The 72,089-nt window shown below is 36.5% G+C and overlaps 1 non-coding gene across 1 annotated transcript; it reads right to left on the bottom strand.

Annotated features, from left to right (window-relative positions):
- Nucleotides 1-48,898: 48,898 nt before the first annotated feature.
- On the bottom strand, nt 48,899-49,002 carry LOC117079749. The gene has a single exon (XR_004435591.1). It is a non-coding gene; the product is annotated as a U6 spliceosomal RNA (small nuclear RNA).
- Nucleotides 49,003-72,089: the final 23,087 nt, after the last annotated feature.

Below are 72,089 nucleotides of genomic sequence, written 5' to 3'. Positions count from 1 at the left end.
GGATCACGAGGTCAGGAGATCGAGACCATCCTGGCTAATACGGTGAAACCCTGTTTCTACTTAAAAATACAAAAAACTAGCCGGGTGACGAGGCAGGCGCCTGTAGTCCCAGCTACTCGGGAGGCTGAGGCAGGAGAATGGCGTAAACCCGGGAGGCGGAGCTTGCAGTGAGCTGAGATCCGGCCACTGCACTCCAGCTTGAGTGGCAGAGCAAGACTCCGTCTCAAAAAAAAAAAAAAAAAGGAAAATAAATTAAAGACATAAATATAAGACTGCAGACTATGAAACCACTAAATGAAAACAATGAGGAGAACTCACTAGGACATTGGACTTGGCAAATATTTTTTTGAGTAGTACCTCACAAGCACTGGGAACCAAAGCAAAAATGAACAAATGGAATACATCAGGGTAAAAAGCTTAAACAAAGCAAACAATCAACAAAGTGTAGAGACAACCCACAGAATGAAAGAAAATATCTAAAAAATAGCCTTACAAAGAGTTAGTAACCAGAATATATAAGAAGTTCAAATAGCTCTGTAGAAAAAATCTAATAATCTAATTTAAAAATGGGCACAAGATCTGAGTAGACATTTCTCAAAAGAAGACATACAAATGGCAATCTGGTATCTGAGAAAGTGCTTAACATCTTTGATCATCAGAGAAATGAAAATCAAAACTGTAATGAGCTACTACCTTATCCTAGTTTAAATGACTTTTATCCAAAAGACAGGCAATAACAAATGCTAGTGAGGATACAGAGAAAGAGAACCCTCATACACTGTTGGTGGGAATGTAAATAAGTACAGCCACTATGAAGAACAGTACAGTGGTTCCTCAAAAAACTAAAAATAGTGCTACCCTATGATCCAGCAATCCCACTTCTAGGTATATACCTGCCCCACCTCCCCGCCAAAAAAAAAAAAAAAAAAATTACATATATATATATATATATAAAATCAAGAGGTGTATGCATTCTTATATTTATTGCAGCACTATTCATAGTAGCCAAGATTTGGAAGCAACCTGAAGGTCCATCATCAGATACAGAAAGGATAAAGAAAACGTGGTACATATACACAATGGAATACTATTCAGCCATAAGAGAGAATAAGATACTGTCATTTGCAACAACACAGATGGAACTGGGGGTCACTGTTAAGCAACATAAGCCAGGCATAGAAAAGCAATCATTGCATGCTCTCACTTATGTATGGAAGTTAAAAATTGAAACAATTATACTTATGGAGATAGAGAGTAGAAGAACGGTTACCAGAGGCTGGATTGGTAAATGGGTACAAAAGAAAGTAGAATGAATAAGATCTAGTATTTAACAGTACAACAGGGTGACTAGAGTAAACAATAATTTATTATACATTTTAAATAAACAGTGTAACTGGAATTTCTTTGTAACATAAAGAACGGATAAATGCTTCAGGTGATGGGTACGCCATTTACACTGATGTGGTAATTATGCATCGTATGCCTATATCAAAATTCTCATGTATTCCATTAATATATACATCTACTATGTAATGACAAAAATTAACAAATAAGTATACATTGACTTAAAATTAAAAAATGAAGGCACAAAATATTTAATTTAACTAATAAATATAACTAAAAGATACTTTTTTAAAAAAGTAATGATAACATTACTGCATTGGGTGATTTTAGCATACAGGTAAATAAAATACATGGTAGCAGCATCCTAAAATATGGGAGGGAGGCACTGAAATTGTTCTCTTTCATGGCACTTCACTAATGTGAAGTGGTACAGTGTTATTTGATGGTAAAAGTAAATTAGTAAAATATGTATATTGAAAACTTCAGGGTAACACCTATGTTTTCAGTAGTATGGTTTATCTATGCTAAGATAAAACTAAATGGTCTTACATCTTATACAAAAATTATTTCAAGATGGGTTAAAGACTTAAATGTTAGACCTAAAACCATAAAAACCCTAGAAGAAAACCTAGGCAATACCATTCAGGACACAGGCATGGGCAAGGACTGCATGTCTAAAACACCAAAAGCAATGGCAACAAAAGTCAAAATAGACAAATGGGATCTAATTAAACTAAAGAGCGTTTGCGCAGCAAAAGAAACTACCATCAGAGTGAATAGGCAACCTACAGAATGGGAGAAAATTTTTACAATCTACCCATCTGACAAAGGGCTAATATCCAGAATCTACAAAGAACTTAAACAAATTTACAAGAAAAAATCAAACAACCCCATCAAAAAGTGAGCAAAGGACATGAACAAACACTTCTCAAAAGAAGACATTTACGCAGCCAACAGACATACGAAAAAATGCTCATCATCACTGGCCATGAGAGAAATACAAATCCAAACCACAATGAGATACCATCTCACACCAGTTAGAATGGCGATCATTAAAATGTCAGGAAACAACAGGTGCTGGAGAGGATGTGGAGAAATACGAACACTTTTACACTGTTGGTGGGACTGTAAACTATTTCAACCATTGTGGAAGACAGTGTGGCAATTACTCAAGGTTCTAGAACTATAAATACCATTTGATCCAGTCATCCCATTACTGGGTATATACCCAAAAGATTATAAATCATGCTGCTATAAAGACACACGCACACGTATGTTTATTGCGGCACTATTCACAATAGCAAAGACTTGGAACCAACCCAAATGTCCATAGACTGGATTAAGAAAATGTGGTGCATATACACCATGAAATACTATGCAGCCATAAAAAAGGACGAGTTCATGTCCTTTGTAGGAACATGGATGAAGCTGGAAACCATCATTCTCAGCAAACTATTGCAAGGACAAAAAACCAAACACCGCATGTTCTCACTCTTAGGTGGGAAATGAACAATGAGAACACTTGGACACAGGAAGGGGAACATCACACACCGGGGCCTGTCATGGCGTTGGGGAATGGGGGAGGGATAGCATTAGGAGATACACCTAATGTAAATGACGAGTTGATGGATGCAGCACACCAACATGGCACATGTATACATATGTAACAAACCTGCATGTTGTGCACATGTACCCTAGAACTTAAAGTATAATTTAATAAAATGACAAAAGAAAAAAATGAAATGGTAAGAAATGCTCAATCAAAATCAGAAAAAGGGGAGGGCCAAAATACATTTAATAAATGGAAAACATTACAAATATAGATGATATTAATCCAATTATATCAATACTCATTTTATTTGGAAATGATATTGATTAACAGCAGGCATTGTCATAGTAGAGGAAACAAACACATGACACCAATATGTTGTCTATAAGAATCCCACGTTAACTTTAAACACACAGATAGATTAAAAGTAAAGAGAAGAATAAAGATATATCAGGCTAACATTAATCAAAATAAAGCTATACTAGCTACATTAATTTCAAACAAACCATGTTTTTGAAGAAGGAAAATGACAAAAAAAAAAAGAGAGAGAGAAAGACATTACGTAGTGATAAAGGAGTCAATAAGACATAGCAATCTTATGAACCTATGAGATACTGGGGAAATCACTCCCACCCACCTGTGCATTAGTAATACAGGTTACTTTGGTTCAAAAAATGTATTTTTGCATATATAAATTTATGTATTTATTTTTATTTTTAAAATTTAAATTGTGATTGACAAATAACAATTATATATATTTATGAGATACAATGCGATACTTTAATATATACTTACAATGTGGAATGGTTAAATCAGTGTGATTAATAAATTGATCACCTCATACATTCTTTTGTGGTAAAGCATTTAAAATTGACTCTTTTGGCAGTTACACATATACAATGCACTATTTATCATAGTCACTATTCTGTGAAATAGATGGATAAAGCTTTTTTCTCCTGTTTAACTAAACCTTTGTACCCTTTGATCAACATCTCCCTTTTCCCCTTCCACCTGTCTCATGCAGACTCGAGCAGCCACTATTTTACTCTGTACTTCTATGAGCTCAACTCTTTAAAATTCCATAGAAAAGTGAGATCATGTGGTATTTGTCTTTCCGTGACTGACTTATTTCACTTAGCACTACGTCCTCCAGGTTGATCTATGACGTCACAAACAACAGCATCCCCCCTGTCATTTTAAAGTTGAATAGTATTCCATTGTGTCAATACCTCACATTATGTTTATTTATCCATCTGATGGTGAACACTGAGGTTACTGCCATATCTTAGCTATTGTGAATACAGAATAATGAACAGGGGAGTCCAGAACTCTCTTCTACATGTTGGTTTTACTTCCTTCGGATACATATCCAGTAGGATTGCTGGATTAGAGAGTAGTTCTATTTTTAGTTTTCTGAGGAACCCCCATATTGTTTTCCATAATGGTTGCATTTAAACTTATTTGTCTATCATAGTTACCTATTCAATATTGATTCAAAGAGTTAAAATATCAGGACCTTAAGCCAAGTTGTTATTCTCCAAGTCCTTCTTTCTTTCTGCTTTTCCATTTTGTGTTTTCTTTTAACATAAGATGGACGATTGCACCTACTCTGTTAGTGTAACAACAACAATGACAAAAAAATATAATAATTGTTATTATTATCATCATATAAATCTATGTTTAGTCTTATCTCTCAGCCCATGTCACTTGGAAGGAGACTGAATGAATAATGTTTGTATATTTTTTTTCACATAAAGCAATATTAAAGGTACATATTACCTTGTTTCCAATAAGAGATCTTTCCCTAGTTAGTTTCTCACTGGACTCATCTTATAAGAAATATAGGAAAGTATAGTATTGAGGAAACCTGATATTTTTTAGGTCTTTTTCCCTTAGGAAATAAATGCAATAAGCCCCAGATGAATGAACAGAACCAGGCATAAAATTCCTGCTGTCAATCTGAAATAATGGAACGCAGGCTTATTTGTATTTTCCGAAGTTTTCATTTTCTTCCAAGAAATGTTGTTAATAGCTCATAATGTGACAGATGAAAATGATTTATATTATAATTGTCAGTACTAACATAAAACCTCTCAAGGCCCGTAGAAACAGAATAAATTGTATTATTTTCACATCACTGTGGGCATTTATGCAATCCATTTGAGCTGTGCATTTGCAAGATTAAAATCTATTAACAATTCATAATTTGTATTTAGTGCCTGCAATGTGCCAGAAACCATGCTAAGGGCAGTGAAATGGAGAATGGTGTCTTTCCACCAACTAGGTCTTAGTACCTCGTTGTCCGCTAATCTGGACATTTAGTATCTGATTATAGAATAATAGTTCAGGTCACCACATCAGCCTACAATAATAATAACTGGCATTATTATTGAAATTGACCTGGTTTCACATTTAATCTAAGCCCTTTTGCAATACATCATTGCATCAAGTCTTTTTATCAACCCGTCACATGAAGACATGAAGATAAAAGGAGTTTAACTTTGTTAAAACTATTGAGTGTACAAAAAATAAATAAAAAGAACAATTTGTCTGCTTTTGTTTTGTTTGTTTTCTAATGCCAGACCAAGCTACTGTAGAAGAGACAAGAGGATATTGCTGACCCTGCCTCACAGAAAACACCAAGGCCAAAATCAAACTGTGTCTGCCACTGTTTCTGTCTAACTCTGTGTATCTTTCCATTGACCCTTTCATATTAAAGACCACCACTAACAACAGCAGTGGTGGGCTCTGTGTCCCACTGGCAAATTGCTTAGTGTCTTCGGACCTCAACTCTTATGTACCCACAAAGATATAAACACAGTGATGGAAACTTGGAGTAATAGAGTGTGATAGATTCAGTGGTCATAACCAAAAGTAACATTTATTAAGCACTTATTACACTCAGTGCACTGTGCATAGTACTTTATGTTGGTTTACTTGTATTCTTTCCTATGGCCCGTAGCTCAGCGAGTAGGCATCATTATTCCAGGCTGAACAGTGGTGGAACTGAGGCCCAGATAGGGTAAATAATTAGTGCAAGTCCACACAACAAAGAAGTATACAGGTTTTGGCCAGTGTAGACTGTCTCCAAAGTGGTGCTCTTCTGACTTACTCTGATACTAACGTATGTATTGGAATTGAATTTGGATGCTAGCTACTCTGAGTTAGTCTCAAATTTACAAGTATAAAGGCATAGCCCCCAATGAGACTGTCCCTACTTTAGATGTGAACCACAAGTGGGATCACCAGGACAATGAGACATAAATCCAGGGTGTTCACAATGGTACAATAACTCACTAGAATGAAAAGTGCTATACTTATGATTAGATTACTGTAAAGGATACAAATCAGGATGAGCCAAATGAAGAGGTATATAGAGTGAGGTCTGAAAGGGTCCTCAGAGCTTCTGTGCCCTCTCCCCAGGGAATTAGTTTGCATCACCCTGCTAGCACATCAATGTGTTCAACAGCCAAGAAGCTCCACTGAGTCTTAGTATCCAGAGTTTGATTGGGGTTTCATTAAATAGGCATACTTGGTTGTATAAATTGTCATACAATTGAACTAATTCTCCAGTTGTCCTACCCTTTATGGTGGTCAGACTGGGTCAAATCCCTCATTCTCTAATGGCACGGTTGGTGATTTTAATGGTAGGCTCTCATCCTGATTCATTCTCTTATCATAAATTCAGGTGTGGCTCACAGTACTCATGAATAACAAAACAACTCTTACTACTCAGGAAATTCGAAGGATTTAGTCTCCCTTTGAGAAAACAGGGAAAAAAGCCAAAGTATTTATTACACAACACTACTTTTCATGCGTACTGCATAACTGAAACAGAGACTCATCCTCCTCCACAACAGCCTCCTTTTTAAAACATTAGAGTTATCAAGCTTTAGTGAGATTCTCATAATCACTCTGCAAGGTTGGCAGGATCATTTTCACCAATTAATGTAAAGAAATTGACCCTGTTTGTTCACTTTCTGTTTGGATTCTTGTGTGTAGGAAAAGTGTGGGTGGCTAGAGAGAAAGGTGTGTCAGAAAGGGTAATGGAGGCTTTTTTCACTCTTAAGCTATCATGCTTTGCCCTTATAGGATTGTATTTCCTGGGACCCCCCAGGCTACCCTAACTCTAGCAACCAGCCTGACGCCTACAGAATGGGAAGCACTGCATGTGGGAAAGAGATGTCCAATGGGCTATGAACATGTGGCTCTTTCAGCAGCTTTTTCATATACTCTGGCAGGGAAGAGTATATGATAAAGGCTACGATAGCACTTGATGTTAGTGATGATCAAAACCTTTAAACTTATTCTTATGAAATTCCAGGCCCTGCCTGTTCCCTGACATATGCTTTGAGGATAATAATAATTTTACTACTCCTACTGCAAGTAGTACTTCTAGTTAATTCTATTAAGTATCTGCTATGTGACAGTCACTGTTCTTAGTGCTTCATTAACTAATTTAATCCTCTAAACCATGCAATAATAAAAGTACTATTTTATTCTCAGATTACAAAATATAGTTACTTAGAGGTTTATCATCTTGCCAAAGCTTGAACATGTAGTAAATATTGCAGTTGTGACTCATATGTCACACTCCAGGGTTTTCTTTTGACCACCATGGGCTCTATGCCCATCATCTGGTAACCTCTATAGAGAGTATCATGGTGTACATTGTTGTATTTTAATTTGTTGGATCCTACTTACCCCACCTGACTGTAAATTTCTTGAAAATTAATAGGCTGAAATCTTTATTTATTTATTTTAATATTATTTTACGAATGTGCGAATACAAGATTTATTGAGCATTTCTTGTCAGCCAGTGCTCTAAGTAGTACAGATACAGCAATGACTAAAAGAGACAAAATGCTTATAGAACAGCAAGGAGGCCAATACAAAGCTTGGGTAGAGCCAGCAAGAGAGGCCATGTGAAGGTGGAGAGAGAGAGAGGCAGGGCCCAGATCATAGAAGCATTTATAGATTGTGATATGGACTTTGGGGTTTATTCCAAGTGCCATAAGAAACCACTGAGTCTTCTGAGCAAATATTTAGCGATATAGTTTGGATCTGTGTCTTCACCCAAATCTCATGTCAAGGTGTAATCCCCAGTGTTGGAAGTGGGGTATGGTGAGAAGTGATTGGATCATGGGGGTGGATTCCCTTTGCTGTTCTAGTGATAGAGTTCACATAAGACCTGGTTGTTTAAAAGTGTATAGCATTTCTTTCTACCTCTCTCTTTCTCCTGCTCCAGGCTTGTAAGAGGTGCCTGTCGACCCTTTGCCTTCTACCATGATTGTAAGTTTCCTGAGGCCTCGCCAGCCATTCTTTCTGTTCAGCCTGTGGAACAGTGAGCCAATTAAATGTCTTTTTTCCATAACTTACCCCGTCTCAGGTATTTCTTTATGGCAGTGGGAGAATGCACTAAGACATTTGGCATCATCAAATGTCCTTGTGTACTCTGCAGAATAGACAATAAGGCGCCATGTGGGAGTGGGAGGTGATAGGCCCTTAACTGGTTAATGCTATAGCCAGGTGGCGGGTGATGGCGACCAGGTAGAGATGGAAGTGATAAAAAGGGTCTGACTTTGGGATATACACAATTGGGAAGGCAAAAATGACAAAGTTGGTTTATGGTTCAGATGTAGGGAACAAGAGAAAGGAAGAAATCAAATTAACTATTGGCCTGAATTACTGACTGAATGAATGATAGCAGATCAATGAAGATGTGAGCAGTGTGGCATTAGTCTTTTTGGAGTCCATGGTATAGGCATCCTGGAATCATCACATTAAAGTAGTTTCAGGTATTGAAACTTAACTCTCAATCACTATTTATAAGCTCATTGACTGTAGAAAAGTGAATTGCCATGGCTGAGCTTCAGCTTTTTCTGACAATGAATTGAGAACAGCAAAAATAAAGACAAGTGTACCTTCTTAATAGAACCTGTGTGTGACTTGCTGGGAATTATAAGAACATTAATGGTGAAGTAACTGGGAAAGGAAGGTAAGGTATGCCCTTGATCCAATATTCTGTGTAGGGAGAAAAAAGAGCAAGGTCATGGGCAAATGGTATAAAAAATGTGTATGTGCCCACAGCATTTGCTAAAGAGCCATACTGGGCCAAGTAGTATGCACCACGCCTGAGAGGTTAAATTGGGTACTGGTGTTGGGAGTGGGGATTGACTTAGGAGGTGAATGACGGCGTCCAGAGGGTGTCAACTGACAGCTGAGATAATGGAATATTGAATGAAATCATCAAAGCTGAAACTGTGACTGTCTCCTGTCTTTCTGGGGGGTGGCCCTACTGAACACATTGGTGGCAGAATGCTGACTGTGTGGTTAGAGTATTTCAGTGAGGATTGTAAATTCTTTGGTGACTGGGATTTCTGGGCCAATCTCAGGCAGGGTTAAAGAATATGTGTGAAAACACTGTGTTATGATAACAACAGCTTTTTCTTATTGAACAAGAGCGCCATGCCAGGAATGGCTTGCCCTCACTATCTAAAAATTATCTAGAGATCCCTCAGGGTAAGTTTCATGATTCTCCATGATTCTCATTTTACAATAGGTAATCTGAAGCTAAAAGAGGGTAAAGCCAATTTGCCCAAGGTCACAGGACTTCTACCTGTAGAAGGCAAGGTTCTAACTCGGGCGTGTTTGGCTTCCAAGACCTACTTTTTCATTTCACCACACTGCCTCTTGGCTATTGTACACACGTTATATTTTATCATTGTACTCCGGACTTCCCAGGCTGTCCCACCTTATCATCTCTCTCCTAATCACCCCTCTGGAAACCAAGCTGCTCAGTTTAATGAAACACAGGCCACTGTGATGTGAGGCAGACCCAGGGGGCCCTAAGGATGAGATGAGGCTCCAATCTCTGCAACAGAGGATGTGGGAACCAACCTTCCTCATTAATCATGTGCTGTCAGCGATTCCTCAACCTCACCTACTTCAGAGCCAAATGAATTCCAAACACAGTTATCTCCACCACGAGCAATTAGCAAGACACACATTTAATACTGGGGAAGCAAGTCAATGTCAGGGGTGAGCTGTCTGCAAGACTTTGTTTTTTCCTGCTTTTGGACATGTAGAGGGGAGGCCTGTCCTCCCACGGAGGGCTTGGAAAGATACAGATTTCATTTATCTGCAGCGTCTGTACTCTTTCTTTGCAACTGGCCTGCTGCCAGGAACGCTAATCTGATTTCTCAGGCAAACTAATCCTATTTCTCCCTCAGGTGCACACTTTCCCTCTCTAATCATTCTCCTCTTTGCATCTTTAATTAACAAGCTGCTGTGATCAAGCAATCAAACCTTTTAAGCTCACATTATTATTACATTTTAAATACTGATGAAAGTACATATACAGTAAGGTGTTCATGTTCTTTTCCCTCTGCACAGTCTTGGCTCCCTTAGTGCATAGGGTGGGGAAGCAACTTTGATTTGGGGGAGATACACATGGATTTTGAAAATTTTCATAATTCAGGTATCAGTTTAAAGCTTTCCTTCTGTTTCCAGTAACCCACTTTCCAAATGGCAAAGAGTAAAAATTCCAGTATTTTTTATTCCAGGAGCCATAATCATATAGACATTTTTTAGCACTTGGCAGTTTACAAAGCTCTCACCGTTATTAACTCAAGGTTCTGACTGCTGCTTCTCTCTCCAGGCTCATCTTGTACCATTCTCCTCTCTTTATCACTCACTTGCTCTCTACGCATCACCCGGCCGCATGGTTCCTCTTTCAGGTCCTTGAATGAGCCATTTTATCTCTACCACAGGAATTTTGCTGCTCCTTCCACATGCTAGTCTCCTACTCCCACCCCCTGCATTTTCCCCAACCCTTTCATCTAGGCACCTTATACTTAAACTCTACAGATTTTACTTCAAACTTTCCTTCCCCAGGAAGTTTTCTTTGACCTCCCAACAAATCAGATTCCTTTGCTCTGTGTGATTCTTTTGGCTTAGGATTTCCATCACAGCAATTATCTCAGTTGCAATCACATACTCTAAGTATTTCATATACCTTGAGTGTTTGTTTAATTAATGCCTGTTGCACCTACTAGAGTCTAACCTCTGGAGAGGGTGACGTTGGTTGTTCTTGTTATCATTTTATTCATGGCACATAGCACAGTGTCCTACATATTGTGGATACTCAGTATTTATTCACTAAACAATCTTGTTCAATAGGAAACCCATTATGTGTATCTGCAGATGCAGAAATTGAGGCTTAGAAAGGTAATGGAACTTGCTAGACTTCTCTTTGTTAGTCAGTGTTAGATACTGTCAGCAAATACAAACCGTAGTTCGCTAACACACACACACACACACACCACACTTTCCTTGATATGAGGGTGAATAAGGAACATTCTAATTATTTCGCACTCTGTGTGTAGAAAAAATGTGGAACTCTATGTTGTACATTACTGATTGCAAGTTTATTGCAAAATTTGGGATGAAACTCCGATCTCCAATGCTCTGAAACACCACACTTGTGTGCCAGTGATTATCATGTTGTTTCTGGACAGCAGACTCTTCATTTTATACTGTGCTTTGTGATGCTGGGGCTATGACTTGGCCAACTAAACTTCTGTTTTGAAAATTGGCTTATTTTTATCATCTGCCAATAGAGACTTCTGGAGGAAGACCAGAAGAAAAGGGAGAAAATGGAGGTGTATCCCTTCCTGTTTGCTCTATATGCCTGTTTTTGCTTCCCGTGCTTGGGAGTGTCACTGGTGCAATGGTCCTTCATGAAGAGGTCAGCAGTTTATTTAAATGTACAGTGTTTCTATCACTCACGAAACAAGCCACATTACCTACCTCTAGAGATACCAGCACTAGCTGGCCAGCATACCTTAGCAACTGTCTCATTCCCAGATCTATGACTTTCCTCCTCTGAGTTTCTAAGTTTTAATAATTTCGACTTTTTATTTTTGTTCCTGTTTTTTTTTCTTTCCAAATACTCAAAACCTGGTTAACAATCAGTATATATATTTTTTTCTCTTTTAAAATAACTGGCATGATTTCTATCACCTCTTTAGATTCTGACTGATAATACTGATATGAATAAAGTCTATCACAAAAAGTTGTTGGGATGATCAAATAACAATGTGTAAAAAACGTTTTCTACATAACAAAAGGTTATGTAGTTGCACTCGTTCATTGTTATGCTGAAGACTAAGATCTAGTCATTGCATGTGTGACTCAGATATTAGAACTGTAATTATTTTGTCAATGCTACTGGGAGGCATATTTGCTTCCAGCATAAAAATAAAAGTTGTATTCATAGCTGTTCATAAATTAAGATGATTATATGATGTTCCAGGCAAAGCTGGTTATAACTTCTATAATTTCTTTGCATATGGTATATGAACTATGTGTGTGAGTCTGTGTGTCTGTCTGTATGTGTGTGTGTTCATTAATTCAGTCAAAAGTTAGCTATTTAATACCTACTGTGTGTATGTCTTAGTCCATTAATTATGGTTATAACAAAATACACATCACTGGGTAGTGTAATAAAAAAGATTACTGGCTTACAATTCTGGTAGCTGGAAAGTTCAAAATTGGGCATCTGCATCTAGCTTGGTCCTGACGATTATTTGACTCATGGCAGAAAGTGGAAGAACTTGTGGTGGAAAGTGGAAGGGGAGTTGGCATGTGCAAAGAAATCATGTGGTGAAAGAGCAAGGAAAAGAGAGAAAACAAGGAAGCCAGATTCTTTTTAACAACCCTCAGGAGAGCATTAATCTACTTATGAGAAATCTGCCCCCATAACTCCAACACCTCCCATTAGGCCCCATCTCTCAACACCACCAAATTGGGGATCAAACTTCAACATAAGTTTAGGCAGGAACAATGAAACCACAGTGATATATTACTGTATAAGGCACTTAAAATAGTGAACAGGACAAAAGCAGCTTACATTTTACTAACAGAGATAAAACAAAATGCCAGTTGAATATAATAAAATAGATTGAGGGACATTGTAGAGGTAGATATATATTATTATGAGACTATATAGAGGAAGCAACCTACTCCCAAAATGTGTAAAATTTAGCCAAGAAAAGAAATTTTGTTTTCAGGGAATTAATAATGTCAACTGAAGAATCAGGTGGTTTACGAATTTGGAGTAGAGAGTTTTATTTCTTACAAGAAGTTGTGTCCTAAAGGCTGGCCAACTTGCAGGCTGGGAGGCATAGCCTCTGGTAGAAACTGAAAGCACTTTGAAAAGAAAAGATGAGACAGGAATTTACATAGAATGGGTTGGCTAAGTGTACATATTCCCCAGGTTACAGGAGGAGCTATGATATTCACAAAGCAGGGGCACATGCACATAGTAAACAGTGATATGACATATGTCCCATATTCACTCTGGGTTGGAGACTTAACATTTAAATGCATTAAAATTATGCTTTATATGTCAAAAGGTGAAGCAGAGGATACAGAGGCATCCTGTGTGCAGCCCATTTAAACCAGCCAGAACTAGTCCATAGCTCGTGGTCTTTTACCAGAAAGTAATGCTGACAGGTGTTGATCAAAACCACAAAAAAGGAAGAGGGAATGGAATGGATCACGAGGTCAGGAGATCGAGACCATCCTGGCTAACACGGTGAAACCCCGTCTCTACTAAAAAATACAAAAAAAACGAGCCGGGCGAGGTGGCGGGCGCCTGTAGTCCCAGCTACTCGGGAGGCTGAGGCAGGAGAATGGCGTAAACCCGGCAGGCGGAGCTTGCAGTGAGCTGAGATCCGGCCGCTGCACTCCAGCCTGGGCGATAGAGCGAGACTCCGTCTCAAAAACAAACAAACAAACAAACAAAACAAAAAAACTGCTTTGTGTTTAACCCTTAGAAAAAATGTCTAATGGTGGCTAGTGAAGAAGTTGGTATAGCAAGGCATGTCAGATTGTCTGCGTGGGTCCCCCTTGGCCAAGAGGAGGATCTCTTCTTCTGTTTGGGCGGCTTAGGATTTTATTTTTATTTCTTAAGAATAAACGATGACACGTGGATAAGGTGGGTTTGGGGTTGATGAGTTGGGGACAAGAGAAGATTGGCTAAGTGAGTACATGAGATATTAAAGAGGAATCAGAATGTGAAATAGAGAAAAAACCAAGGTTCTGTACTTCCTGTATTTACTTCTCTATTTCTAATGTGCTTGGTTGGATTCCAATATGCCTTATGACTAAGTGTGCCCAGATTGTGGCAATGAGAAAGATGTGCATATGTGCATCCTAATTGAGCATATCAGAGTTTGACTTGTATTTCTGTAGAAAACAACTATTCTAACCTTTCTATTTCAGCTTTTCCTCTTACTACAAGGATTAGGTAGAAATTGCATAATCAGATATGAAAGTATACAAGATTGGCTGAGACAGCCCCTATCTTGAGAAAAGGTATCTATGATAATTCCAAATGTCTAGTTGAGGCAACTGAAGTTTGGAGGAGTTCTATGGATTGCCTTTGGTTAGCCAAATAATTCAGATGCAAAGGAGAAGAACTTTTTAAAATTCTGGTGTTAATATATTTTTTCACAATATTATAGTGCTGGGATTGCATGCTTGTTTTTCATAACATTTTAAATTATTTTGTAAGATTTTCAGACTTTCATTTCAATGTAGAATCTTTGTGTTTCGTATCTCATTTTTGTTATTAAGAGTTCATTATTTTTCTGATTTTGCTGAAAAGCACAGAGGAACTTCAGGTTGAGGAAACATAGCTTGGTTACCACTTGTGCTTAACACATCTAGACTGTTGAAAGTAAAAGTAAACAATCATATTTGAGGATCTGCTCTGATTTTCTAAGGCAGGGCAACCCCTTGCAGTTAGCAGGCTTTAGCAGGTAAGGCTAAACAGAAGTTCATTAAGTAGTAGAATAAGGTGACTAAAGAAATATCTAAGATATAATTTAGACATTTCTATAAAAACAGAAATATGAAATTATTACATTTTCACCCTTATTTAAATATTCAAGTAAATATACAATTTACATCTTTAACCCATACCTGAAGCAATTTCTGTCTTTGCGCCCTACCCAATTTTTAAAGTCTTTTGCTCTTTTGATTAACCCAAGAATGACAATGATCTCAAAGTGATGTCTTCTCACCTATGTGTGGTTGTGGGTTAGAAGAAAATCATATCAAAAACATTTTCACCTTTCTTGCTATTGTTTGCTGTTTGCAAAAAGTCTTAAAATATATCCACTGGGGGCAAACAAATATGCGCTTTGGTGCAAAAGTAATTGTGGTTTTTGTCATAGAAAGTAATGACAAAAAACATAACTATTTTTGCACCAACCTAATAGTCACTTTTTTTGTCACTGCTATCTGAAGGGTTAAATCACAAATGACAGTATCAAAAAAGTTGAACATTAGACAATGGAGTGTGTTCCAACAGGCAGGCGGAGATCAACTGGGAAACCCTGAGTTGATAATGCCCAGGGCAATACAGGCAGTTGCTAGAAGCATGGTTCTTGTACAGGGGCTAGACTCTAGCCAAAGGCAGGGGTTGTAATGGCAAGAGGAATATTCTGATGTTAGGGAGAACTGATTAAAGATTTGGATATATGCAGTAACAAGGCAAAAGTCAGGTAATCTAAATGGGGCATGGAGCCAATCAAGTGTTATGAGTGGTATCAAATGGTCTCTCCCAGAGCATGAGACCAGAGTGCTTTAAAAAGCCCTCATGCCCTCTATCAAGGCTTATCTTAGAAAGCGGGAAAGGGTCATGTCTCAATGAAGAAATCACGTAGTTGCACCTCTAGAGAAAGAAATAAGCTGAGACAGGAAATCAAAAACTGAATAGAGCTGTGCTAATGTTAGTCAAGAATAAGGTTAAATAGGGCAGTAGATACTGTTCAGCAAGGACAGCTCCAATAAACTGACTTAAATTTATGACATACACCTAAAATAAACACACACGAACACATGCACACATAAGACATACACATATAGCATATACAGATACAAATATGCATATATAATACATACATAGAGCACACCCATACAAATACATACACATACACACCTAATACATACACATATACATATTTACACATGAAAATAGATATTCACATAGCTGGGCATACACATGGACCTATATATGCATGTGCATGTGCACATATGTATTCACATGCATATACACACATGTATGCACACATATATACTTATGAGCACATATATACATATATTTAGTAACATCAGAGATGGTTTTGCAAATCTAGTGACATTTACCTAATTGTCTATGGTTTACAGGTGCTGTCAGATACATTATCTCATTTACTCAGACAATTTGGATTAAGCTCCTTTGGTGTTGTAGTTACCAAATCCTCTTTCATAGGGATATGGAATAAATCTAGCATGAAGCTGGCCAACCTGACAAGTGCAAGGGCAACTTCAGTTACAGGTTATAAGGAGTGAACAGGGACACAAATCTGTTCTAGGACAAAGAACATATCATCGTGCCGGAAAAGTCAAATACGTCACTGGGTGCAAAGAAGGAAAGCGTGATCCAAAAAGAGAGAGTGATCATAAGAGAGATGGAGAAGGAAACAGCTAAAAACAATAAAACAGGCTAGAGAAAGATTATTTATGTCATGTCTTGTCCTAAGCTGGGGCCCTTTTGAGCCACATAAGTGTCCTATTTTATGGGTGGCTAGCTACAAAATTTGTGTGTGCATGGATGTGAGTTGAAGGCCCAAAGTTTGAAGCATACAGTGTTTCTCATCATTTATCGTAAGTAGGAATAGGGTTTTGTAATCTCAGTTTCACATTGGAATCAGCTACATGAGTCAAAAGTGACATACACAATTTCAAATACCTCTAATTTTGAGCCAAATCCTATTAGAATTTGAGGTTTAAGAAACTTTCTTTGAAATGAAAAGTGGTGGACAGCCTCCTTTTTAAGTCAATTACTGCAAGGTGCTCTTCCATTGAAGCTGAGGAAAGACGAAGATATATCACGCTTACAAATAGTCAAGGCTCATTAACTATTGAAACCTGTATTACTGGTAAAATGCACACTGTACATCATCAGACCAAAATAAATATTCTTCCTGGGAACTAGATTGGATCAATCATTTATTGGGAAACATGAGTCATTTTGAAGAAAAAGAAGTCACTTCTCAGCTAACACCCATACTTCATTAGCTGAATGTAACAATGGAATTATATGAGCTTTCAAAGTTGAGCAGGCTGTCAGGGGAGCACCTCTCCACATTTCCCATTTTTAACAAGCAAGGGAACTCAATTCCAGAAATGGCAGGTAATCTACCTGACATAACACAATAGGTTAGTAGAGTATCTCAGACTACAGTCCAATTATTTATTCTAATTTTAAGCCAACTGCTTCTCATAATTAATGTGAGGAAAAGAGAATATCTTTGTAATTTTTCTTAGAGCTCAGGATCATTAACTTACTTAACTCTCATAAAATTAGTCATAGAAAATATCTTCATCAGTCATTTAAACACAGCTTAGGGTTTATTCAAGACCAAAATTTAACAATGGATGAATATATCTCCAGTGGGAGGCTGCATTGTTTTTATTGATAATAAATATCCCACTTCCCTCCAGCTACTTCCCTATGGAACTTTCACACACAGGACAACTGCATTTTATGCCACTAAATGTTGTTTGTACCAGGCTCACCTTTCGCTAGCCCTGTGACTATCAGCAAGTCCACTTCTTAAAGATTCTGTTTTCTTGTCAATCAAATGAAGTTTCTCACCTTTTCTAACTTCTTTAAAAGATTGTTGTAAATAGCAAACAACAAGATGAGGTGATAACATACCATAGCTTTCAGCTCCATAGTTTTACAAAAATAGTTTCAATGCATATATTTACCAAAAATTACATCAATGCAAGAGACTGCAGAAGAAAAGAACATTATTTACTATTGCATTAAGTTAGAAATTATGATAGCATAAAATTGGAAACTTAAAGATACACGTGGGTGAAGGATACTATATATATTATAATATATATTATCTAGAAAATATATAGTATAATATATAATATATGTAATATTTAATATGTGTAATTATATATTATATAAAAATATATGTTATAATGTACAACATATTATATGTATATATTATAATATAGAATATATACTTTATATTATATATTCTATATAATATAGAATATACACTTTATATTATATATTCTATAATATAGAATATACACTTTATATTATATATTCTATATTATAATATAGAATATACACTTTATATTATATATTCTATATTATAATATAGAATATACACTTATATTATATATTCTATATTATAATATAGAATATATACTTTATATTATATATTCTATATTTATATATTATGCAAACACATGGGTGAAGGGTCTAATATATATATTATAATATATAATATATTACATTAATCCAAATTGTTTGAGTAAATGAGATAATATATCAGACAACACGTGTAAACTATAGAGTATTAGGTAAATGTTCCTAGATTTGCAAAACCACCTTTGATGTTACTAAATATATGTATATATGTGTTCATGAGTATATATGTGTGCATACATGTGTATATGCATGTGAATACATATGTGCACATGCATATATATGTACATGTGTATGCACATATGTGTATATGCCCAGCTATGTGTATGTCTATTTTTATGTGTAAATATGTGTGTATGTGTATGTATTATGTATATAATGTATAATATATTATATTATATTTAATATATAATACCCTTCACTAATGTGTTTTTATAATATATATGTGTGTGTATATATATTATGTGTATATATATTTCACCATATATATGTATGTATTTTTTTGTGTGTGTATTGTGTGTGTGTATTTGAGCTCACAAAGAAGCCAGGAAGCTTTTTTTTCTTTTAAAATCTTTGTCTGTAACAGTTTAGGAGTTTTACATCTAGTAGGACAAACAAATCGAGCGTATTGAAATAAGAATGTAACCTAAGCAAAATGCTTGTGAAAGCCCAGAGGACTTATTAATTAACACAAAAGACAAAGGAAGTCTTCACATAGGAGGTGACATTTTAAATGTCTTCAAGATACCGGACAATAAAAATACGAAAGATCTTTCAAAGCTGTGTGAACAGATGGTATAAAAACAAAAAGGAATAAAAATTTCTTAGCAATCAGTCTGTTATGTCTAGAGTTGTGGATGCTGAAACAGACACAATGTGAAAGGAGACTAAACAGAGGTTTTGGGTACAAAGCATATTAAGGTACAGGAACTATATTAATAAAGTGATTCTGGTATATAATTATTAAATAGTTATACATATATTAGTGATCCATGCCCAACTCTTCTTTTACGGGTATGGGAGTGTGATTCTTAAAATATGGATACCATTGAGATTATGGCTTTAATATTCTCAGGCAGGAATTTAACTGCAGGGATAAGGATCTGAAGTTTATTCTTCAGCAGAATGAAGCAGAACAATTCCCTCTTTTGAATCGGGACTAATGTGCTCGTTGAAGTCTAAGTTTACATTCATCCTTTGATGTCAAAATCATGACTCATTCTGAAGTATATTGTCCACTGGATAGTACTATGTCTCCTTTATGAGGTGCTGCACTATTTCAGCCATTTAACAAGATGACACTCCTCAATTTCCCATTCTCTACATTTCCTGAGCACCTGCTCTGTGACAGGCACTCTGTTGTGTTTTGGGTACATAGAGTTGAATATGAGAATGAGAGTTTTGTCTCACTATCTTCAGTCTTGCAGAGGATGCAGCTATAGGAACACATAAATCCAGCAATTATTTTCAGTCTGCAAACAGGAAATGTGAGAAGTCTTTCTTGGTAGAAGAAGGAAGCCAGGTGCTTGAGTCAGCTGAGAGAAGGACTAAGAGAATCTGAGCAGGGCAGGAATGCTAGGTATTTGAGTGGAAGCGCTGATCAGGCATGGTCGAATCCCTTGCCAGGTTAATACAGGAAAGGAAAAAAAAATCTAAGTGGATCCCATACCAGAGAAAGTGCACGTGAGTAAGAGGTGGATGTGGTAAATGTTTCAAGTGCCAAAAACAAGTTTAATATGGGGATTAGAGAGGGCTACACTTGGTATACAGTGGTTCTCACAGATGTACTGTGATGCTCTGAGCCTTTACTTCTCTACAGGTATGTTCCTCTGAGTTCAGCATCTGACAGCCCCCCCACTTTTTTTTTTTGAGATGGAGTCTCGCTCTGCCGCCCGGGCTGGAGTGCAGTGGCTGGATCTCAGCTCACTTCAGCTCGCTGCAAGCTCCGCCTCCCGGGTTCACGCCATTCTCCTGCCTCAGCCTCCCGAGTAGCCGGGACTACAGACGTCCGCCACCACACCCGGCTAGTTTTTTGTATTTTTTAGTAGAGACGGGGTTTCACCGTGTTAGCCAGGATAGTCTTGATCTCCTGACCTCGTGATCCACCCGTCTCGGCCTCTCAAAGTGCTGGGATTACAGGCTTGAGCCACCGCGCCCGGCCCTGACAGCCCCTTTTATCACGTTTTTATAATTAGATGCCAGGAAAAATTTCAGCAGGCGTGTTTCTTCCTGATAATCAGAAATATGTAGCTTTCTGTCTGTTACTCTTTGCCATGGTAACAGGAAGTGTAGAGACTAATTTGGTGCTTCACTAGTCCTCTTGGTTATCATATTCCATTCTTTGTTTTCCACAGATCTAATTTCTATTTCTATTTTCTTTAATTTGGTTTATGCATCATATTAGAGCATGGCTGGAGATACTTTCCCCATCCTCTCTTTGCCACATCCATATGTGTACACACACACACACACACACACACACACACACACAAACACAGAGTAGGGCTCTTCTCTAAACTTCTACACTGGATGCCTTATTATTTCCAGCAGACTTTAGAAGAAGTGACTGAAGCAGAAGAGGGCACTCTATTTATGCCTTTGCATACTTACTTAAATGTTCATTAAATGACTGCCAAGCTCCTAAATTCCAGGCATTGAATTAGGACTGGGACACAAGGATTAATGGGAAAATTTTCTTGCTATCTCATAATGAACAGTTGACCAGACCAGAGAAAACAGACCTGTTTACTAATCACGGAAATATGATGGAATTTGTACAAAAGGAGGTATAGAACCGAGAAACGAACTCGCCATTTTTGAACAATCCAGCTGGTTGTTCTATAACCGCTATTTTAGGTCAAGTTCAACCTGAGCTTTATTAGGTAGATACTATTCATTTCATTTTACTAATAAGGGTGACAATAGTTTAGGTAAATGATCTTATAGATAGAAACTCTGTGTGTGTGTGTGTGTGTGTGTGTGTGTGTGAGAGACAGAGAGAGAGAGAGAGAGATCGAGAGCATATTCAAACTTGAATCTTTCTGATGTCAAAGGTAATTTTCTTTATTTTCCTGAGTTAGGCCAGACTTCAAGAAGGAAGATACTATAGATTTTTGTTCTTCACAGAATATGAGTTTTACCCTCTAGCCAATGACTTACAGAGTCTCTTTAACCTTAGCTAAGTTAAGTAAACATTTCAGTATTAGCATCCTTGTCTCTAACATGGAAGCAGTACCCAGAGATTTGTTGTGAGGATTAAATGTGGTAATGTATGCAAAATGTTTAGTAGTGTACTTACCTCTTGGGGAGTGCTCAATAAATAACACTTCAAACAATAACTTATTAAATAAAATGAACTCAACAGGCAAAGGAAGATAAAAGTAATCAGGAAAAAACTTAAATAACTGCAAGATATGGTAGCTATTCTAGGAAATTTTTTAAAGATAAAAGCCTCAAGGAAGTGACATGCAATATACAATCACTAGTTGAGTTCACAGTGTTTTTTCCAAGTTAATCTAAATTACAAATCAAAATTTGTTCAAGAGAAAAGAGATTTGTGTTGCATGTATTAGACAGGGATGTGATTTCAGGAAGCAGTTATTTTGTAGGGAGATTGATCTTTTTAAACAATTGTCATCATTGCCCTCCCTGACTCTAATCTTTCCAACCCCTAATTTATCACTTCCACACTGAAATGAAATCAACCTTTGCATTGTCAAATTGTTTTACAGTGCTTTCTAGAACTATCATCAGTTCCCTATTATTGGCCATATACAATTAAACAATCGTATCATTCATCCAAGGCCTCTCAAAATGTGAAATCAATATGCTATTCCAGTCTTGTTTAAGAACATTGTTTGCCATAGACCATGATCACCAGAAGTCCAGGGGTTAATTGGTATTCTCTGATTTTCAACTTTGAGTTTTATAACCCAAGATGTTTCTTACTCAAAACAGCTTCTTCACTGATTCGCCATGGCACAATCAGGTCCTGCCTAGAGACACTGCAGGTTTAACTGCAGGCGGTCAAGTCGTCCTCAGAGCTTGCTTTACCATCTCCTCCTTGCTTTTTGGGTCCACTCTTTCTGCCATCCTCAGACCCTCAGAGCCTGGACTGGCTCCAGTAGTCCTTTGAAAGTAAAAGAGAAATTCATACACATTGTGTATCTTACATATGCCAAGCACTGATCTAGGGACTTTTGTAAATGACAACGTTTTCAAAATTAGAGTAAGTCCCTGAGTGAGGAATTACTACTTTAATCATGGCAGGTGAGAAAACTGAGGTGCTGAAAGGTCAAATTCATAGTGCTGTCGATTACTATTCAGTGATAGAGATGAAAAGGATATTTAAAGTAATTTTACTCTTTAAAAGATCTTAGCACGTTTGATCTGCTCACTCAGATGCCATACATTCAAAAAATATCTTTTGAGCTCCTAGAAAATGGAAAACAAATACTTTTTGTCCATATTGAGAATCTCCAAGAGAAGTAAGTGGAGGAAACCAGATACTGAAGTGTAAAGTATTCTAGGATGACCTGGTGGAGATATTCAGAGAGTTATTGTCACAAAGAGCAAGAGACTGATGTCAAGTCATTGTTCTTAATGGCTCCCCACTTTGCAAACCCTCATGAGGTCTCACACTCTCAATTACTAGGCCTCCTCTTCTCCTCCACAGAATGGATGAGCAGTAAGAGTCCTTGCCTTTCAAACGCAGGTTCAAAAGGTGGCCTGTTTTTATACCTAATGCTCAGTTGGAGCCACATCCTATGCATTTACTCCATCTCTCTCCAGATATTAGATTTGCATGTGTAAATTTGTATTCTTTTGATAAAATCATAACTGAGGATTCTTCTTTCACAGAAATATAGGCCACTTTTATAATGTTTAATGCAACACATCAGGAATTTAATCTGTGTCCTCCACAGAGCATGTTAAAATACAACCAAATTATAATGTCCTTGGAACACAATGTATCGGATTTCAAGATAAAGCAGATTATTATAAATATTAATATTTTCAAATTGATAGAATGAAATATTAAGCTATTTCAAACAAGAATTTTGATGTGTAAATTAAATTTTTGTTAGTATTTCCAGCATTGTAGAATCGAGGAGCTGGGTGACAGGGTGATTACTAAAAGGTTACAGCTTATCTCATCAAGTTGCTGATACATTACATTTTAGTCTTTTCTGAGGAATTATGTAGAGAGAACATTTCTCCAAGTAAAACACGAGAAGCCAATGATCAACTAAGATGGATGACATTTGTTTATAAGTTCCCCTATTTTTCATGTTTTAGAACAGAATTCTCTCTATCTTTGATTGCTCAATACTGAAGGAAACTTTGTAGTTGTTTATGATTTTGAAAAAACAATGGAGTTGACCAGGCATGGTGGCTCACGCTTGTAATCCGAGCACTTTGGGAGGCCGAGGCAGGTGGATCACAAGGTCAGGAGATGGAGACCATCCTGGCTAACATGGTGAAACCCTGTCTCTACTAAAAATACCAAAAATTACCGGGCATGGTGGTGGGCACCTGCAGTCCCAGCTACTTGGGAGGCTGACGCAGGAGAATGGAGTGAACCCGGGAGGCAGAGCTAGCAGTGAGCCGAGATCTCCCCACTATCCTCCAGTCTGAGAGACACAGCGAGACTCCGTTTCAAAAAAAAAAAAAAAATGGAGTTAGTAGTTTATTATAATTATCATAGCTTCCAACTCAAAATGTGACTTCAAGTATGCATATGACTGAATAATTCAAGTGGGAACAGTGGCACCCTCTATATAAACGTCGTGAAAAACCCAGGGTACATCCTATGCTGTTGTACCATGCCAAGTGTAAAGAAATTAGAGGGGGGGCCGGGCGCGGTGGCTCAAGCCTGTAATCCCAGCACTTTGGGAGGCCGAGACGGGCGGATCACGAGGTCAGGAGATCGAGACCATCCTGGCTAACATGGTGAAACCCCGTCTCTACTAAAAAATACAAAAAACTAGCCGGGCGACATGGCGGGCTCCTGTAGTCCCAGCTGCTTGGGAGGCTGAGGCAGGAGAATGGCGTAAACCCAGGAGGCGGAGCTTGCCGTGAGCTGAGACCCGGCCACTGCACCTCCAGCCTGGGCGGCAGAGCGAGACTCCGTCTCAAAAAAAAAAAAAAAAAAAAAGAAATTAGAGGGGGAAGAACCCACAGAGTTACAATATTAATATCCTGGCTCTGCCACTCACATGCAGTGTTAACCTTGGACAAATCAGTTTTACATAAAAGAAGACAAAGAGACTTTCTAATGTAATTCACGAGATTGTTGTAAGAATCTGGTAAGACACAGAGAAGATTGCATCAACTAAAACATAAAATCTAGCAGGATATAAAATATCAAACATTCCTTGTGGAAAGAGTATTTACAAATCAAAGTGACCATGAATGTCTCAACAACATATTTTTAAAAACGTGTTTCCTTATAGTAAGTTTTATATTTTATCACCAGAAGAGTAATAGCCTGTTTCATTTAGTTTGTCTATTTAAAATTCAGTCCTTTTTCCAAAGTCAGTCCACTTTTACAAAAGTGCATTTGAGTTGGTTTTAATTAAAAATAGGTTTTGTATTTGTCTGTCTCTGCACCGAATGAATAATTATTTTTAATTAAAAATCAAGAAATGCAATGTACTTTAAACTTTGTTGTCTTTTCCAAATTTGGCTAGTATGTTGATTCTTAATTAATTCAGATAATAATTTTAGCAGACTCTAAACAACTTATTAAAACAAATAATTACTTTTTGTGTTTGTTTTGTATCAGGCCAGCCTTTATTTTAGATGCTACAAAAGGCTCATTGTTGAATACCACTTTTTGAATATCAACTTTTTCTGTGTGTGATTTTTTTTCCCACAGAAACCTCAGTGCTGATTTTGACTCAGTATGTCTCATTTTCTCAATATAATGCATGAGATTAAAAATAAAAGCATATTACATTAAAAAAGGAAAGAAAGGAAATGCACAGAATACTGATTGCCGGAAGCAAGGATAATTAAATGCATATATGTAACTATATTTTATATCTGCATAGAAATAATCTGTAACACTGGAGGAAGATAGGTAAACACTTTCTTCAGTCTCTTACCATAGCCTAAAGTCATAGGATTCGTATCACAGTAAACAGAGGAGTTTCTTGTTTCTCAGGTTCTGCTACTAACAGATACCCCATGCTCTTCATTAATCTACAGAATTTCTCTCTCATTAAATGAGGACTTTACAATAAAGACCCGAATCTTAGGACTAGGACTATATAGATTGGTGATGCTGCATTGCTTCTCTAGGGAGGAGGATCCCCAAAGGAAAAACATAGCAGATGAAGACCAGGCAAGAATAACTGTACATCTAGGTATATTCCCATTGACTAATATTGAAAAGAAATGACAGAGTGAAGTTTGAAGTGCATGTCATGTTAAGCAGGGCAACCCTGGACACAAGCTTGGTATGCATGGAGTTCAAGCAAAAGACGAGGCTCGGTGTGCTCTTCTTCAGAGCCAAGTGAGGAATTCTCACCAGTACCCAATACCCATGACAGAGACTGAACACAGTACATTGGCTGAAAAATCTCCTCTGACTTCTCCCTTTGTCATGACCAAAACATCAATAAATTCCATAGACACTATCTTCACAGTATGCACTGAATCCCGCCTCCTACCAACCATTCTGAAGGGTCGCCACTGTCATCTCTTGCATTTGTCTCCAAATGCTTCTGCTTAACCTACTCCTGCCATCCACCATCTTTGTAAACCACTATGATCTTTCGGAACTCCAAGTTAATCGTGACATACTTAAAATCCTACTTAAGACGCTCTCATGACTTACCATAGCAAATAGCATGATATTCAAATTTCTTACAGTATTTGCCTGCAATGCCTTTCAGGACCCGCTCTTGGCTCTGACCACATGTCTCATCAATCCCCTTATTATGTCTTCTTCTCTAGCCACCACCGACCTTATCATTCACTCTTTAAAATATCAGCTCTTTTCTTCCTCAGGGCACTTGTTCCCAACATTTTTGAGCTAGATCTCTATGTTACCTCCCAACATTTCTTTAGGATCTCAGCTTAACTGCAGTTCATCAGAGGCCTCCCAAGTACACACTATATAAAGTCCCTCATGCTCACCAAATCCACTGTTTTCTCCTGGAATGTGTAGGGGTGAGGATCTCATTATAATTGTGATAAACATCTGATCAGAATTATTATTCTGATTTTATTACTTTGATTTATTGTTTGTCTTTGCCAAGATAAAATGAAGTGCATGAAAGTTTACAGCTATTACATACGCTGGATGGATTTTTCCACTTATCATTAAATAACAGACTTGTCTTAATACTTTCTGTATTCATTTATATTAGTATAATAATATGATTTTTATAGTTAATTTATTTAGCTTAATATTTATCTAGAATATTTCTTCATCTATTCAATCGTCTTGTGAGGTTTTTGTTAATATCTACGTCAAATAAAATATAGCTAGATTTTTTAAAGCTTTTCTGAAAATTTCTAGTTTTAACAAGGGAATTTAATCTGTCTAGAGTTACTGAAATTAAATATATACTAGACTTTTTGCCTTATTATTTAATTTTAATGATCGTTTTACTTATAATTTGTTAGTTTCAAGCTTTCTATGAGATTACTGGAAATTTTTCTCTCTAAAATTCTGTAAAATGTATATATGTATTTTGCTTTAAAAGCTGTGCACAAATGTTAGCTGAACAGCATTATTTGACTCTAATTCACATACCATACACATTACCCTTTCAGAGTGTGTAATTCAATGGCTCTTAGTATATTCACAGAGTTGTGTTTACATTTTCATTATTCCAAAAAGCAACCCCATATTCCTTAACCATCATGCCCTTATACCACTCCACCCCACACCCATAGCCTTGGACAACCACTAATCTTTTCATCTCTATGTTCTGCTGTTCTGTACATTTCATATAAATGGAATCAAATGATATTTGATTCATTTATCACTTCTTTAACTTAACTAATTTTAACTGTTTAACACGCAGGCAACTACAAACATGAGAATGTAGTAATCCCTGTCTATGTTAACTAGTGTTTAATTATAGTACTATATCCCAGCAGCTAAGATGTGGGCTCAAAGCCAGAATTTTAGGATTGAATTTTGTACCCTTCCACTTGCTTACATGCTTTCTTTCTTTCTTTTTCTTTTTTTTTGAGACGGAGTCTCGCTCTGTCTCCCAGGCTGGAGTGCAGTGGCCGGATCTCAGCTCACTGCAAGCTCCGCCTCCCGGGTTTACGCCATTCTCCTGCCTCAGCCTCCCGAGTAGCTGGGACCACAGGCGCCCGCCACCTCGCCCGGCTCGTTTTTTGTATTTTTTAGTAGAGACGGGGTTTCACCGTGTTAGCCAGGATGGTCTCGATCTCCTGACCTCGTGATCCGCCGGTCTCGGCCTCCCAGAGTGATGGGATTACAGGCTTGAGCCACCGCGCCCAGCCACATGCTTTCTTTAGGTAATGGCTTAAGCTTTGTTTTCTTTTTAAAAATATGCGTATGATATAAAGATAATGATAGTAATCTTATAACCATTGTGTGGTTATAAGAATTAAAATAGTTCATACATGTTACTGCAATGTCAAAGAGTAAGCACTCAATAAATGTTAATTTCTCTAGAACTAATGGAATAAAAGAAACAAAAAGCATCTACTACCACCACCGCCAGACCCATATCACTATAGGCAATATTTATTTGGATATCTGAATGCATATGGAGATTAATTGGCTCAGCATTGCTTTGAGATCCCATTTTCTTTGCCTGTGTTCAATTTTCTCCTTGTTTATGTTAATCTTCAGTGCTCTTATTACCCATAGACTCCTGTTTTTATTTTCCAGGTTTTAAATATTCATTATTTCATCTTCAGGATTTGCCTTTACCCCAATTTTTTTCTGGAATTCTTATTAGATATTTGCTGGACTTTCTATCTCCTAAGTATTTTTGATATATATATATATGTATATGTATATATGTGTGTGTGTATATACGTTCCAACTCTTTATTTTACTTTGGCCTCATTCTGGCTAATTTTTGCATTTTTTTTAGATCTCATTTCTAATTTAGTAAATCGCTCTTCAGCTGTGTCACTTACATTGTTCTAACTGTGCTTGTGTTCTTTGTCAATGATCATATTTTAATTTTAGCATATATATTTAGTTCTCTAAATTATGTTTTTCTTAAGACTTAACTGCTCCATACTTTATGGTCGATATTGGCTTATTTCTGGAAAAATTTTAAATGTACTCATTTAAATTTATTTTTTGGTTTTACCTCTAGTTCCTTTAATAAAAAAAATTATCTTGTTTTCAACTTGCTAATTCTTCTTAATGATTATGTTAATAACCGATATATTATTCAACTAGTAATGGTGAGCTTAATTGAGGAGTGAGATTTACTGCTTTAAAACACAAAGATAACCCTAAAGAAGCATTGGAAATTTTCAGAGCAGAGGGATACAGGATATAATTGCCAAGAAAACTAACAGACAAAATGTCTCAGTCTATTGATGAAAACACACAATATAGGCTGGTGACATTTATTATAGGGAATATAGATACAAACAAAACTGGGAGTTTTAACTATTACACATATAAATAAAAATAAACTTTGTTAGCGAATAGAAATCTGACTTCAGTCTATTCAATGAAACCATTTTCTCATTTATTTTTATATTTATTTATTTATTGAGGTGGAGTCTTGCTCTGTTACCCAGACTGGCGTGCAGTGGTGTCATCTCAGCTCACTGCAACCTCCACCACCAGGGTTAAAGCAATTCTCCTGCCTCAGCCTCCCTCCTGAGTAGCTGGGATTACAGGTGCCCACCACCATGCTCAGCTAATTTTTGTTATTTTTAGTAGAGACGGGGTTTCGCCATGTTGGCCAGACTGGTCTCAAACTCCTGACCTCAGGTTATCCACCCGCCTCAATCTCCCAAAGTGCTGGGAATACAGGCATGAGCCACCACTCAGCCCAATAAAACTAAATTCTGAAAGCATTCAGAATTTTGCATTTGTAAGGGAATGTTTCAGAGTTAATAAAATACTTTATGATTTCATATTGTCACTCAAGTGTAAGAAAACTAAAATATATTCTCAAATATGCAAAAGTTCATCATTTTTACTTTTAGTGTACTGATTTTGTGAAGCGGGAAAAAACAAAAACAAAATTGATTTTTCCAGTTCAAAAATAAAACAACATAAAGAAATTAGAAAAAGTAAGTCTTAGTCACGATGTTGTATTATAGCTCTCCAGTACAGATCAAGCTGCAAACCTGAAACTTTATACTAAAAGTTTTGTTAAAAATGTAGAGCTAGGCCTAAATATAATTTTTTAAAATAAATCTGTTAGATGATAATTTTACTCCCTGCACTTTTAAGGAATACTACAGGAAGTTCACCATATATGTTAAATAAAACAATCCTAAAATAAGAATATAATTTCTTCATTATACACTTAATTAATACCAAAGCTTAGAGAGATTAAGAAAAATATCTAAGACAGAGATCTAATAAATAGGAAATCAAGAATTCACGCTGTGTTATATGTGATTCCAAACCCTGTGGTTATAAATATAAAATTATTTATAAAGATATTATTTTTATAAACATATTTGTACATGTTTAAGATGTTCCTATTATATTAAAATATCTATTTACATGTTAAGCCAAAAATAAACAATTAAGAAAACAGAAAAGATTATAGCTTTCATTCTACATCCTACTTTGGAATAACATGAAATCGTTCATATAAAGTGTGTTCTTTAAACAAATTGAACATAAAAGAAGTCAATTAAGCATTTTTCATGTGTTAAAGATATAAAACAAGTATCCATTAAAGTAAGTATTAAAACACAAAAGGTACAGATCTAAATGATCAAACGTGTTGTAACAATAAATGCAAATGAATTATATCATTTCATTAAAATAAGAAGATATTTAGATGTACTTTATAAACTATTTTCCAATTGTATTATGTGTATTAAATATATGATTAAATATGTGGTCAAACGCAACATAATTCATAAAGCCATACATGTTACCATTTGAGTGAATCTAATCTACTTTATTTTGCTTTGAAATCAACTTTGTAATTGTTCTTATCCTTATATAATTTTGTTCATGGTTTTATATTTGTTGAGTCATAGTGATGATAAACTTCATGATTTCACAAGAAGCCAGAGTTAGCCTTTGAAATAAGAAGAAGATCATGCCATCCCTTCGCTAAAATCCTGGAGTGATTTTTCATTTCCTTTATTTTTAAAAAGTGTCAAAATAGTTTCAAAGCATCCAAGGCCATACATCATCAGGCTTTCTGATGCCTCTCAACTTGACACCCATTTCTCCTTCCCTGGTTTACTTTGCTCCAGCAGAACACCATTTTTGTTGTCTCAGTATCTTTTCCCCTGCCAATCACAAAGGTGGCTGGCACGTTCTTCCCCTGAGCTCCTGGTTGCTTACTTCCTCACCCGTTTCTCATCTTTACTCATGGGTTGCCTCCACAGTGAGACATTCCCTAGTCTTTCCATTTAAAATCTCCCCTTCTCTTGCTTGCATTCGTTTTCACCTTAGCTCTAATGTATAACATATATATTATTTGTAAGTTATGTTTAGTATCTGTTTTTTCCCACTAGTATATAAAATCCAGAAGTGCAAAAATTGTTGACTTTTTTTTTTCATTGACATATACTCCACGCCTAGAAGAGAGTCTGGCACATAATTGGCAACCCATAAATATTTTTTAAAAGAATGGAAAGAAAGATAGATGCATTGGTGGATGAATGGCTTTCTACTCTGAAAACTCAAGTATGAAAATACCTAAATGGTTACCTTTTGTGTTTCAATCATAGTCTAAAAATTGATGATACCGACACAATACAAAACAAACTTAAAAAATAATGAGGGTGTATTAGTCCAATTTCACACTGTTGATAAGGATATATCTGACAGTGGGCAATTTGCACAAAAGGGTTGATTGGACTCACAGTTCCATGTGGCTGGGGACGTCTCACAATCATGGTAGAAGGTGAGGAGGATCAAGTCACATCTTACATGGGCAGTGACAGGCATAGAGAGAGAGAGTTTGTGCAGGGGAACTCCTCTCTTTACAACCATCAGATCTAGTGAGACCCATTCACTGTCACAAGAAAAGCACGAGAAAGACCCACCCCCATGATTCAATCACTTCCCACTGGGTCCCTCTCACAACATGTGGGAATCGTGGGAGTTACAATTCAAGATGAGATTTGGATGGGGACACAGCAAAATCATATCAGAGGGGCAGACAGACAACAGACTCTGAAGGGGAGGTCTGTAGAGCAGAGAGCTAAGCATGTTGTTTGTAGTTCTCCTTGAAGAGGTTCTTCACTTTCCTTGTTGGCTGCATTCCTATATATGCTCTCTGTAGAAATTGTGATTGGGAGTTTATTCATGATTTTGTTCTCTGCTTGTCTGCTGTTGGTGTATAGGAATGTTTGTAATTTTTGCACATTGATTTTGTATCCTGAGACTTTGCTGAAGTTACTTATCAACTTAAGAACTTTTGGGCTTAGACAATGGGGTTTTCTTGATATAGAATCATGCCTTCTACAAAGACAGACTTCCTTTCTTCCTATTTTAATATCCTTTATTTCTTTTCCTTGCTTGATTGCCCTGGCCAGAACTTCCGATATTATGTTGATTAGGAGTGGTGAGAGAGGGCATTGTTGTCTTGTGCTGGTTTTCAAGGGGAATGGTTCCAGCTTTTGCCCATTTGGTATGATATTGGCTGTGGGTTTGTCATAAATGGCTCTTATTATTTGGAGGTATGTTCCTTCAATACCTAGTTTATTGAGAGTTTTTCCCATGAAGGAATGTTGAATTTTGTCAAAGGTCTTTTCTTTATTGAGATAATCATGTGTATTTTGTCTTTAGTTCTGTTTATGTGATGAATAAGTTTAATTTGCATATGTTGAACCAGCCTTGCATGCTGGAGATGAAGCCAACTTGATCATTATGGATAAGACTTTTCATGTGCTGCTAGATTCTGTTTGCCAGTACTTCATTGAAGATTTTTGCACTGATGTTCATCAGAGATATTGGCCTGTAGTTCTTTTTTTTTTTTTTTTTTTTTGGTTGTTTCTCTGCCCAGGTTTTGGTATCAGGATAATGCTGGCCTCATAAGATAAGTTAGGGAGAAGCCCCTCCTTTTCAATTGCTTAGAGCAGCTTCAGAAGAAATGGTACAAGCTCCTCTTTGTACCCCTGGTAGAATTCAGCTAGTAAATCTGTCTAGTTCTGGGCTTTTCTTCTTTGTTAGGCTATTTATTACTGCCTCAATTTCAGAACCAATTATTGGTCTATTCAGGGATTCAACTTCTTCTCAGTTCAGTATTGGGAGGCTGTGTGTCTTCAGGAATTTATCAGTTTCTTCCAGATTTCCTAGTTTATTTGAATAGGAGTTATTTGTATTATTTTCTGATGGTTGTTTGTATTTCTGTGGGGTCAGTGGTGATATCACCTTTATCATTTTTCATTGTGTCTATTTGATTCTTCTCTCTTTCTTTTTTATTAGTCTAGCTAGTTGTCTATTTCACTTTTTTTCAAAAAAAAAAAAAAAAACAGATGCTAGATTCCTCAATTTTTTGAAGGTATTTTCTTGTCTCCATCTCCTTCAGCTCTGCTCTAATGTTGATTATTTCTTATCTAGCTCAAGGAAATCAGAGAGGACACAAACAAATAAAAAAAAAATCCATGCTCATGGATAAGAATAATTAATATCATGAAAATGGTCATACTGCCCAAGGTAATTTGTAGATTAAATGCTATTCCCATTGAACCACCATTGACACTCTTCACAGAATTAGAAAAAATAAAAATAAAACTATTTTAAAATTCACTGGGATTGAAAAAAAGCCCATAGAGCAAAGACAAATCTAAGCAAAAAGAACAAAGCTGGAAGTATCATCCTACCCAACTTCAAATTATACTACAAGGCTACAGTATCCAAAACAGCATGGTACTGGTACAGAAACAGACACATAGACCAGCAGAACAGAATAGAGAACCCAGAAATAAGATCACACATCTACAACCATCTGATCTTCGACAAACTGAACAAAAACAAGCAATGGGGAAAATATTCCCTATTTAATAAATGGCACTGGGATAACTGGGTAGCCATATGCAGAAAGTCAAAACTGTACCCCTTCCATACACCTTATACAAAAATTGACTCAAGATGAATTAAGGACTTAAATGTAAAACCCAAAACTATAAAAACCCTAGAAGAAAATCTAGGCAATATGATTCAGGAAGTAGACATGGGTAAAGATTTCATGACAAAAACATCAAAAGCAATTGCAACAAAAACAAAAAATGGCAAATGGAATCTAATTAAACTATCAAGCCTCTGTACAGAAAAATAAACTATCATCTGAGCGAACAGACAGCCTACAGAATGGGAGAAAAATTTTGTGATCTATTTATCTGACAAAGGTCTAATAGAATTAAAAAACCATTAAATTCATACGAAAAAACAACCCCATTACCAAGTGAGCAAAGAACACGAACAGACATTTCTCAAAAGAAGACATTTATGCAGCCCACAAATATATGAAATAAAGCTCAACATCACTGATCATTAGAGAAATGCAAAACAAAACCAAAAAAAGATACCATTTCATGCCAGTCAGAATGGTGATTATTAAAAGGCCAAGGAGCAAAAGATGCTGGCAATGTTGTGGAGAAACAGGAATGCTTTTACACTTTTGGTGGGAATGCAAATTAGTTCAATTATTGTGGAAGACAGTGTGGCAATTCCTCAAAACCTAGAACCAGAAATTCCATTTGATGTAGCAATCCCATTATTGGGTACATGCCCAAAGGAATAGAAATCATTCTATTATAAAGATACATGCACAACTGTGTTCACTGCAGCACTATTCACAATAGCAAAGACATGGAATCAACCCAAATGCCCATCAGTGATAGGCTGGATAAAGAAAATGTGGTACATATACACAATGGAATACTATGCAGCCATAAAAAGGAAAGAGATCATGTGATTTTCAGGGACATGGATGGAGCTGGAAGCCATTATCTTTGGCAAACAAACACAGACACAGAAAACCAAACACTGCATGTTTTCACTTATAAGTGGGAGCTGAAAAATGAGTACTCATGGACACAGGGAGGCGAACAACACACACTGGGGCCTGTCAAGGGGGTGGTGTGGAGGGAGAGAGAGCATCAGAAAAAATAGTGAAAGGCTGTTGGGCTTCATAGCTAGGTGTTTGGTTACTTGGTGCAACCAACCACCATAGTACATGTTTACCTATGTAACAAACCTGCACATTCTGCACATGGACCCCGGAATTTAAAATAAAAAAATGACGTGTCTATATATGTCAGAGGGTGTTATAGTTTAGAAATTCATGAGTGTGCAGCAAGGTTTTCTTCTACTATATTGCATTAGTCAAAAAAAGTCTCAGTTTTTGCTTCCATTTGATTACTCATAGACATAGAGAGCTGCAAGAAATGTGTTAACTCTAATGATACGATTCTAAGAAATACTTTTTGCTTTTGTCTGTTTGGTTGGTTCATTCGTTGACAAGATGTCAACTGAAGGACACCTCTAGCATTAGAGATGATGGCAGTGACATGCCCAAGGTCAGACAGAGGATAAGCTCTAAAATGAGATTTAAAATTAAATTTTTTGGTCTTTAGGTTTCTTGCTTGGGACAGACAAAAGAGAGATGCACAGGTGATCTTAAGTAATAATTTATAGCTTTTAGACTAACTGAAAATAAAAATAAAAATAAAATAGCCTGATAGTGGGAATCTTATTTTATTATTTGGTTTTCTAACATTCATCATCAAATTTAATTTAAATTATTATATGGCATTATTTAGTGAAAATACATGAAAATTGCAGAAAGTTAGCATAGAAAAAATAGGGAATATGAAGTAGCACAAAGGCTTTCAACTTAATTCTCTTGTGAAGTCTCTAAATATTTTGGTGGATCTTTATTTCTAGGATATATTTTCTGTGTTTAGGAAAAATTCATATGTCACCATAATCATGCCAGTTTTTTTTTTCTGTTTTGAATTTAATTCTTTAATGTTCCAATCTTGAGCCTCCAAATCTGTTGTCAACAGGTTTCCTAATACAGTGTCAGCAAAGATATTTCAGTGATGCTTCAAACTGCCTTGAATTCAGAATTGCAAGAATGTTTCTCTTGAGAATACTTGAGTTGTAGATAAAAATGATGACACCAGTAATAACAATGCTTCCTTTTATTGAAATATTACTGTGTGTCAAAAACTGTCCTAATAAGAATTTATGTTTCTATTTATCCTTCAAAACAGTTTTTTTCAAGATAATCATCATTCCTGTTTTGAAGATCAAAATATGCTGGTTCAGGTAAAGTAGTAGTTTACATAACCAAACAGTAATAGATTGAGATTGGAACTAAGAACACTGGAGAGCAAAGTTCATTGTTACTACTACTACCACTACTACTAAAAATAATGCTGCTGCTGCTAATAATAATAATAATAATAAATCACAGAAAATGGAGAATAGGTAGGGAAGGTAGAGACAAAAGAAGAAAGACGTGAGAGTGCAGAAAACAAAAGGGAAGGAAACCTCACTCAAAAGACTTTTCCACTTATTTAGTCTTTTGTGTTTTTGTGAAATTGACAAAGCAAGAATCAGTGGTGGTTAGGCACTATTGGGCAGTACCACTGGTGGGTGGATGGGGTGTAAAAGTATAAAACAACACATTGAAGGCAGTTGTGAAGCTTATTCATGGATGCAGAAGATTGCTGATGCCAGACCCATTGTAAGTAAGCGGGAGTAGATGTGCTGAATGTGTGCAGAGTTTAAACCATCTTATTCCATGAACTACAATGATGATATGCCACACCTATTATTAACCACTCCAAGAGCATATCAAGTGGTTGAGTCAGCATTGATTGCAGGTGTCAGTGTGGATGGCAAGAGTCGAGAGGACTCTAGTATACACTTATTGATGACCATGTTTATTTAAATAGATAGATAACAGACCGTGAGCAGTGCATACTAAATGCAACATTTATATATCAGACACTGAACTTTTCACAACGTCTCCATACTGTGCTACTTTCTAGCAAACAATAATCTCTCAAACACACACACACACACATACACACACAATCTCCTTCCCTCCTCTCAAAGTATCATACATATGAAAGGGACAAATGGATACATATGAGTGCATGGAGAAAACTTGCTATCAAGTTTCTGGAAGATGGCCATGTCATTCAGCACAGAAAGCTTTAAAGTTCTCAGGAAATGGCTTTTGAGAAAAATTGTCACTGTCTTTGCAATCTTGGGATTGGGCTGCACAGACAAGTCAGCTGCAAGGAAATAGAAAGAAATATAAAAGCTGTGAGTTAAGAACTGCTGCCATCAGTCATTTAATCACGTCTGGACCGCTGGCTTTTCAATGAGGCTTGAAGCAAGCTTGTGGAGGATACAGGCTTGATTCAGAATGGATAGATGTCTCTCCTATAGCCTTGGTCAAAGGACAGTGGGCTGGGAAACAGAAGTGGTTATTAGGAGGCCTGCCTTCAACTTCACCACTAACCAACTCTCTGACCTTGGACTTGTCAGTTGACGCAAATTCCTATTCTTTCATGTGGAAACAACATAGAAGAAAACTAACATCATAGAGCTTAAAAATAGTGACAATGTTTAGGACTTACTGCCCTCACTTTGTACAAGAAAGACACGTAGATAATACAGACTACAAACGTTTGTAGAGTACCCTCCCTATTGGCACAGGAGCTATATCAAAGTGTTTATATACTTTTGCATTTGATCTTCAAAATAGAATAAAATATATATACATATGTATACAAATATAATATCTATGATACATAATGTATATGTATATATACATTATATATACATATCTACCATATATACATATGTACATACATATAAATGTCTGATACTTAATTTATATATGTATGTACATATATATCTACAATAGATATGTACATATATACATATGTGTATATATGTGTGTGTGTTTGTGTGTGTTTACTTTCTTACCTGTATCTTACAGATAAGGAACCACAGCCTCAGGTCGTTTAAGAACAAGTCTGCCTACCTGGAGAGTAAATTGTACCTACCAGGATTCCAAATAGGCCTCATAGACTCCAAAAGCCCAAAGTATTCTATATATTGCATACATGAGAGATGCAGTGTCAGGTGTTGGAGTGAAGGCAGCAATGCTTTGGCAGAGCTCTCCCAACCTTCAAAATGGTGAAAAGTATGGAGAAGTAAGGAACCCTGAAGCCGGTGCTGCACTAAATGTCCTTGTTTTGAACCTAGTTGTCATTCGCTAGTAGTCATTTTAAATATAATTCATAGAGCCTCTTTGATACTAACTCCTCATATGAAAAAAAATAGAGTACAAGAACTTTTATATTGTTTTAAGAATCCTACATGCAAACAAATGAAAGTGTTTTACAAAACTGAAAAATGTAATATGCAAATAACAATTATTTTTCATATAAGAAATAAACATCGTCATAATAAATCAGTTTTTGCTTATGCTTCTGTTGTATTAATGATTGTTATATTTCTATTTCTATTATTAAGTATGGTTTTAATATTTCCCAGAGAACAAGGAGAATTACAATTATAATTTTTTAAATTTAGATGTTGACATTGGCCCAGTAAACAACATATGCTAGTAAATATGTATTGAAAGTATGACATTCATACATACATAAAAGGTTAACACATTACTTTTAAGAAATCCTCAGGCCGGGCGCGGTGGCTCAAGCCGAGGTGGGCGGATCACAAGGTCAGGAGATCGAGACCATCCTGGCTAACACGGTGAAACCCCGTCTCTACTAAAAAATACAAAAAACTAGCCGGGCGAGGTGGCGGGCGCCTGTAGTCCCAGCTACTCGGGAGGCTGAGGCAGGAGAATGGCGTGAACCCAGGAGGCGGAGCTTGCAGTGAGCTGAGATCTGGCCAGTGCACTCCAGCTTGGGTGACAGAGCGAGACTCCATCTCAAAAAAAAAAAAAAAAAAAAAGAAATCCTCAAAAGGTTTCATGGGAAGAGATCAACATTCAATTATAGGTAGAAGATCAGCAAGCAGAGAAGGTCTGATAACAGCCAGGTCACTTTGGCTGCCAAGGAAATTGTGCTTTTCACCTACACAAGGGTTATTTGTTATTCTTGTCTTGGCTTTGCGATCACTGGAACCATTCCACATGCCTGAGTATGTTGATCTGGATTACACTAGATTTGTAAGCTACAGCAGGAGCTTTTCAATAGCAGGGAAATCATGAGAGGGCAGTTTCCCGCTGGGTGCAAAAGGAGACAGGTGTAGCCTGAACTCTCTGGCCAAGCTGATACAAGGCCTGCATCAAAATGAATAAAGCCAGGAAAAATTCACAGAGAGAAGGACACATGTTCCTTCTTGGGTATTTTGCAAAGTCAAAAGGCTTCTGGAATCTTATTCTAATCAAACCTTCTCTCTGCACTGTGACATGATTTTTTTTTTAATCTTTCAATCGCCCTTATTATTTCAGACACTTTTTTATTAATGTACTTATCAATGCAACCTCTTTATTTATGCACTGATTCATTCATTTATCAAGTTTTGAGCTTGCTTGATTAAGCTCTGAAAATAAATAGAAGGGAAACAAGCACAAAAACAAAAATTTAAAAAGCATGTAACTCTTATCCAGGCCCCTAAGGGCTTGCCGTCTCTGTTTTCAATAAGGGCTTTATATATATTGTCAAATTTAATTCTCATAACAAATCTGGGTGGATTAAGTTTCTGAATTCAGAGTGGGATTTCCCAAACCAGGCAAATTTGAAATCTAACAATGTTCTTACAAGACACACTGGTCTTCATCTGGTGTTGAAGGTATTAAGATGTCTCTGCTTCCATTGCAATCTCTATGGTTTATTCTCAGTCCTCTATTATCATGGGGCACAGCTGCCCATCTCAATCTTCCTGTTGTAGGCAATAGAACAACTGCAGGAGCTATGTAAATACTAGCTAATCTGGAGAAGTCTTAACCAACTTACGTCGTTCCTCCTAGATGTCTGAAGGCCCATGCTATTTCATTCAATCAATCAATATTTATAGATACCAACGATATGCTGGACACAGCTATACCCTGAGGTGATGAAAAGAAACAAATACAATCACTAGAGTTTATGTATTTATTTGGCTTATCCTGGGACTATCATTTTGGTATTATCTTCTTACTGAACCATGGTTGTCACATAGACAGCTATGCTTAATCAAAATATGAAGGGTTGTGTGGATGTGGAGAAGACATGAGTAATTTTTTTCACTTTAAGTCACGTCTAGTCACAGAATCAGAGAGCTACTCGACATTTTAGAATCAAGTTGGTTTAAGGGTACCTAGTTTGGGTTCCCAGATTTTCAGGGATCATAAATATAAAAAAGCATAATTTGTATTATTTAAGATAGTTTTTAAAACAATGGCTAAAATACTGATGACAATAGTGAATATAAATGTTTTCATTTTGCCTGGCACTATTATGTGCTCTTTCCTTCTTTTTCTCATTTAATATTGTCTTAGTGCATTCTCACACTGCTAATAAAGACATACCCAAGACTGGCAAATGTGTAAAGGAAAAAAGGTTAATTGACTTGCAGTTCAGCATGGCTTGGGAGGCCTCAGGAAACTTACAATTATGGTAGAATGGGAAGCAAGCATGTCCTCCTTCACATGGCAGCAGGAAGGAGAAGTGCAGAATAAAGAGGAAAAAATCCCTTATAAAACGATCAGGGGCTGGGCACGGTGGTTCAAGCCTATAATCCCAGTACTTTGGCAGGCCGAGATGGGTGGATCACGAGGTCAGGAGATCGAGACCATCCTGGCTAACACGGTGAAACCCTGTCTCTACTAAAAAAATACAAAAAACTAGCTGGGCGAGGTGGCGGGTGCCTGTAGTTCCAGCTACTCAGGAGGCTGAGGCAGGAGAATGGTGTAAACCCAGGGGCAGTGAGCGGAGATTGTGCCACTGTACTCCAGCCTGGGCAACAGAGCGAGACTCCAACTCAAAAAAAAAAAACAAAAAACCATCAGATCTCATGAGAACTAACTCACTATCACAACAACAGGAAGACATTTTCCTGTCTTCTTCTGAGCCCTCCAAACTGTTCCAATCTCTTCCTGTTACCCAGTTCCAAAATTGTTTCTACGTTTTCTAGCAGACCTATAACAACAGCAGCATGGTGGTAAGAGCCCCCGTGAGTTAATTACCTCCCACTGAACCCCTCCGAAGACACATGGGGATTATGGGAACTCTGATTCAAAATGAGATCTTGCTGAGGAAACAGCCAAACCATATCAAATCTTAACACCAAACTGATGAGGTAGGAACTGTTCAAACACTGAACATATGGCTCTGTAAACTGAGGTTCAGAATGATAAGGACATGCCAAAGTTCAAAAAACTACAGAGTAGGAATTAAAAGCAAGATATTGGATGTTGGTGTCTATAATTTAACTTTTATGCTATATAATTTACCAAATGTGTTCTGAACAGGTAACTCAAAAATGTAATAATTTTGTTCTTGAAATGGAATTATATAAACACAGCATAGTAGATCACTTATTCATCCAGAGAATTTCTCACTGACAGGGCATATGATTTGAATGACATTCAGAGTACATTGTTCTTCTATTTACCAAATGATTCTGGTGGTAGAAATTTGTGAAGAAATAATCATCTCCATTTTTGTTGAAGTTAGAAACTGAGGCCTAAAATAATTTACATAAACTACTCAAATGCTGATGGAAATCCAGAAAGCAACCTGTTTTTCAGATTCCTCTTCCACAGATTAACACGATAACTATAAAACAAAAATCAAATGTTGATTTAAAGGAGACCTAATACAGTAGCCATTCTTTTACATGGATGAAGCTTCACATCTTTAATTATGAAAGGTTTCATGGAAGAAGCAGTTGAAATTGCTAAAGAGAAAAAAAAAAGTGTTGTAACCTTTAACCATATGATGAGAAGAGGGCATTATCAGCCCAAGATAATGAAATAAAATGTGGGCTTGTGTGTATAACATGTTTGATCTCTCCTCATTCATAATTCAGTCTTCACACTTAGTCGAGCCATGGTAAATGCTTGTGCATTGCCCAGCTTCTCTAGATTCCTATCTAACACAGGATTTTTAAAACACTTTTGCTTTCTTGAGGCATTTAAAACTTCCCAATATGCTTCTGATGGATTTTCAGGAAACAAGCAATGTCTCCATGTCAATTGATGGAAATGGTTTTCTTTACTCAAAGACATAGATCCATTAGATCCAACTATCAGATTTTCTGAAGTCAAAGTGTCACCATACACATAAAAGTGTGTCCTCCAGGTTTTTTTTTTTTTTTTTTCCCTAAGAAGGAAGACCATGTTTACTTATATGGGGCAATTTCATTTTTCAAAGTGAACTTTACACAAGTTTAGACTCATGTTTCTAACTATTCTGAATCTACCACGTGCTTAGGGTTAGATATTGTATTGCATGTGTCATTTAATCCTAAAAAGTAAACAGATAGCAAAATATAACCAGAAATATATCAATAATAACAATACAAACAATAATAAAACATTGATATAGTCATAATCCCCATTTTAGATGGAAAAGTGAAACCTCTTCAGTTAAGAAACTAGCACGTTTTCTGAAATGTGGGTAGTGATGGGACTTTTATTCTGAGCTGTGAATGTTGATTTTATAGCCAGCACTCTTCTCATTAACAGCACTGCTTCAATATTACATGTCAACAAATGGGAGTTACATTTCTTGAGAAAATTTTAGATGAGTTAAACTAAACAATGTATGAATTGAGGTCTCTGTAAACATCCAGAAAAAAGACTTCTTTATCCAAATACTCATTCTCACACATTCATTCTTTTGGTCACAAATATTTCTCTAATGGCTACTTATCTCTGGTAATAGCAGACATTTTGAGATTTGAGAAATCAAAAGACAAAAGATTCACACAGACGACTGCAGGGTAGATTGGAAAAAGTATAGCTATGTAGAGAAAAAGAAATTCCAGATAAGAAAATAGCTGGGAACTCAATGGCAGTAGAGTGGGTGATGATGTGTTCAGCAGATGAAAAATCACTCAATCCAGCTGAATTTAGGGCCCAGTAAGGACTGGGGTCCACAAAGATGAGGGGTACAAAGTGGGATTAGAGAAGTATGCACCTGTAAAAGGTTGTAGATTTTCTAGTTTTTGAAAATAAATAAAACTTAAAAGCTGTTAGAACACTAAAAGTACTTTAAGCCTTGAGAGAGAGACAACAGCATTCTGAGTCACATATGGCTACAATTTCTGTTTCTCAGATGATAAACTTTCTTGTTTTTCTTTTTCTGTACAGCAACTACAGAGAATTAAACGTCAGGAACAAAAACCTCTTGACTTCTTAAGTAATGAACCTTGTTAAAAATTAACTTCCCCAGAAGACAGAAAAGCCATGACTATTACACCACCTATTAAAAATAGTAAATATACCCTTCCCCAAAAGGAAAACTGCCTATAATTAATCAAATTTTTGTAATTATGCACCAATTTTATATGAAAAAGTGTTATTTTCTAAATGACATTTTCCTAAAAATTTCTAAAAGTTCTAAAAATTCTAAAAAGTTCTCTGTCCCTCACTATATAAATACATCCTTCACTGTCTTACTTGAAAACACTTACTCCATTCCTTTGGAGTTTATTTTTATGGGTGGTCTATCCTCAAACTTCACACTTGAATAAATTTTCTTTAAATTTGATTCAGACCTTTTTGATTATTTTGGGTTGACAAGTCTTAAGGCAATATTTTTACTGGAAGAACTTTGTGTATTTTTAAATTTATTTTTAACATATTTATAAATATATAATGTATTTCTAAATAACATGTATATGTGTTTAAAATATATTAATATATTTTACACCATAACATAATATGGGCTGTATTTCTGCAGAAAATTACAAAATCACATTTTGCCTAAGAAAACAGAAGTTGCTGAGAATACAGTAAAACACAATGAGTTTTATGACCAAAGAACTTTCAGTTTGTGTTTTGAAGCAGGTAAAACAATAACAAATACTGGGGAAATAATGTTAATCTGTATTCAGAGCATTTTATTATAGAAATATAGGAGAAAAACAATACTGCAAGTCTTGTTAGATTTAGCCAAATTGTGCTTACTGTGACAGTTAATTTTGCTGTGTTATATTGGAAAACATTTTAAAATGAGTGAGAGAAATTTTATTGCAGGGGGAAAATGATGCTCTTAGATTTTTAAGAAGACTGGTATTCTGAATGAGAAAGGTGAGAGAAATTTTCTCCAAACCAGTCTATGATTCTGGATATAATCTGATTTATTTCTTTGTCAAAAAACACTGAGGAAGGAAGTAAAAATATTTCAATTTTATAAATGTGAATGACCTGAAATGGTGGATAATAAACTTTCTGAGAATAATTCATTCATTTATTTCATTTAACAAACATTTACTGAGCTTTGGACCATGCATTACCCTAACCATTAGAGTTACACTAATGAGAAGATACTACAAACCCCACTTTTCTCCTTGAGCCACCACAACCCATTCTCCACTCTGTTGACAAGATGAGCTTTAAGGGACATACTTTGTATCATATTTAAAACATAATCTGAATGTCTTACCCAGACCTGCAAAGCTAGACTTCTTTTTAAGGCTTTTGAATGGGAAGGAAATGTTCTCTTTGTAAGGAATGCTCTTTCCTTAGTTCCTCTATCATTTTCATCTCAGCTACTCCTCAAAGGGCTCACCTCACCATCCAATGTCAAGGGGTGCACCAGACACTCAATGTTGTTAGGTTAGTGGAAAATTACAAGCGGTTTTTCCCATTAAAAGTAACATCAAAATCAAAATCACAAGAAGATATACCACTTTGCATCTACTAAGATAGATAAAATTATAAAGAGAGAAACTATCATGTGTTGATAAGTGTAAGGAAAAATGGAAACCTTTAAATACTCCTGGTGAGAATGTTAAATGTTGTAGCCTCCCTGTAAACAGTCTGTCAGCTTTTCAAACTGTTACCTCTAGAGTTACCATAGGAGTCAGCAATTCCATTACTAGGAATTTATCCAAGAAAATTGAAAACATATGTCTTTACAAAGCCTCATATACAAATATGGATAGCAGCATTACTCATAATAATACAAAGGTTGAAACAACCCGTATGTCCATCAACTGATAAACGGATAAACAAAATTTGCTAAATTCTAATATATCACCATTCCCATAATTGTGTTCTCTTTCGATAATTGCTCATTTTCTGAATTTATCAAGTTTATGTTTCACTTTTTAGAACATGTCCAGTCCCAACAGTTGATAAAATGCTGGCTCCCGGAGCTCAAATACCTCTTCTCTCTTCTTCACTGCTGAATCTTCTGTGCCACATTGGAGGTACTCAGTAAATGTTTGATGAATCAACTATTCTTGTCTTCATTGTGGTTTATAGACTTCAGAGCCAATCAATAACAATAAATGTAGGGAATGCTCTAAAGAAGTGGTAAAATATAAGCATATATAATGGTGGGTGGGGAGTCCACTCTGGAGAATCATAAAGTCTCCCGGTTAACTGAAAGCTAAGGAGATGGACATGAGCAGGGATGCAGGGCAGGGCTGCAAATCTACAGTGGTGGGCAGGATGTTGAAGGCCTTATTCTTTGTAAAAAGCACTTGATAATTGTTAAATATAATTCACTTGCTTACGAGTTAATTAATCCACAAAAACTTGCACGTTACTTGGGGTAGCCATGTAACTCAGAAATGCTAATGTGGTGGTCTACAAGAGAGATAGAGACCCCAGCTCTCTATGAAATCTGTCTGGAGTTTTCTGCTAGTTAAATAACCATACTAAAGGTCAGTGAAATTTCTCCCAGTTGTTTCTCTGGACTTTGCCATTGTCCTGTTCTCTCCCACAAACCCATTTCATGGTCTATCTGTTTTTATGCCCTTGACTTTCTCTGTGTATTTCCAACCTTGCCTGAACTTTAGGAGTATCCAGCATTCAGCTTACTTGCTTTTGACATTCTATGCATGCAACAAAATATCACATGTACACCATAAATATGTACAAATATTATGCATCAATAAAAATACAAAACACTAAAAAACTATTATTTTAATAATTACAATGTTGGAATAAAATGATCATCCTTAAGGCTTCCTCTGTCATAATAGTGGTGATAAAACAACTGACAACAGAGTGGAGAGGCTTCTGGAAAGTCTTCAACATTTTACAGCAACTTGCAGCTCTTTTTTACCCACCGCTGAATCACAGGGTTAACCCAACATGTTCTACTTCTCAATTTCCCTTTGGGACCTTGCTGAGTTTTCTCTCATCCATCCATCTTTTCATCCAACCATTCATATTTTCATCCATCTATGCATTGTTTGTTCATCAATCCACTCAAACATTTGTTGATTTTACTAATTCATTTTACAAACACATTTTAGGCATTTTATGAGCTGGATGTTTATCTAAGTTCTACAGAATCCTAAAGAAAATACACAAACTTCACCACAGATACTCATACTCACTTGGAAAGACAGATCAGCAAAAAAGGAAAACCAGCAATAATTCTGCCTCAGGAAAAATAACCCCAAATTTCTAGTGACATTGCTGTTCAAAGACTCTATGACGCAGACATCTTTGGCAAATTAGGGGAGAAAAAGAAAGAAAAAAAAGAGAAGAAGCTGATGAAATAACCAAAGCAATGTACAAGTGTGATCAAGCAACACAGAAATGCCAGTCTATTGTAGCCGACTTCACACCATATCCAGGATTGGCAGAAACCAAAGGACACAGGTTACAACTTGGGCCACTTCCTACCAGCAAGTCAGTAATAAAGAGAGTTAGTTGCTCTAAATCTCAGTTTCCACCTATGTAAGATGGACAATAATCTTGACCTTAACCTATTGTTATGCTAATTAAATAAGAGAAAAGGACATGTTAATTCTGTGAGCCTATGCTGAAAATCCATGGATAGTCCATGCAGCATTCCAGAGCATGAATAGGATTCTCTATTATTTGAATGTATAAGGCCAGACTTTGCCTGAAACTTACATTCTCTATTGTTATTTGATTTGACCTGCGGCATGTTTATGAAAATGTGACATTATTGTGATTTTTTTAAAAAGGACAGATTCTATATTTTGATGCACATTGGTAATAGCACAAAAATCAAACACTGATAAAAGTCAATGGCTTTTTGTGGCTCATAATTCATATAATGTTAGATTACATTCAGATGTACACACCTTTCCTTCTCAGATCTAATACTTCAATTTATTAATGAAGTTGAAGCTAGCCACGTGCAGGAAGCCTTGTATTCAATAATGCGCTTTGTATCTTACAAACTTGGTAATGCATGACCTGTCTCTGAAGGATGAAACACTTCAGTTCTTTCTTTAATAACTGGGGGATGACGCCTCCCAAATCCATTTCTGACAACTCAGGCATAGTTGATTAAATCACACATCTCTCCTCCCCCTTACTGTCCAAGAAATGCAGGATGCTCAAACTGAAGAGATGTTGATTAAGATGATGTTGGACAATTAATTATGCACCATGATAACCTCTGACCTGTGCAAGTTCTTTCTATTTTAATCAGTTCAGACTCCAAATTAACAGATAATTACATTCTTGTGTTTTAATCAAGTCGTGGGCAGCGGGGGAAAGATGGTGAAGTACAAATCAAGAAAAGAATTCATGTTGAGATAATTTTTTTTAAATTAAAGGTTTGAAAGGATAATTATTTCAATTATTTTACTTTCTTTTTTACCTAGAACTCTCTTCAAACAGAATTTTTTGTGTAACAGCGTGGTCTCTGAGATAGAATATGTGTTTGGGTAAAAAACAAAAACCTACCAAATGTGTATCAGATAGCAGGAAGTATAGATCATGTGTGCAGCTGAATCAGTGAAAAAATGTAAAATATGCCAAATGCATACCTAAAAGAGGCCATCCTACTCTTTTGAAGCACATACAAAATTGAAAAACAAAAACAAAAAGAGAGTCAGAATTACTTTAGAATATTCTAATCAATAAATTGACATAAAATTGATGTACAGAAGAATAGCCTGGCAGAAATACATGATTCCCAGTTTTACGTGAAGAGTAAAATTAGCAAATTAATAGTAAAATCAAGGGTGGAAGCTCACACAGACAATTTTCACTTAATTCATGATGTATCTGCTTTATAGAGTAGTACGTACTCATTTTTAAAAATACAAATAATATATTTCATCAGAACACAAAAGTTTATATACTGTACAATCAAAGCTATGCCAAAAAAACCTCATGGACAAGAAAATGATTGAATAAATGTCTGCAAAGTCCTTGTCTCTGAGTAGTGAGATTATAGATATTATTTTCTCCTTTTGTTTTTATATATCACTATAAGAATCTATGCTTCTCAGGGAACTCATTTTAAATAATACTTTTAGAAACAAAAGATTTACTTTTTTTCAGGGAAGACTGACATGTAAGCCTTTTGGCCAAAGTAGAAACTGTAGCATCATGAAAAGAAGCTTCATGTCACAGTCCTATCCTGATTGGTTTATTACCAGTGAATATTTTGGAATTTTTTTTTTTTTTTTATTGAGAAGAAATGTGAGTTCATTTTTCTGGCTGGGAAAGAGAGAATGCTGGAGTACAATGTTTGTGTCTGCCATAGACCGGGAAGGAATCCCAGCAGCCTCGTGTGTGTTTGCTAAACCTGATGGTGGTCAAGGGTAGTCATCTGAATTCACAAGTGCTAGTCTAGTTTTTCAACTAGCTAGGGGGCTGGAAAGTTTCAAAGTCCCAATTTCTCTTAGTTTATTAAGGTCCCAAGAGCATAAACCTGTGAATTTTCATTCCCTTCTTTAACATACCATATAAAATCATCTTTCTCATAGTGTTTATCATTGACATTGCCTAGGAAACTGTTGGAAATGCAGAATCTCAGGTCTGAAACAAGGTGTTTGATTCAGAATTGGCATTTTAATTAGATCCGCCAGGTGGTTTGAAAGAATACTAATGTTTGAGAAGCTCTGCTCTAGCCCAGCAGTTCGTCTTCTGTAAAAGAGATTCCCAGCATCAATCTCCTAGTGTGGTTTTCGGAGATAAATGAGGTAATGCACATGAAGAACTTCCCACAATGCCTGATACACAGTAAGCAGTAGATAATCACAGACATTATATTATTATCGAATTTCTCTAATATTTTCTGATACTTCATATATAAGTATATTGAGATTCTACCCAAACCATAAAAGTTCATTGGTATTTGCATTCTAAACTCAGAAGTAAACAAACTCTGCCTCCTAAAACATTTATATCAACATCAAATTCCACATAGTGAACACTGATGAGCCAAGATCTCAAAGAACTCAGACTCATTAAGCAAAGATGCGCAATCGTGTTAGTTGATGAAGGAAGACTAGGGACTTAGGTATTTGCAATCATTCTGATGAGAACTGAAATAAGGGAGTTCATAGACAGAAAATCCAATTCTCCAGAGTTCCAATTCCCCAAACATTCTAACAAATTCGAGGGTTTTTTTTTTTTATTTAAAAAAGTATCTTTATTACAAATTGGAAAAATATGTAACACTTCACAAATTTGCGTGTCATTCTTGTGCAGGGGCCATGCTAATCTCAGTGTCGTTCCAATTTTAGTAAATGTTCTGCCAAAGCGAGCACAAATTTGAATTTTTATTAAAATGTACAGACTTTTCCCCCACCTTTCCAAACATTTTTATCTCATTCATTCTTTTTGTTCATAGCCCATGACATTTAAACTGCAGAGTTTTTGGCAAATTTTGAATCAGGGCTTTAACAGAGAGAAACAATACCAGGCAGAAATAAAGGAGGATGAAGTCACTTATAACAATATGTAATCATGCGTTTATTTCTTAATTTCATCCATACTTAGTTTACATGTGTTTTATGTGAGAAATATATATATATATATATAGAGAGAGAGAGAGAGAGGAAATGAAGGGGGGAAACATAGGTTAACAAATATATAACACGATTAGTGCTTATATAAAAAGAAGTGATTTGTTTTTATGAAAGAAGTGGCTAAGGAGTATCCTTCAAAGAGAAAACTATCATATGAGAATTATTAGGATAATTATTCTATTTTTAGTCAGTTTATTAAGGTCCCAAGAGCATAAACCTGCTGAATTTTCTCTCCCTTCTTTAACATAACATATAAAATAATCTTTCTCATCTGTCTCTGCTCAAGGATGTTTATTTCCTTTCCATGTTGTTCTATGCACATGTCATTTTCTTCTCTATAGTCAGAGTAGGATGCTGACCTAATGCATTCAGCAGGGGCAGGAAGGGCGGCAGGGAGATGTATTGCTCTCTCTGCTTTAATATCCTGGCTGAACACACACCGTTAGGTACACAGCCACACGTTTGGTTGACAGAGGTGCCTGTGACCCATGCGACAGGGATTAATAGGCATCTATTCTCGGCATCTTACCTTAGTAAACCTCAGGTCACCTTTGTTGTTTGGAGATACTCCCTTATTTCCCTACCTGTGCTTGAAAACCCTCTTGTTTGCCTTCAGGGCTACTGACTCACCCTGATTGTCCTTCCTTCAAAGTGAATAATCAGAGTGGGGACAGGGTTATAATAAATGGAGAGTTGTTGCTTTGCGAAAAGCAGAAAATATTACGTTTAAGTTAAATATGAGTTAAGATCTTTACTGTAAAAGCTCGTGTTTTTGTACTCCAGGATGCAAACATTGCTTTGAGTATCTGGCCATTGGTTTTCTCTTCCATAAAGAGAAGAAAGTGAATATAACCAGTCTTGTGAATAAATTCATTTCTAATCAAACTCAAGAGTCTCTAAGTGGCATCTGTGTTACATTCTAGAACTCGCTGTGATTCAATTGTGGTGGTTTTTTGCTTTTGATTCTCAGGTATGTGCCTTTAAGATTTTCTACAGTAAATTAAAAAGTTCATATCCTTTGTTTTAAAAGTAGCTTCAAGCTAGAAACAGATTACCTTTTGGAATTAAGTCATTGTAGCTTTATGTCCTTGATCCTGCTTAATCATTGATGTCACTATTTCCTGTGTGTGCTTCTGTTTGAGGACTCTAATTTCTTCTAACAAATCCCATTCTTGCCCTTGGTGACCTGTAAGGTGGCACTAAAAAGTTGCCTGTTGTATCAACCAGGACACTTTCTGTTACAAATAACAGAAGATCTCATCAAAATTGGCTTACATAAAACAAAATATAATTTACTGGTTCTCATTATTAAGGAATTCTGGTGGTAGACGTAGCTTCAGGCATGACTGGATACAATTGCTCAAGAAATGTTACGTGTGTCTTGTTCATTTCTCTGATGTTGCTGTTGACTGCATTGTGCCCACTGAAAATTCAGATGTTGAAGCCCAAACGCCTGATGTGACCATCTTTGGAGAAAGGGCTTTTAAGATGGTTAAATGAGATCATAAGGATGTGGTCCTAATCTGATAGGATTGGTAGCCTTATAAGAAGAAAGAATGAGCTTTCGCAAAGGAAGGCCATGTGAGGACACAGTCAGAAGCCTGTAGGCCAGAAAGAGTGCCTTCACCAGAACAGGACCCTGCTGACACCCTGATCTCTCTACTTCCAGCCTCCAGAACTGTAAGAACATAAATTCCTGTTGTTTTAGCCACCCAGCCTATGGCATTTTCTTATGGCAGCCCAAGTAGGGTAATGCAGCTTTTCATTGTGGGTTTGCTCCTTGCAATATGTTAAAGATAGCTATAAACTCTTTGCTACCACTCCCATGGAGAGGTAGTATACAGTTTCTGCTCTCTTGAACTCAGGTTGGCCTCAGTGTCTTGCTAGGCCAATAGAATTTAAGAAACGTGATGTTCTGAGATTGTCAAGGATAAGTTATAAGAAGCCTTGTCGTTTTCTACCAGGTTCTCCTAGTTTCCTCACTGTAGGGGAAGTTAGCCACGACGTATGAAGTAAATTATCCTGGGTTAGAGAAAAACACAAATGAATTTAGAGGTTTAGCCAGTGGACAGAATTAGGTTAAATATTTTGATCATGTGTCAGTTATTATGTAGTCTTTAATGAATAATAATGGGAAATAAGTAATGTTGGCTGAGGGTTCAATGTGTGTCAGATACGTAAGTGATTTACATAAATGTTTTAATATACATGGATTTAAATATATGCTTAATACATATTGTATATTAAATATATGCACATATATTTAAAGACTATATAAACATGTATTATTTAATATATTAAAATCTGTATTAATTTATACATATGTGTGTGTGTGTATATATATATATATATATATATATAGTTGCAGAAAGTCTATTAGATAAAATCAGGATTGTGCCTAGTTCAAAGATAGGGAAACTGACCCTTAAAGGTTAACTAACTTGACCATGGTCATTCAAATGTTACATGGCAGAAAGAGGATCTGACTGACAAGAATCCTAGTTCTCAACCACTATACAATTCTTCTTTGTGTTCTTTCTTTGTTGACTGATTTTATTGGTATACTGCTCCCCACCACATCAGACTTCTCTGTTACCTCGTCTTCCCTAATTCAACCTGAACTGACACTTTGTAAAATTATATACTATTTTACATTGCATATATGTATTACTTAACACAGCAATAATGTTCTCTACCATTTAACGATCACCTATGTTCCATTTATTAAACTGACCATTTCAAAACAGCTAGAAAACCTTATCCCAGTGATGCTCAGAGATAGATATTTTAGTCTTAACTTAGCACAGGGGGAAGCTGAGTTTCAGGAAAGCATTGATTGAAGGACATTGTAAGTAAGACTGCACAGCTGTGTGGCCAGGTGCCACTTGACTCTTATGGTTCGGAAGCACTTCCTTTGGTTAATCTCAGGGCGCTCTCAGTGTTCATCACTACACACAGGTGCTGAAGATTTTAGCAAGCAGTGTATAAGCTAGAGCTACCACCCCCACCTTGGCCTTGACAGTTTAGACAGGTATTCCTTCAAATAATGGAGTGTTTCATTTGTCCAATTCATCAAAGTTCTGCCATCATTTATGTCACGCATTAAGCTACAAATGTCTTAGCCTTTGGTCTCTCAGTACAACCTTCAGTTAAATTGAGCTGGGAATTTTCAGGTGAAGGGCCAAGTGGAGAAAGAAGGCAGAAAGAAGGAAAATTTAATGTCAGCTTGCTTCATTGCTTTAGCCAAGATGAGACAGAAATATCAGGATTTATTATTACAACCTTTATCTAGTCTGATATTCTGAGAGCATGTGAGCTGGAAAGTGGGCAGAGAGAGTAGATAGCGTACAGAAAACAATTTTGAAGCCACAATGGAAAATCTCTATTTCTATAGTCATATCTTGCTTTGGGACAGTTTGACCGAGACTGTTTATTTATAGACTGGTCTCCGAATCACACTTGGACATTTCAAACAACAAATCTGTGTCATATGATGGACATGTGCCATCCCAAAGAGATGGATCAACATCGATGCAGGGAATGTGTGCACTGAAGTTGGAGGCAGAATATTTTCGGAGTCAGATACCTGGGTTGAAGATATAGTTCTGAAAGTTATTAGCTGTGACACCTTAGATAAATGAGCCAACTTTCCTGAACCTCAGTTTCCTTTCTATAAAATAAAGATGAACAGGCATGCTTCATGAGGTAATCACAGAGGAAAACTGACTATTAATAGAGATGATATATATAAATTATCTCATGATGTGTATGATTTTTATGTTGTCAAAGTAAATGATGGCTGTGGCAGTTTATTAATGTGGGATTATTTTTGCTATAGGCCTGAAGTGAGTTGAAAATATTTCTTTGTGTTCAAAATTACATAAACAAAGGAGAGCTATTAAGATGGTACTGCCAACACAATACGTGATATATCTGAAATGCTTTTTAGCTGTGCTAAATTCTAGAATATTTGCCAAAGAAAATCATAGAGTGTTCATGAATATGTGTTTGTACATATGTTTGTAAATAGTATGTATATATTTTATATGTTTTATGGATATATTTTATCTATACACTCATTAAAGCATTCTTTACTCACATATTAGATCCTGGTATTCAACAGCCAATCTAGGAACAAAGAATTGTAAAATTGGAGTCTAGCCTTATGGCTAACACCATGGGGTTAGAATTCATATTTCGTTCAAATCCTGACACACTGTTTAGTAGTTGTTTGTCAGGAACCCATTTGACAAAATAAAAGCACAGGATTGGCAATAGAATGAATATGGAATTACAAATTAATTATGATTCCTGGGTCTCAGTTTCCTTATCTGTAAAACTGTGTTTGGGTAGGGATTAAAGAATCATGTGTTTGTTTTTGGTGAATTAAACAAACAAACAAAAAAATCTATTTAGACTAGTTAGCAGTTCTGAGCTTACTAATAAAATGCCACCCATATATAGTAGCAAATAGTTTATTATTAAGACCCTCAAGTGAACTAAAGTATATTGCTTTAGCTATATATATATATATAGTATAAATAATGTAATAAGGGAAAAGATGGACTCTACTGTTTGTGTATTGTCATTCTAGATATTTAAAAGTCATCTCATAGAATGGAACAAGTAGAACTTTCTTTGTATTTTAAAGACAAAAACACCAAAGACAAAATTTAAGCAACTTGCTGGAGGCCAGGTCTGGTAGCTACTTGACCCTTTCTGCTCAGAACACAGGATGAGACCTCTTTTTGTGAGACGGCAATGTTTATAGTGCTCCAGAGGCCAGACAGGAGATAGGTAAGTTACCTCGAACCTGGGGCACAAAGAGGAGGCTGATGTCCAGAGAGTTTCTATTGCAGTAATTTCCTATACTGAGTTAGTATGGAAAGGAATAAATCAAGGTGGGCTCACAATTTTATCTCATGTTAATTCCATGGGCCCATGAGCACTTTATTTGCATGTTGAAATCAGAGAAATGTTTCTCAGTTAAAAATACATATATATGCTACAGTTATATTTTCTTGAAATATACAGCATAGCCCGAACTACCCTTTTTCACCCCCAACACTTAATGGAAGGTTAAGTTCAGCAAGTATTTCACTTTTCTTATAACTCTAAATGAAGCAAATCAACAAGGCAGTGGCAATGATAAATGATGGTTGGCACTTGTCCTGAGCATGAGTGTTTCACAGGAAGTAGAGGGGATTTTGGCAAAGGAGGGCCCTCAAGCTCCATCAAAGGTGGCAGCTCCATCTCAGGTCCTGCTGATGGTTGCCTTGTGAGTGCCTGCTTCCATCTTGCCGTAACTTCTTCCAAGCAAAGCCTCCTATCAGGTTGGTTGTGACAATTCTCCCACTTATGCATTGGGAAATGACTTTTTTAACCATGCCGCCAATACAAATCTGATTACTTCTTTTAATTTTACAAACTCCAAGTGGAGTGAATTATTTATCTTTTTACTTTTAACTAGCAGCAGAGTAGGTCCTAAAGCCCATGTTCATGAGACCAGACTCAGTTGCCTCAGTGATTAATAAAGTGTTCAATGGATTCTTGCTGCATATGTCCTTGCTCTGGTTATCCGACAATCAGCTATGTGCAAGCCAAGTCAGGCGTGGGGATGTTGTAAAACTAATTAAACACCCTGGAATGAAAATCTTTATTGACCAGAAACCCATATTCAGAAACTTTCATATTTCTATTACCTATACTTAGAAAGATATGGGATTCATTTTCCAACATGAAAGCAGAGAAATAGGTACAGCTGTGCTGGATCCTTATGTAATTGAAACTCTGCTGCATGTCATTCAAATTCCTCTGTGATCTCTATTCTATGAAACTCTACAATTAAACTCACTTGTCTGTATATACCTACACTCTAGTCACTTCACTTACTTAGACTTCCAAGAACACGCATGCTTTTTTTTTAAGAATTGCAGAAATGTATTTTTTCATTCTGTAATGTCTTGTACTCATTGTTCAGCTTGAGAAGAATATCTTTTTTTGTCTTACATTAACTTTATATGTTTAATATTTTTAAATTTCAATAGCTTTTGTGGTACAAGTGGTTTTTTTATGTGATTGAATTGTATAGTGGTGAATTCTGGGAGTTTAGTGCACCCAAGAACCATGTCTTGATCCTAAAGTCTCAGCAGGTCTTTCTCTGTGAAGCCTTATTGAATTTCCTACCCCCTGAGCGTAATTCATGAACCCTGTTTGTGCAGTCCCTGAATCAGACAGTTGGCCACTAATGATTGTTTTAAATATATGTCTTCCTGACTAGCCTGTAATTTCCTCTAAAGCCGAAGCTGTATTCTATTGATTTTGAAATCTTTGCTGTAGCAGGTCTTCTAACATTTGATAGGTACTATTCTTGATAATTAAATGAAAGAATTGTGTATTTCTTTTTACCATTATCTTAGGTTCAGGGTACATGTGCAAGTTGTCACATAGGTAAACACTTGTCATGGGGGTTTCTTGTACAGATTATTTTATTACCCAATTATTAAGTCTAGTACTAATTAATTATATTTCCTGATCTCTCTTCTCCCACCTTCCACCCTCTTCATAGGCCCCAGTGTGTGTTGTTCCCTTCTATGTGTCTATGTGTTATTATTTATCTCCCACTTATAAGTGAGAACATGCGGTATTTGGTATTTGATTTTCTGTTTCTGCATTAGTTTCCTAAAGACCATGGCCTCCAGCTCCATCCATGTCCCAGGAAAACACATGGTCTCATTATTTTTTATTGATGCATAGCATTCCATGGTATATATGTACTATATTTTCTGTTTTTTTTTTTTTTTTTTTTTTGAGATGGAGTCCTGCTCTGCCGCCCGGGCTGGAGTGCAGTGGCCAGATCTCAGCTCACTTCAGCTCACTGCAAGCTCCGCCTCCCGGCCGAGTAGCTGGGACTACAGGCGCCCGCCACCACGCCCGGCTAGTTTTTTTGTATTTTTTAGTAGAGACGGGGTTTCACTGTGTTAGCCAGGATAGTCTCGATCTCCTGATCTCGTGATCCACCCGTCTCGGCCTCCCAAAGTGCTGGGATTACAGGCTTGAGCCACCGCGCTCGGCCTATTTTCTTTATCCCATCTGACAATGATGGGCATTTAGGTTAATTCCATGTCTTTGCTCTGTGAATAGTGCTGCAATGAACATGTGCATGCATGTGTCTTTATAATTGAACAAATTCTATTTCTTTGGGTATATACCCATTAATGGAATTGCTGAGTCTAATGGTATTTCTGTCTTAAGTTCTTTGAGGAATTGCCACACTGTCTTCCACAATGGTTGGACTAATTTACACTCCCACCAAGAGTGTATAAGCATTCCGTTTCCTCCACAACCTTGACAGCATCTGTTATTTTTTGAGTTTTAGTAATAGCCATTCTGACAGGTTTGAGACAGTATCTCATTGTGATTTTGATTTACAATTCTCTAATGTTCAGTGATGTTGAACTTTCGTTCATATGTTTCTTGGTCACATGCACGTCTTCTTTGGAAGTGTCTGTTCATGTCATTTGCCCACTTTTTACTGGGGTGGTTTGCTTTTTTCTTGTAAATTATTTAAGTTCCTTATAGATGCTCAATATTAGACCTTTATTAGATGCATAGTTTGCAAAAATTTTCTGCAGGATGTCAGTTTACTCTTTGGATATCTTCTTTTGCTGTGCAGAAGCTCTTTAGTTTAATTGGATCCTATTTGTCAATTTTTACTTTTGTTGCAATTGCTTTTGGCATTTTCATCATGAAATCTTTGCCTGTGACTATGTCCTGAATGGTATTGTCTAGGTTGTCTTACAGAGTGTTTACAGTTTGGGGTTTTACATGTAAGTCTTTAATCCATCTTGAGTTAATTTTTGTTTATGGTGAAAGGAAGGGATCCAGTTTCAGTTTTCTGCATATGGCTATCTAGATATTCCAGCACCATTTATTGAATAGGGAATCATTTTCCCATTGCTTGTTTTTGTCAGGTGTTGAAGATCAAATAGTTGTAGATGTATGGTCTTATTTACGGGTTCTCTATTCTGTCTCATTGGTCTATGTGTCTGTTTTTGTGCCAGTACCATGCTGTTTTAGTTACTATAATCCTGTAGTATAGTTTGAAGTAGGGTAACATGATGCCTCCAGCTTTGCTCTTTTTGCTTATGGTTGTCTTGGCTATTTGGGCTCTGTTTTGTTTCATATGAATTTTAAAATAGTTTTATCTAATTCTGTGAAAAATTACATTGGTAATTTAATGGGAATAGCATTGAATCTATAAATTGCTTTGGGTAGCATGGCCATTTTAATGATATCAATTCTTCATATCCGTGAGCATGAAATTTTCTTCTGTTTGTGCCATCTCTGATTTCACTGAGCAGTGGTTTGTAGTATTTTTACTAATAATGGATTCATTCCATGACCTCTAATTAAATATATGTTTTTCTTTTTCAACTTTTATTTTATTATAACTATTGTTATAAACAATTGGTTATTTTAGATTCAGGGAATACATGTGCAGGTTTGTTACATGAGTAAATTGTGTGTTGCTGAGCTTTGGTGTACAAATACTTCCAGGTACTGAGCATAGTACCTGATTAGTAGTTTTTTGACCCTCACCTTCCTGCTACCCTCCATACTCAAGTAGGCCCTGGGTTTCCCTTTCTATTTTTGTGTGCATGTGTACTCAATATTTTATTCCTGCTTGCAAGTGAGAATATGTGGTAGAGTTGGTTTCCTGTTCATTAATTCACATAGGTCTTGAGCTCCATCCACACTGCACAAATGGCATGATGGTTCTTTTTTGTGGCTGCATAGTATTCCATAGTGTATATGTAAGGTATTTTTTTAATCCAGTCTACCACTAATGGACATCTAATTTGATTCCATGTCTTTTCTATTGTGAATAGTATTGCAATGGACATGAGAGTACATACATCTTTTCAATGGAATGATTTACATTCCTTTGAGTATATACTGAGTAGTGGGATTGCAAGATCAAATACTAGTTCTGTTCTAAATTCTCTGAAAAATCTCCAAACTGCTTTCTACATTGGCTGAACTAATTTACATTCCCATCAGCAGTTTATAAACATTCCTTTTTCTCCTCAACCTTGCGAACAATTGTTATTTTTGACGTTTTAATTACACCTATTTTGACTGTTTTGAGATGGTATCTCATTGTGGTTTGGATTTAGATTTGTCTAATGATTAGTGATTTTGAACACTTTTTCATATGCTTATTAGACTCATGTATGTCTTTTTAAATACATGTTCATGTTCATTGTCCTTTGTAGTTTCTTACGTACTTCTGAAGTATCTGTTCATGTCCTTTGTCCTTGGGGTTGTTTACTTTTTTGCTTGTTGATTTGTTTAAGTTCCTTATAGATTCTGAATATTAGACTTTTGTCAGATGCATACTTTGCAAATATTTTCTCCCATTCCATAGGTTGTCTGTTTATCCTGTTGAAAGTCTCTTTTGCTGTGCAGAAGCTCCCTATTTTTATTAGGTCCCACTTATCTGTTTTGTTTTCACTGGAATTGCAGTGGGTTTTTCATAGATGACTCTTCTAAGTTAAACCACCTAATGTTGGCAGTGGGTTTTTCATACACGACTCTTTTAATTTTGAGGTATGTTCCTTTGATTCTTAGTTTTTTAAGGTCTTTTACATTAAAGAATATTGAATTTTATCAAAAGTCATTTCTGCATCTAATGAAATAATCATGTGGTTTTTGTCTTTTAGCTTTGTTTATGTGATGAATCACATTTATTGATCTGCATATGTTGGACCAACCTTGCATTGCAGGAATAAAGCCTACCTGATAGTGGTGGATTGGCCTTTCGACGTGCTGCTGGATTGAATTTGCTAATTTTTTTTGAGAATTTTTGTGTCTATGTTCACCAGGGATATTTACCTGAAATTTTCTTTTCTTTTTTTTTCATTTTTGTCTCTCATAGGTTTTGGTATCAGAATTATGCTGGCCTCATATAATGAGTTAGGGAGGAGTCCCTCTTCCTACATTTTTTTTTTTTGTATAATTTTGGTAGGATTGGAATCTGCTCTTCTTTATTCATCTGCTGAAATTCAGCTGTGATACAAGGCTTTTTCTGGTTGGTAAGTTTTTTTTTTTTCATTATTGATTCACTTTTCAAACTCATTTGTTTTTTTCAGGCTTTCAATTTTTTCCTGCTTTAATCTTGAGTGGCTATATGTTTCCAGGAATGTATCCATTTCTTTCATGTTTTCTAGTTTGTATGCATGGAGGTGTTTATTATAGTCTCTGAAGTTATTATTAATATTTTGTATTTCTGTGGGATTGATCATAATGTCACCTTTGTCATCTCTGTTTGTGATTATTTGGATAGTCTCTCTTTTTACTTACTCTTTAATTTAGCTAGCAATCTTATTTATTTTTTTACCAACTTTTGGTTTTATAGATCTTTTGCATGTATTTTTTTGCTTGTCAATTTCATTCAGTTCAGGTCTGATTTTGCTTATTTCCTTTCTTCGGATAGCTTTGGTGTTGGTTTGCTCTTGTTGTCCTAGTTCCTCTAGGTGTGATGTTAGATTTTTAATTGTAGATCTGTCTTCTCAATGTAGGTGTTTAGCACTATAAAGTTCCCTTTTAACATTCTTTTAGCTGTGTTCCAGAGGTTCTGGTAAATTTTATCTTTGTTCTCATTAGTTTCAAAGATTTTTTTGACATCTGCCTTTATTTCATTCTGTACTCAAAAGTCATTCAGGAGCAGGTTGTTTAACATTCATGTAATTGTATGGTTTTGAGAGATCTTCTTGGTATTCATTTCTAGTTTATTGCACTGGGGTCCAAGAGTGTGACTGGTATAATTTCATTTTTTGAAGTTTCTTGAGAATTTCCTTATGGCCAAGCAAGTGGTTGATCTTAGAGTATGTGTCATGTGCTGATGAGAATAATATATATATTTGTTGTTAATGGGTGGAATATTCTGTAGATTTCTGTTAGGTCCATTTAGTCGCGTGTTGAATTTACGTCCTAAATATCTTTGTTAATTTCCTGCCTCAATGATCTCTCTAACCCTGTGAGTGGGTTTTAAAATTTTGAGAGAGCCTGCTGGTGACACAAAGTCAAGTTAGCCTCTCTGTCATTTGCTTCATCAGCAGCAATTAAGATGAAGTATTGAGAACCATGCTGGAAATAAAAATTAAAGTTGACAATAAACACCATGAAGTGTACGCAAATTATCTACTTTCCATACTAATGAAAGTTATGTCATTGTGGGGACCAAACGCCAAAGTGTTGAAAATTAATCCCATTGGTAATAATTGACACCCCATACCTGTATTAAGGACTAACTACAAATTGTGCTATTGTTTCAAATTCAAAAGAACAAACAAACTTCCCTACCCACAAATTGTTTTACTAATTCAAGTAAGGATGCCATATTTACCTACCCATACAGCTGATTAGCAACATTGGGTGTAATGTAGAAGATCTGTGAATGCATGCACAAAGCAGTATTTCCTGAGACTGGTGGAGTGGAGATGGGGGGAGAAGACAGCACTCAATAAAATTGAGGAATTGGATCAATCTTTCTCATGTATTAGAAAGTGAATGGGAGGAACATGATAGAATAGATTTGCTCATTTATGAAACATATATCACATGGATACACTTGGATAAGCATTGAGCTGGGTGACAGGATACAAAATCGTTAGGGCACTATCCATCTTCTCAAAATACTCACAGCCCAGTAGGCAAAACAGTCACATCATCTAAAATTAAAAATGGGAAGAGGGAAAGAAGAACAGGGCATAAAAACCAGAAGGCTAATTTGCCTAATTAAAAATCAAGTTGAGATTCAAACCTATGACTTTCTGACTGATTAGGGGCAGAAGTGAAAACTTGTATTTATCAGATTGCTTACAAATTCACATTTGATGCCAGCTCATACCATACGTTGCTTCTCATCATTTTCATAACAGTTTCTTATTTACTTCTCTTCTTGCACAAAATATTATTAAATCTACCAAAAGGGAAGGCACGGAATCTCCCATGCATGCAATCCAATATCCAGCAATCAGAGATTCACCTTTCTGAAGAAATAATGATTCCAAATGCAGATGCTGTGGTGAGATAGTCACTCCTCTCAGAGGAAAACTTAACCACTGAGCACAGACAAGCTTTTTGTCAGAGCTGTAGAATACAGATATAGATATTAACTTGACCGGAGACAGACTGTCAGGGTTAGAGATGGGAGAGCTTGATCAGAGAAAGGCAATTAGTGCCAAAGAGAACTTGCAACTGTCACTCGCTTAAAATGAGATTATAAGATACCCAGAATGGAATCATTTCCTCTAGAGCTTCTCTTTTTAACAAAGGCAGTCTTTAAATGCTTGCTGGCTTCTGCTTTCAAACCCTGAAATTCCTAGGTCTGAGAAAGTAGTATTTCAAGTCTCTCTTCCAGATTTTTCTCTGCCTCCCCTCCATCCTCCTTCCTGGAGTGATGCATTGAAATTGCTTTGTCCAAACGTTTTTATTTCTGTTAGAGGTTGCACTTGGATTTCAAAGTATTCAGGAAAGGGGTGAATATTGGCTTGGATAGCAATGCAGTAATGTAAAAAGGAAGGCATAGCCATCAAATATAATTAAATAAAAATGCAATTGAAGTTTAAAATCAACAGTGCTCAGAACCAAATAAATTTCTGATTATGTTTGAGCTATCAAATACCAAAGCTACATTACCAGAAAGATTAGAAAATCTATTGAAAATAGGAATAGGCTTTTTAAGTATCTAAAATCTCAAATAAATGGAAATAAAGATGTATAGAAAACAACATATAATAAAAACATTAAAAAGCCCCTCACCAGTACTTACTCTGCTCCCATTCGAACTAGACTTTTCTTCACTTGTCCCCAAGAATCTGCAAGAGCTCATCACTGCTCACCTTTCCACATATGCCACCCTTATCCAGGGAAACCCTTTTTCCACACCCTCCAATCAGACAACTAACTTCTCTCCTTCTTCACACAAAGTACAAACTCAGATGTCAATGCTCCTGAGAACCTAGTTCTGCCCCACCTGGACAGAGTTTGTCCTCTCTCTGAGTGCTGTCTCCACACTCAGTTTCTTGGCACTTTGTGTCTGTCGCAGTCACCAGAGTGCCATGTCATCTGTGCTTTCTTCATGCATCCTGACCGACTTGAGGGCAGAATCTGTGCCTTTGTGTTCCAAGAAATTCAACTCAGACAGGACTCTCTGGTGATCAAAGTGCCTTCATGAAGCATATTCATTGCCTGTTAAAAGGATCTTCAGAATAGTTGCTTCTGGTGTTATTTTGGAAAAGGAAAAACAGTCTGTGAACATATGAATTCCATATATTCAGTCATAAACTATATTTTGTTAAGAGAAGGTTTGCTACAAAAGTGGTTCTCTCTAGCACGTTCTGCAGAAGGGGTACCTCTTTGATATTTTAATGTTGGCTTTTAAGATTATCTTAAAAAATATATTAGAAGAAGTTTGAAAATAAGTTCTTAAACAAGCTTAACCAAACACCCAGTATGCCCCCCAATCCCCTTTCTTTCTGCCCCAAATCCATGTTATGTCACCAGGCTTCCTGGACTGATGTTAAAAACTTAATACTATATTTGGAGATAGCCTTGGGGAAACTTGATTTTTTAAAAATAAATAACTTGTGTTGCATGTGTGTGTGTGCGTGTGTGTGTGTTTATATTTGCCTTCTCTAAAGAATGTCATGGTGGAAGAGTCAAGGACCGAGGATCCATGATTCTTTAAATATGTATTTGTATAACACTGGGCAAATTTTGTAACTTATGTATATATTCACGTTTGATGTCTCAAAACAGTAACTGTCCATACCAACCATCACGGCCCTGGTCCACGTCCTGCTTCCATGACCTAACCAACCAATTTGGTCTAAGCAGCAGTTCTATAGGCAGAGAGTTTAAAAATCAAGATTTTTAAAAATCTGAGTTTATAAGAAAGACAAAAAATAGGCAATCTTCATATAGAAATTTAGAGAAAAAACAGTAACTATATTGAAATAATGGAAAATAGATAGCCATTAATTTTCTATAACAATTTATGATGAAATAATGAATTAAAGATTTACAAGACTTTCTCCTGGTTACTAGAGATCTTACCTTCACTGAATTCAGCTGTTTTTTTTGGGGAAAAAAAGGTGCTTTTTCTTCCACCAACCCCTACTTTGGGATTTGTTGCCAGGAAACAAGGCTACAACAAGGAGAGAGGAGAAGAGGATTGTGGAGAAGATTTGCAATAGAATCATGCAATTTACAGATTAATGTATTTCTCTCTTCACCACAGACTCATTGTTAAGTTAGAGAACAGAGAGTAACAAAAGTGATTTCATTTTTAACAAGTCATATTTTAACCTGAGCAACTTTTATAGAAATGTATCACAAAGGAAAAAAAATTAAGAGTGAAGATGATAATATACTGAAAACATTGATTGTTTTTCTGACTATATTATTAAATACCAGAATGAAAAAATAAGGGTATGTTTAAGTAAGTGCTGGCTTTTCAACTAGATGAAAAAATGTGCAGCCATCTGAATTATTTTGATGCCCATAGAGAGATATTGCTTGTGGATCTTATGGTCTTTGTATGGGTGAACTCTTTAATGAGTGAAGACTCTTCTACAGCAAGCGTGTGAATGCCTTGGCCTAATAAGCCTTGATAGAAAAGATGCTTGTATCCAGGTATAAATGTTCTAGGTCTACGAGAGTACGTACCATCCATATATTCTACACATTGGGAATGTTTTAAAAGAAGCTATGAGCAGCTCTTGTATACAGAGAGCTGTTCTGGAGACTGATGAGATGCTAGTGAAGGGGTGAAAATGCAGTTGGACCTGCTACCTCCAGGTTCAGCATTTTTTTTGTTTGGTTTGTTGGTTGTTGTTGTTTTGAGACAGGGTCTCGCTCTGTCACCAGGCTGGAGTGCAGTGGCGCGATCTCAACTCAATGCAACCTCTACTCAATGCAACCTCTACCTCCCAAGTTCAAGCAATTCTCATATCTCATGACTCAGCTTCCCAAGTGGCTGGGACTACAGGCATGAGCTATCATATCCAGCTTTTTTTTTTTTTTTTGTATTTTTAATAGAGATGGGGTTTCACCATGTTGGCCAGGCTGGTCTCGAACTCCTGACATCAAGTGATCTGCCCACCTTGGCTTCCCTAAGTGCTGGAATTACAGGCATGAACCACCACGCCCAGCCTAGCAGGTGTTTTTTAGACTCATGTTCAATATTACACTTTACCTTTTGGTTAGGGTTCCGTGAAATACATTTAAAAAATCACTCCAGGTCTTTTTAAGCAGGAAGTGATTTAATGAAGGACACCAGGCGTAAAGCAGTAGTTTATAGGCTTAGTGTCTAGGAATGATCCCCACGTCAATGCAGAAGGCACCTATCAGTGAGCCCTACTTTAGACACAATTACCAGACTCATGCCCATACTTTCTACTCAGGAGTCAAAAAGACAATCCTGTCACTGGGGTCTCCACAATGTCCCCCTTTAGCCGGGTAAAAAGAGAATGAACCCTGGAGTGAGGCTGAAGGAAACTTTTCATGTCTGTGAGTTTTCTTGGCATCAGAAAAAATCAAATGATGTTGAAATGTGGTCTTTCTTTTATATCTGGTATCTGGGTCCATACAAGTGTATTCAGTTCATAGAACATTATTTTATATCCAGAACCCTGGTTCAATGTAGTTTATGAAATGACATTTTTAACCTTTTAGCTTCTTCAACTAGAAGGAGGTTGAAATGAAGGTAAAAGCAACCGATTAACAGTACCCAGCATACTAGTTTCTTCTCTATTCATAAAGAAATGTAAAACAACTTAACAAACGACTACACATGATAGTGTCCCCAAGATATTTCTTTTTATCTAGAAATGTTAGTAACCACCATGAAGGGGGGGAAAAGCTACAATGTTCTCTCAAAGCAGAATAGTAATTTGCTGGTGACATCAATTTGCAAATGAGAGTAAGTGGTGAGTTTCATTAAGAAAGAAGACATACTGGGCTATAGTTAATATGTGTAGTAATCAAATAAATCGGACTTAAAGGTTACCTCTGAGTTAAATGATTCTGTAATTTATTCAACAATCCATTCATTCACTTATTCATTAATTTATTGTTAGTCATTCACAACCATAAGAATTTACTCTCACAGCTTAATCAGAATATCTAAGGCACTTAATCTTTACTATCTTCTTCTTATGTCTTGACAACAACCACTATCATTATATACATTCTTTGAGATAATGCCTGATAACCTAACAAAGCATCTATTAATATCCTCTTTGTACAAAGGACAAACACTGAAGCTTAGAGCAGTCTACCTACATTTATTGAGTTCCCATCCTGTGTGAGGCAGTGAGACAGATTCTAGAGACTCACGGATAAAATCCACCAAGTACCTGCCCTTATAACACTAATAGTCTAGTGACAGACACAATCAAGTGAACATACAAGCAATGACAGGCTTAGGGCGTAGCAGTTTGAATGTGGAGCTGCATTCACTAAACATCATGGTGAAGGGGGAAGAATATTTTCACCAGTAAAATATATCCCATTTCCACTAGCTAGAAACATCACTGAATCCTTGATTAAAGATACTGTAAGGCCGGGCGCGGTGGCTCAAGCCTGTAATCCCAGCACTTTGGGAGGCTGAGACGGGTGGATCACGAGGTTAGGAGATGGAGATCAATCCTGGCTAACACAGTGAAACCCCGTCTCTACTAAAAAAATACAAAAAAAAAAAAAAAAAAAAAAAACAACAACTAGCCAGGCGAGGTAGCGGGCGCCTGTAGTTCCAGCTACTCGGGAGGCTGAGGCAGGAGAATGGGGTAAACCCGGGAGGCGGAGCTTGCAGTGAGCTGAGATCCGGCCACTGCACTCCAGCCTGGGTGACAGAGCGAGACTTCGCCTCATTAAAAAAAAAAAAAAAAGGTACTGTAATTTTATTAGTCAGATCACTCTAACAGGGCCTACAGCACTTTCCAATTAATAGATCAGCCATAATCAGCCAGCTAATTACTCCTCTGACTACAGTTGACTTCTCCTCTAGAGAGAATGAACAATGTATGGGAGAAGGTTAAACAGCAGCACAGACACACTATCATGGGAATCTGAGCCCTTGGGATCAAAGATCCCCAGAGCAAGTGTGATCCCATTTAAGGAGAAGACAGGAGTTGGGCTGAGATGGCCAAGAAGGACAACAGACTCACCAATAAGAAAGAAAGGGCAGAATCATAAGAATGACTCTTGGACAGTATCTTGGAGATGATGGAGTCCAGCCTCTCCTTAGGAGAAAATTTAAGCCACGAAATTTAAATACACACACCTAACACTAACTAGACCCTTCCAAATTTTAGGATCCTCAGAAAACTGATGTTACTTATATTTTGATCCTCATTTCAACATTCATTATGTGATCCCAAGAGGGTTATAAAATTTCCTTTGCCTCAGATTTCTTATCTATGCAAGTGGGAAAACGTAGTAAATACCTCATAGTCTCTTGCAATGAGAAAATAATTGAATGAATATGAAGCCCTTAGAATAGTGCCTAGCAAATCTTAAGAGTTTAGCATTAATTTTAATTAATTGTTTCAGTTACTTTTTTATTATTGTTACCTCTATAACAATACTGCTCTACCTACAGGAACTGCTGTGCTCATTACTATTTTTAGTGTAAGACACACTCATTCATTCAATTATTATTCACCAAGTACCTCCTCTATGCCAAACCATATGTTACTAATCCCCTTGAAGAATTTACTGTCTACTAGTAAGATGGAAAGAAAATACCACAATGTTACTGTGAAGTTATTTATAGAGGAGGAAATAAAGAGTACAGAGATACTAACTAAGCTGGGTGGGGGGGCGGGGGTGGGGAGAAGGACAGGGGAAGTTTACTTATAAGAGTTACATGTTCAAATTGCCACAGATTACAGAGAAATTAAGTAGCAATGATGGGGAAAGGCTAATTTCAGAAATTTACCATTTCTCATGACCATTATACTCAGAAGCCTCCCAATATTTGATGAACCAATGTTATTGGAATTGGAGAATAAGTAGATAACAATAAGCACAAAGACAGGAATCAGGAATCAACTCACCTTAATGTGTCTCTTCATTAAAATAAACATTTAAGCCCCACCAATGAAAACATTTTTATCAACTTTATGTTGTAACTTTCTGAATTGTATTATAATTCATGGAATCCAGATTTTTTAAAAATAGCATTATTAACAAATTGGCAAATGTTAAAGAAGTTATAGACTATTAAAAATCCTTAAGTTGCATGAAAATTCATTGATAATTAAGTGAGAAAAGTAGAGAGACAGGCTTCACACCTTCTTGTCATTTATACTTATATGACATCCATTTACGTAGAAAGTACTGCATGCTAGTCACTGTACTAATATTCTCAGAATTGGACTTCTCAATGACCTGATGAAGTACACAATATTGGCCTCATTTTATCTGTTCAGAGGAGTTAGCAATTTGTTAACATTTGTGCAGACAATAAGTAAGTAGTGACCGAGGATTAAAATCAGGAATATATGATGACAAAGTTGATAATTGTTATTCTACTCCACTTAAAAGCTTTCAGCATAAAATATCTAGAACATATACTGATAAAAATGAGCTATAAGTAATTCTAATTTATGTTAGTAGAACAGGGAGCTAGAAGCTACCTTGGCTGTATTTCACATGGCTTTCTTTCTTAGCTGACTCTGGAGATACAGTGCTTGTCTCTTGTTATTTTTTTCTTATATAGTTTTTCTTATTATATTTGCAATGTAAGTGATACTGGATGAGGAAGAAAGGTATTTTGATAGCCGAACAAGCATTCATTAAATTTAGATTCAGCTACCAATATTAACTAAATGTCTATGATAAGCTGACACGAACAGTACCACCAAGTTTGGTATGCATGATTTTATTCCGGCCGTATAACATCTTTTCAGTGGCATTAATGGTATTAATTCTGTTTCTTGTATCCAGGTTACCTAGTATTCTGACTCTCTCTCTCTCTCTCTCTCTCTCTCTCTCTCTCTCTCTCTCTGTCTCCCCTGCTCCTCTCTCTCTCTCTTTATCCTCCTTTATTTTATTTGTTAACCTGATTTATCTTTGAAGTATATTCCAAGCATCTTCTTCAACATAAAGTCATACCAGAAGAAATCAAACCAAGAGATGACAAGAGAAAGAAATTGAGTCCTGGTGATTCCACTTGAGTTGCTACATGCAGCTTTCTATTCCTGGATATTTCCAAGCATCATCTGGCCTTAAATTGCTGCCCTGTTTTCCAGAAGGAAGACTACAACAGGAGTTGCCCAAATTGACTGTCCCACCACAGTTTGTATCTTGATTCCACCTGTGAATCCAGAAAACACTTCAGCCATTTGAAGAGTGAAGGGGAGGCTGGGCATGTTAAGAGGTAGATGTATTTGGCCAGATCCTGAAGCCAAGTCTGCGAGGATGTGTAAGGGCCTGATGCCATGACTGCCAATCCCTGCTACCCTTTCCCCCTACACACATACCAGTCACTCTAAATCCCAGCTGTGCTCATCCTTGCATCTCTCTTTCTAGAGGTCTAATAATACCTTAGAATCTTTGATTATTTTTGGTCATTTTTTGGAATTCACAATAACCGAAAAAACTCTGGAACTCTTGAATACCGTGTGCTGCTTCTTATGCTCTTATAGCAAAACAAAACTATTGATTTCATGGTTATGAGAGCAAGAAACTTAAAAGAATCACAGCTCTGGATTCTGCTTCTAGAATTAGAATATAAATCTCTATTTAGCCAAAATTAGATGTTTAATTTACTCTACATAGAGACATTTCTTATGCATTTTATTATAAACTTGGTTTGAGAGGACCACGACACCCTCAAAAAGTGATTTACTCATTATTTATATTTAAACATGTATTTTTTAAATGTATGTGTGCCTTCTCATGGGGGACACTAGTATCAAGGGAGCCGGCATCATTTCCAGCCTGTTCATTATGCACCAAGACAGACAGAGAGCTGCATGTCGGCCTTGATAGTCACCAACAAACATTTGTCAAAAATCAAATTATTTAATAAATAATTTTATAAATAAATTCCTTTCTACCACTGAAATTCTATCATATTTTACAAACCTCTCTTTGATATTAATTGTTGCCATTTTTTTATTATTTTAGTTTGTAGAACTGTCTGGGTGTACTATGTCTTATGTCACCAGCAAACAAAGCACAGGACTTTCCTTCCAGTCATATTTGATTAATTTGTTCTTGGAATAAGACAGGGACTCATTCCTGTTCCGACAGACTACAAGGCTTCCTTCAGAAGCCGTGGCAGAGAAGATCATCACAAAACGACTTTAAGAGTGTGACACATTGAAAGAGGACTCACTGAGGCCTATGGCATTTGTAATGAGATGAAATGGTGGTTGAGAAACTTACAAATCTGTTTGGGAAGTTCTGACACTGGTTTGTGTCGTTAGATGATGCTGCCTGCCACCACCTTGACAGCTGCATAATAAGAACAAAAGTCTCTCTGCTCAGGGACAGCTGCAGCACCATCAGCTGTCATTTGGAGCTGACAGCCTTCTTGATGGTGAGAAGACTTGGAGCTGCCATGGGCATCTCATTCAGTAACCAGTCTTTCCATTCATGTCAGTTTCCAGCGTAACCTCAGGTTAAGAGATGTGTCAGTATGACCCTTAGGAGTGTAATAGATCTGGTCAAACGCTGTGAATCCTTTCTCAATGGAACAAAGGTAGCTGTCTCAGAAAGCGTGGGTGTGAATAAAGCCAGTCACCCAGATGGTTGCTCTAGGGCTCAATAAATAGTCACACAATGACAATTTTCTAGCAGCATATGTGGTCATTTGCAAAGGGCTTTCACATACATTATCCTATTTATTTTTCAAAATAACCCTGTGAGATAAGACAAATAGGTACAATTATTACCATTTTATAAATAAGTCCACTGAGATTGCGAGTGACTGAATGGCTTGCTCAAGTCTGAATACATAGTCATTAATTAACCCTGGCTTAAATGGAAGCCTTCTAGTCTTCAGGTTCATAATGATAAACACTGACCAATGATATAATTTTGGCCAAAGAAGACGGGTCAAAATCATTGAATGAGAGAGGATTGCCGAATCAAACTTCAAATGCTAGCTGATATTATGTCTGGTTTCCCTATCTCCTGGCGGTGTTTTCAAATATGTGTCCAGATTCATCTTATTTCTTAATTAATTAGACTCACAATTATTCATGAAAGACAATGCACAGAGCATTCCACTTGATATTTTTACATATTGTCCATTTTTACTTTACCCTTACAAAAATAGCCCTTTGAATTGGTTTATATTATCTATATGTACCACAAGAGGTAATTAGAATTCCAAAAAAAAAAAAAAAACCCAAAATCTCAAGTGACATCACACTGTAGGAAATGTTAGAACTATGCCTTGAACCCCTGTAATTTGACACTGAAACTGTCCTAATAAAATTAATACAACTTAATTGCTAGATTCTTAACAAAAACAGAAGCCTGGAGTAGAATCAGAGCAAAGCATGAACCAGCTTGCCCTAGAGCCACTTCCTTAAAGCTACCGCTTGGAAGTCACCTACCCCCATCACAAGATCCTGACTTCTGTAGATAACATCCTTATCATTCATAACCTCAAGTTTTTGATTTGAGATGTTTTGCAGATCCTGCATTCCAACAAGTCCGTTGATGCCAGCCAGTCTGAAGACCCGCTCTGAGGAAGCCACTCAGTACCAGAATGTGGTTTCTTCATCTCCCTATCCCATGACTCAACCTCTCACTTTGCAAACAATCAGCAACCCTAGCTCCTCAGCTCTCTGTCCACCAAAATTCCCTTAAAAACCCCAGTCCAAAACTTCTAGGAGAGGTAGATTTGAGGTTCCCTCTCATCTTTTTCTTTGGCTGCTATTTGATTATTAAACTCTTTATCTGCTGCAATTCCTGCTGTTTTGGTGCATTGATTGGTTACCGTGCACTAAGCAAGAATCTGATCGTGCTATAACAATACTATGCAGGTTGATTTTCTTTATGCAAATATTCTGAAATGGATATGCACACATAGGGTCTCAAAGTCCTAATTTTCAGTGTATATTTTTAAATGTTTATAATAAGAAAAGATCAGTAGGACAATATTCTGAATCACTTGAATTAAGTCCTAAACAAACAAGTGTTGTCACATACTTTGTGGGGCCAACCCAAGACAGTTTTTTCCAGGCTCATAGGCAATCAAGATCACTCAGTGTGACTGATTATTCTTTATGAGGCATTTCTTAAAAAGGGAATTCATGAGTCATTGACTAGAACTCTATCTGGTTCTCTAAATTTAGTCCATATTAATTTGGTTGATGTCAACACAAATATGCCTTGCAGGACTACTGCAAGGTTTTGGGATAAGTACTGTGTTAAACAAGAGAGGAGTCAGATCATTTTCTTTTACTTAAGGGCCAGTTCCACAGTGTGTGAGTGTAAAAAGTCCATAAAACAGAATGAGAATTCAGGGAAGAATGTTAAACCTATCTCTTGTCTTGTGCCATCAAAAGAATTTGACACTCATAAAAATCAGTGACAAACTGTATTAGTCTGTTCTCATGCTGCTAAAAAAGACATCACTGAGACTGGGCAATTTATTAACAAAAGGGGGTTTAATGGACTCACAGCTCCACATGGCTGAGGAGGCCTTACAATTGGTGGAAGAAGGTGAAGGAGCAAAGAAACGACTTACATGGTGTCAGGAAAGAGAGCATGTGCAGGGGACCTGCCCTTTA

This window comes from Trachypithecus francoisi, unplaced genomic scaffold, assembly GCF_009764315.1.
Source record: "Trachypithecus francoisi isolate TF-2019V2 unplaced genomic scaffold, Tfra_2.0 Lachesis_group7, whole genome shotgun sequence".
NCBI lineage: Eukaryota > Metazoa > Chordata > Mammalia > Primates > Cercopithecidae > Trachypithecus > Trachypithecus francoisi.
This window is presented reverse-complemented; position numbering and strand designations above follow the sequence as displayed.